A 72,089-nucleotide genomic window follows, 5' to 3' on the forward strand; every position below is an offset into this window, starting at 1 on the left:
CTGTTTTGTTCACTTCTGTGCGGCACTCACAGTTTTGCGAAACGAAGCTTCTTGGAAGCATTTCATCAAACAACTTGTAGGCATAGATGATAGCTTGCTTCCCAAGACATCTTACTAGCTCTATATTCTGCCTCTCAAGCTCACAAACCATACTGATACAAACTACAATCCTTCAAGTACTAACCACATTCAGCTAAAACAGTTTTTTTTAATCTATCAGGGTCATACTTTCTTCACAGAGACATTTTGTCAAACAGTTTGTATGCATGACTTTCTTCACGTCCAAGTTAACATGTTTTCTTCATAATGCATCCATAGACAATACTTCTCATGACTCTATTAATTAAGAAATACCAGCACCACAATCTAATATAAATTCGTTCTAATCAAACCATACAAACCAGAATTCTCAATCAAAAGATGCAAAATAACACACTAACAATCTATCCTATAAGTGCAATTCTAATTAAACTTTGCTAGGTGATACTTAAACCTCAATAGATAACTAGTTTTTGATTGATTTGAGACGACTTCAGGACTTGTTGCACTTGATTTTCACGTTAGAAAAGTGATTCCAAGAGGGCTGGCATTTTGTCGAACAGCTGCTGGGCATGAACGAATCTTGAGCTTTAAGTCACCTTTAGCAACTAGCTGACTTCCTCTCATTCTCTATTTTGTAGCTCAAGCATCCACAAGATGATTTACCATTTCACATTGAGAACTTAACAAATGACCAAAAAGGCTTAAAAGTGAAATAAAGTCCCTAATGAAATCGAGCTTTCTGGTTTTAATAAAACTTGAGATAGTGTGATGTATGGCGTGATTGGAGTTTGACAAGGGTGGTAAGATAATACTCTAGCTAAGATTATTAGAAAATACACTACACTAATTTATTCAAGACATGAAATAAAAAGCACAAAAAGCTTTAGAAATCTACATTTTGCAAGACTAAAGGCTTCAAATTTTTTTATGGTAATCGGGTTACAGGTTTTGCAATGGTAATCGGGTTAAACAATTAGAGTTGTTTAACTACCAAACCATTGGTGTTTATTTCAAAACCACATTCAGCTAAAACCTGTAACCCGATTACCAACAGGCTTTTTTATAGCCAAAACAAGAACACTACACACACTCTCTCTTTAGGACCAATCACATATTTTACTTGCAATTTCCAAATTAAAAATTGAGAAAGTAAAACTTGGGCACCACTCCTTTGATCTCCACCGTTCACCAGATTTTGTACACCCAGCTTTTCTGCAGATTGTCACCCAGGTCCCTGACGAATTTGTTTTCTACAAAAGAGTCCTCAAAATTTTCTGGTTTAGCAAAAATGTCTTCCTTTCAGATTTTTATGAATCATGGAATTAATCTTTCAACAGCTCCTCCTTAATTTCATGATTCATAAACCATTGTAGTCCAGAAAACTTTTGTACCTTCAAGTCCCTGAAAAAATTCAGGTTTGCAATTTGGTCCTCATATTTTTCTTTCCAAAAACAGAGCTTTAACCATTGTCGCTTCATTCTTTAATCGCAAAACTATCCAAACCAACAGCTTGTTCTCTATGATCACATAATCATTCCTTAGCATCAAAAATCTCGAGCAGACAGGTAACTCTCAGCATTAAAACAAGAATCGGGATTGGTCTTCTGTGCTTCTCCTTGGCTATGGCCGCAGCAGCAATCGTTAAAAGCATCCGAAGAAAAGCTGCAACTCAGGAAGGCTTTGCTGAGAAACCTCTTGCAGTGGTCAACATTTCTGTTTTCTGGCTTCTGCCAAAGCTCATAATTTCTAGCGTAGCCAATGCATTCACTATGACCGGACTGATTGAATTCTTCGTCAAAGAGTTACCCAAAAGCATGTCTACTATTGCATCCGTGCTCCCTGCAATAGGAATGGGAGTGGGGCCTTTGTTATTGACCTTCATATTTAGCACGGTGGACGACATCACCAGAAAAGGAGGGAGGATAGCTGGGTGTCAACAAACATCAACAAGGCTCATTTTGATTACTTCTTTTGGCTTTTAAGCCTTTTATGTTTAATCAATTTTGTGTATTTTTTTTTTTTTTGTTAAGGCTTATGGTCCTTGTGTTGGTGAAGACGTAAAAGCTAAGGATGAGGAGCAAGCCATAAAACACTGATCAAGTTTGTGCGTATGCTCTGTCATGTTAATGAAATAAACACCAATGGTTTGGTAGTTAAACAATTAGAGTTGTGCATCCTACAATAATATATCAGAGCTTTTTTGGCCGAATATCTCAAATTGATTATAATTCCAATAAGGTCATACAAAATATAGTTATTAGTATCCATTTGATTCTGCTAGATTAGATTGTATACATTTTCGTAGGCTGTTCAGATTGGGTTGTTATCTGAGCCTAGACTTGAAGATTCCTTAATCCGATACATAGTATTTTTTTTTTATATACGCCATATCAATAGCTTCAGAGTAGCTAGAGCTATATATAATGAAGTTAGGTGTCGATTACAGTCTCCACAAACCAAGTAATTATGCTGAAAGAAAAGCTTTTGTCGACCCAAAATCAAAAGGGTGGTTTTAGAACCTTACCATTCATCATGGGTAGGTAAATACTATCTACGCAATTTTTTTTATCATAAATATATTTCAATTCAAATCTGGTTTGAATTACAGTTTAATTGTAATGGAAGACACAAAAAGGTTCGATCTTTGGCCATTTATTTAAATGTGATGAAAGTTTTAACTTTGAGTTTTTTTCGGGGTTTGATTTTGACAGCAAATGGGGCATTTGAGAGCTTGACATACTATGGGATTACGCCAGATATGGTTTTGTATTTGACTAGAGATTACGGACTGCCATTGTCAATGGCAACCAAGATTGTCTACTTATGGTCAACTGCAACCTATATCATGCCATTTTTGGGGGCTATAATGTCAGATTGTTTCTTTGGCCTGTTTCGGATGATTGGCTTTGGATCCATCTCATGCCTTTTGGTATGTCTCATCTTTATCAATGGTTTACAGTTCATTTTCAGATACTTTTCCTCAATTTATTTATACTCTCTTTTGCAGGGTATGGTTTTGCTCTGGTTAACAACCATGATTCCGGAATTAAGGCCGCCGCTTTGCGATGTTCCCGGCGAAACCTGCAAATCTGTTACATTCTACCAACTAGTTGTCGTATGCGCTACATTTTTCTTGATGTCAGTGTAGGCATCGAAATTATGACAATCAACAAAATAATGACACGCCATTCTAGGTTGAAAATTAGCCCTAGGACAAGGCATGAAAATGGTAGCCCTAATTCTTAGGGTTCCGACGTCGCAAGAATCAAGTCAATCGATGGTCTGAAACTCAAGATATAATCGTTATACGAAAATGATGCAATATGAAAGCAATGACTTAAATGCACGAAATTTATGAAGAGAAGGACTGAAGCATGATAAAATCGAACATTGAGGACAAAACCGCACTAAGTGCTAAACTTTATAAAACTTACGTCCAAAGTAAATCAATGCATGACAAGCTTATAAGTTTTTTTAGAAGATTGCATCAAATATCTTAATATTCTCCAATTTAATAGGAGATTTCAAGTCAATTGGTGGAAAAGAGAAAATAATTAAAGCAAATATATATGTTCAAGAATATTGTCACATTGAAATGAAAGATAATATTTCATAATTTAAATACACGTTGAAAAAATAGGAAATAATATAATTACGTGTGAAGCAGAAGTGTTACTACCTCTGGAGTTAGGAAGAAGCTGCGGAATCATAAAAACTTGCCAAATAGAGAGGAAATGTCAACATTATGTGAACATTGTGTGATCATCACGCATAAAAGAAAAAGGAAAGTGTATTCAGGTCCAAACCTCCTCAACACTATAAATAGGGGTCTCCTCCCCATAATTCAATGGATAGAAAAATATGGAGAAGGTTTGAGCAAGGAGCCAAAGCAAGAAGACGCCGTCTCGCTGTCGGGATTCCGCCGCCTCGCATAAAGCACAAAGGCACAAGCGAAAAATCGCAGACGAAGAAGAAGACGAAGTTAGCTAACGAAGATTAAAGGAATAAATTAAATTAATTTATTGAAATTACTAATAAAAATTGCTATTTCAATTATTTGTATTCCAGATATTGCGTTCGCATTTTTTTCGTGTCTACAGTCAGTTAGGAGTGGTGGCATGAAATCATCATCCTTAGCCTTTGGTGCTGACCAACTATATAATAGTACTGAACGAGAATCATTTTCCTTAGATGAGTACATTAGCTGGTATTACCAGCTGACTCTTGTTCGATCTTTGTCGCATTCAGTGGCCTCGTATATGTTCAGGAATATTTTGGATGGAAACTGGGTTTTGGAATTCCTGTTGTTCTTGTGTTCTTATCGACATTCATGTTTTTCATGGCCTCTCCACATTACGTCAAGCCAAAAGCATGAGTAATTATAACTTCTTTCAAAAACAGGGATATTTCATATGACATGGCTGGATGGTACAATTCAGAAGATGGATCACATCTCACAATTCCAAGCAATGAACTAAGGTATCAATTTAAAAATGTCAAATCTAAGTTGAAATTCTTTTTTCTATCAAATAGTCTTGATTTTTATTTTATAACGGCATGAATTGTTTTTCTGGTTCGATTGGTTCGGTTCGATTCACCAATATCAGTTTGGTTCGACATGGTTATATTGAAGAAAATCACGCCATATTGTGTTGGCATCTTTGACATATAGCTGATTTTCCTTTTAGTGGATGCTCCACTTCTCAAACAGGAAACAAAGATATTCCTAATATCTTTGTCTTTAAGGTGATTTGATTGAGAATCAAGAAAAGAAACCCTACTTCTCCAAGTATAATAGAAATTGGCAGCCCTCTTTTATGCTTGTTCTTTTCACCGTTTTGATACAAGGAGGTAGAATACAATGTTACGTTGAAGACTTTCACGAGGTACATCCAGTCTTCTTGTTAGGGTTATATGCACTGATTAGTTTCACTAATCTGTTCAACAAGGAACATTGTAATAGTGAGTTGTTTGAGAAAAGAATCCTATAGTTATATGCTATAGAAGTACTCTATTCAGTTGAGGAGTTATGGTGAGGTCTAGATGATTGTTAGCCTAGGAAAATTCCATATACTTGTCGGTGTAAGTAGTAGAGTAGTTTCACTTAGGAATTAAGGAAAGAGTCTTTGGTGAGGTCTAACTGATTGTTAGCCTAGAAAAATTTCAGTTGTACTAGCAATTTTTATTATAGTGAAACAGTTATGGACGAGGTCCCATAGACGTAGATTCCGTATCGGTTTCGAACCACGTAAAAAATATGATGTGTACTTTTCTTTCTGTACTTACTATATTGTTAGCATGAAAATTATACCGTATGTCTTAGTTCGCGCATCTGTAGCATCTAGCATATAACTTGAGTAATTTTGTATAATTAGGCGGCTTATGTCCTTTTAAGTGGTATCAAAGCAAGGTATCAGTTCTACTGATCGATCTACTCAAGTTTGTGATCATGTCTACATCCGTGGATTTGGAAGAGAGGAATACCAATCATCCTCTGATGCTGATTGGTTCTAATTACACTACATGGAAGACTAGAATGAGGAGTTTCATCATGAAATTTGGTTATGCTGCTTGGGAAAGCTATACTATCCCGAATGGACTATCCCGAAGACTAAAGGAGAAAATCCAGTTAATAAGCCTACCATTTCCTGGACCCCTGCCGAACATCTGCTATCTCAGGCAAACTGTCAGGCACTTAATGCTATATTCAATGCATGTGATGATCATCATTCGAAGATCATACAAACCTGTAGTACAACATACAGAGCTTGGATGACTCTTCATGAAGTGTGTGAAGGGAATACGTCATTGAATAACTACAAGCTATAGTTGTTGGATACGAAGTTTGAGAACTTGCGTATGGAAGATTCTGAGACTATCAAGGACTACACTTCCAAGTTGTTAGACTTGAGGAACGAAGCCTTCAATTTGAACTCACCTTTTCTATGGTAAAAAAGGCTTTAAGAACTCTTCCTGCCAGTTTCAATGGTGTCGTAGATGCCATAACTGTGGCAAAGAATCTTGACACCACACCATTCCAGAGTATGATGACAGAGTTGGAGATATATGAGACTACGATATCGTTTAAACAAGCTGCTGAAAAGAAAGCCAAAGCCGTGGCGTTCAAATATGATATTGATGCTGGGAGTTTGTCTGATGATGATCTTCCATTGGAATAGCAGCTGTCTAATCTCAAGGTGATTTTTAGGAAATTCAGAAATGATAGTCGGTTCAATAACTTGAAGCGTGCTGCTCCTAATATTGGGTCATCAGAGAGGAGTTCAGAAGCCTGTCGACAACAAAAATACAAATGGGGCTAAGTGCTTGGGATGTTAATGGAATTGGTCACGTTGCCTCATAATGTCCAAGTAAAACAAAACTGACTTGTTATGAGTGTGGTGGAGAAGGACATGTTAAGACTGACTGCCCGGACCTTCTGAAGAAAAAGAGACAAGTTAGTAAGCATGTTTTTGGTCCCACATATAGTGATGATGAAGGGTCTGTTGAGTATCGAAGTGAGACTGAGTGTGATGTTCAGAATAACTATGTGGCATTGGCTGCCATAATTGATCCAAGTCTTAAAACTGATCATATTGTCTCAGATCCGCATGTTGTACTTACTGAGTTTGTGGCATTGATTTTTACATTGGATGGTGAAATTAGCACAGAAGAAGCACCAGTGTCTGGTCAGATTGGTAAAACTGAAGATATTGTAGAATTGGAAGTCGGAGAACAGGATGTTCTCCTTACTAAAGAAGAAATGTTGGATGACTAGAAGAAGATGTATTCTCCTAATGATGCGTTGCTGAAACGTGTGAAGATTGTAGAAAATGAGAACAAATGGTTGAATCACTCTGTTATCAATCTCAGAACTATTGTCCGAGGGTATGAATTGAAGCTGAAAGAGAAAGATGCTCAACTGCTAGAGTTTGAAGAGAAGCTTCGTGATACTGAACAGAAACTTAAGCTAGCCCTGGAACAGAAAAATGAAGCTGTTATAACTTTTCAGAGATATAATTCTGGAACTAAGAGCCTTGACAAACTTCTGACTACGTCTCAGACTACAGGAAATTGACAAGGGTGGGATACAAAGCTCAGCCAAAGAAAGATAGAAGGGTTCATCAGAAGAAGCATGCGCCTCAGGTAGTTGAACTGCGGCAGAAAACAAGAATCAGTCATCAGTAACATATGATGCCACAGAGAGACAATCAGAGGCGTAAGCTTATTTGTCATCATTGTGGCTATCCTAATCACATCAGATCTTACTGCTCGAATCGAATCTATGTAGTCTATCCGATTCAAAAGAGAACACCAAAGAAGAAGGTGGATCTATTTGGATTCCAGCAGAAGAAGATATGAAAGAAGAAACATCCCAAACTTCAGGCTATGATGGCAAAAATCAACAATGTTGATAGTGATGAAGAATCTGAAGTTGATCCCTAGATTTTTGACAGTGGTGCTTCACGTCATATGACTGGGAATAAGAATGTGTTGCAAGAGATCAAACCATTAGACTTTTGCTGCAGTTACGATTGGTAATGGTCACCAGTGCAAGGTTAAAGGTGAAGGATCTCTTCTTGTCAATTCTTCCAAAGTTGAAAATGTTTTGTTTGTTGATGGGCTAACTAACAATCTCATAAGTATTGGTCAGCTGTGTGATAAGTTTGAGCAAGTTCAGTTCACAAGAAGAGGATGCAAAGTTTTTGATACATCTGGGAAGGTCGTCATGATTAGGATTCACTTGATCAACAATTGTTACAGAATGGTGAAAGATGATGTCTATTTCAGAGTGTCGTCACAGATGTTCACACTATGGCATCAGAAGATGGTTACATGAACTATCGTGTTATTCAAGACTTATGTAGATGTGATACAGTGAGAGGTCTACCGGAACTCAAAGGATCTGAGTTCTCTACACGTGTGGAGAGTGTGTTATGGGCAAACAAACACCAAATACTCATAAGAAGATTCAGGCCATAATGACTTCTCGACCACTTGAACTTTTGCATATGGATCTTATCAGTTCAAACTGAAAGTCTTTCTGGCAAGAGGTATATCTATGTGTGTGTTAATGATTTCTCAAGGTATACCTGGGTGGATTTTATAAGACATAAAACTGATGTGTTTGAAGTATTTAGAAGACTCAGTAATAAGATCATGACAGATAAAGGTATGACTATCTAGAGGGTTAGAAGTGATCATGACAAGGAATTTTAAAACTCCATGTTTGGAGATTTCTATGATGAAAAGGGGATTGCTCATGAGTTTTTAGCTCCTATTACTCTGCAGCAGAATGGCATTTTGGAGCGAAAGAATAGAACTCTTACTGAAATGGCTAGGGTGATGATCTTAGCTCTGAGTGTCTCTCACCGTCTATGAGCTGAAGCGATTTCCACTGCCTGCCACATCATCAATCGTGTCTATCTCCGACCTCGCACGAAAATGACGCCCTATGAGATTTGGACAGGTACATAACCTGATATTTCTTACTTTCAAGTATTTGGTTCCAAATGTTTTGTTTTGAAGAGACAGGGAGCAGCGAGGCAAATTTGATCCTAGAGGAGATGAAGCTATTTTTCTTGCTTATGCTAAGAATAGTAGAGCTTACCGTGTTACAGCAAGCGCACTTGCACTATGATGGAATCTGACAATGTGATTTTTGAGAAGAATGCTGATTCCACTAATGATATATTCCATGCCTTAGTTCCTGATCCTGTGGCATCCGTTGATCAGACCAGTGACACCAGTACTAAAAATTCCCATAATTCACCAGAACCTGTTGAAGATGTTGAACCTGATATTCAATATGTTCATACAAAAGGTCCCTCTGCCCAACTACGAAAAGATCATTCTGATGCTGATATTGTTGGCGACATAAATATCAGAACTATTGGTGGAGCGCCTCGTCCAAATTATCGCTTGATGAACGGTAATGTATGTCACATTTCCAAGCTTGAACCTAAGAAGATTGATGAAGCTTTGCTCGATGAGTACTGGATTCAGGCATGTCATGAAGAACTTGAACAATTTGTGAGAAACAAAGTTTGGACATTGGTACCCAAGCCATCATATGACAATGTGATTGGCACTAAATGGATCTTTAAGAACAAGTGCAATGAAGATGGTGAAGTTTTCGGTAATAAGGCAAGACTTGTTGCTCTGGGATATTCACAGCTAGAAGGTGTTGATTTTGAGGAGACTTTTGCACCAGTTGCCCGACTTGAGTCAATTCGTCTTCTTATATCTGTTGCTGCCTATTTGAAGATTATGCTTTATCAGATGGATGTGAAGTCAGCATTTTTGAATGATTTTCTGAAGGAGGAAGTCTATGTTGCTCAGCCACCAAGTTTTATTGATCAGTATCAACCTCACCATGTTTTCAAATTTTCTAAAGCTTTGTACGGAATGAAATAAGCTCCTCGTGCTTGGTATGAAAAACTCTCGACCTTTCTTGTCCACTCCGGCTAGTGTCGAGGGGGAGTCAATCGAACTTGATTCATTCGAAAGAGAAGATCTGTTATTACCATTGTTCATATCTATGTAGATGACATAGTTTTCGGATCTACAGTAGATGAAGTGGCCAGATTTGAGAAATTGATGCAAGAGAACTTCGAGATGAGTATGATGGGAGAATTAAGTTCTTCCTTGGTCTCCAAGTCAAACAAAAGACTGAAGGTATTTTTGTATCTCAGGAGAAGTATGCCAAAGATATTCTGACTAAATTCAGCATGACTGAGTCGAAAATAGCTAGAACTCTTATTGAAGAGAATGAGAAAGTTGGAAAAGATGCAGTAGGAGTTGATATTGATCCCCAGTTGTATAGGAGCATGATTGGCAGTCTTATTTACTTAACTACTATCAGACCTGACCTTAGTTATAGTGTGGGTATTTGTGCTAGATTTCAGTCCGCACCTAAGGAGTCTCACGTGAAGGTTTTGAAAAGAATTCTGAAGTATGTGAAGGGCACTGTAAGCTTAGGTATTTGGTATTCAAAGGACACAAATCTTATTCTCTCAAGTTTCTGTGATGCTGATATGGCTGGGAGTGTTGTGGATAGGAGGAGTACATCAGGTGGTTGTTCCTTTGTAGGCACTAATCTTGTGTCTTGGTATAGTATAAAGCAGAATTATGTGTCATTATCGACTGTCGAGGCTGAATATATCTCTGCTGGATCTTGTTGTGCTCAGTTAATGTGGATGAAGCAAATGTTGCAGGATTATGACTTAGTACAGGGATCTATGACATTGTACTGTGATAATCAAAGTGCTATTCAGATTCCACACAATCCTGTGCAACATTCAAAGACGAAGCATATCGATGTTCGCCGTCACTACATCAGAGAATTGGTCGAAGAAAAGAAGATTGACTTGAAGTATGTTGGTATAGAGAAGAATCTTGCCGACATATTCACCAAAGGACTAGGGTCGGCTCGTTTTAAAGCTCTCAGAAACTCTCTGGGAGTATGTTTTGTCTAGAAGAAGTATCCTTTCCATTTTTGTTGTACAATATTTATTATTAAAAAAAACGAGAAAAAAAATGAAAAGAAAAAATTAGTATAGGTTAGTATAGTTTGGATTGGATTACTTCTATTTGTTATTCTCTATTTTGGATCAAGTCTATCAGGAAGGAGTATTTTGGCTTAAGGGGGAGCTTTGGGCTTGGTTGATCAAATTGGATTGAAGCTTATCTTTGTTAATGGGCTTGATTAAAGGAGTTGTGCTTTAGGCCATAAAGGAGTGACACATAAGAGGTAAAACCTATTCTTCTTCACTTTACCTTTGCTGTCAAAATTGCTCTTTCTCTATTACAAACCGACCGTTCCAATTCTCTCTCTCTCTCCTTTGAATTTTTCGAATCATGGTGAAATCAAACAAACGTCGGCGCAAAGCTCGCGCGCACAGAGATCCTGAGACTCTAGTTTACTCATCTGAAGCAAGTGCATTTTTATCTGACGAGTCTCAATCAAGTTTTCCTCCATCGACATCATCTCCAGGGTCTTCTCAACTTCCAGAACAAGAGATTTACAAGATGCTGTATATTCAGTTGATGTTGCTGCATCTTTTGTTGAGGATATGATGAAAGAGAAGATGAAGCAAGTAAATGATGGAACTATTGATCCTGATTTTAGGGTGATTCCACCTAGTGTCCCTGTTGATGAGTGTTTGAATGAAGATGATGTTCTTTTGAGCGATCTTTTTCAAAAGAAGAGAAAGAGAGCTGGCTCATCAAAAGCAAGATCAAAGAATGTACCTAAAGTGATTCTGAAAACTGTTGAAGAGAAAGAGGTTCAAGAAGAAGATATGCAGAATGTTGAAGAACAAATCGCTGCAAAGTCTGATGCTGCACATGTTATGACAGACTCTGTTGAAGAACAAGTTGATGCCATACATGCTACACCTATGGCAGATCCTATGTTATCTAAAGATGAGTCATTCCGTGTTGATTTTATTCCTGGTGCTGCATCTGATTGAGATGATGAATCTGTAGCGTCTGATGCTATGGTTTTAGATGGGGGAGATGAATTTAGAGATTTTCCTGATGTTGCTTCTATTGAATTCCTTGAGAAAATTGCTGAAAAGAATATCCTCAACCAGCAGAATGTTGTGGAGTGTGACTTGAGGATGTTTACTTGGTGGCCAGTATTGGATGAGATCAACCTTCTAGGAACTGTTACTACTATAGATCAGTATGTGGAGTCTGTTGTGCGAAAGGTGTATGCTAACATGCATGGATCTATCTCTGATGAAAATGATGTAGCGAACTTCCACAAAGTGTATTTTTGAGGAAAGTGGTATGATTTTGGCCCTGAACAGTTTGCTGATGCTATTGAGTGTCCACTTTTTGAAGAAGAAGAAGAAGAAGAAGAAGATGCCATAGATCTTGACATTGTGGCACAACTTATTACAGAGGGAACATAACAAGTTTGGCCAAGAAAAGGTGTTTTAAAAAATGGCCCTTTGACTGTAAGGTTTGCTTTTCTTCACAGGATATGTGTATCGAACTGGCTCCCAAACTCGAATCATTCTGTCGTTTTTGTTTACGCTTCAAGATGGATGTATAATGTGGCAAATCGGATGCTTATTTTTCTGGGAACTCACATGTTCAACCGTGTAGCATCATTTGCAAAAAAATCGAAGAAGGGAAATTTGGTGTTTCCTTCGATTGTGTATAAGATTCTGGTTGATCAGGATTTTGAGAAGCTGGTTACTGAAGATTTTGAAGATCAGGCAAGTTTCTTGGTACTGGAAGCTCGGTTCTTTGATCATCATTCGACTTTGAAGATCCAGATTTTGTCCAAGACAATGATGTCAAGAAAACCAGAGATTTAGAGGCTATAGATGCTCGGTTGGATGAAGTCATTGCTATTCAGAGGCATGTGGAGCGAAGAAGGGTCTTGCTTGAAAGGGCGCGTAATGATGTTGCTAATGGAAATTAGGAAGAGCTCTGTGTAAGGGGGAGTGTGTTTTGCATTTGTCAGACTTATTTTGTGCACCATTTGAGGGGAAGCTTGTATTAAGGTTAACTTTGTTTATCTTAATTTGGTGTGCTTTAGTTGTCTTATCTATGACAAACTTTCGTATCATCTTGTCTATGGTTAATGGATGCCTTTGTCCTTTTTGTCAAAAAGGGGGAGATACAGTTATTTGGGGATCTCATTGATTGATGAAATCCGTTTGTGCTTTTTGTGGTTTTGTCAAAAATGCCAAAGGGGGAGTTTGTAACTGCATGATTTGTTTTTCCAGTTTGGTTGGTTCGGTTCGATTGACCAATATCAATTTGGTTCGACATGGTTATATTGAAGAAAATCACGACATATTGTGTTGGCATCTTTGACATATTAACTGATTTCCCTTTGAGTGGATGCTCCATTTCCCAAACAAGAAACAAAGATACTCCTAATATCTTTGTCTTTAAGGTGATTTGATTGAGGATCAAGAAAAGAAACCCTACTTCTCCAAGTATAAAAGAAATCGGCAGCCCTCTTTTATGCTTGTTCTTTTCATCGTTTTGATACATCCAGCCTTCTTGTTAGGGTTTATGCACTTATTAGTTTCACTAATCCGTTCAACGAGGAATATTGTAATAGTGAGTTGTTTGAGAAAAGAATCCTATAATTATACACTATAGAAGTACTCTATTCAGTCGAGGGATTATGGTGAGGTCTAGCTGATTGTTAGCCTAGGAAAATTCCATATACTTGCCGTATAAGTAGTAGAGTAGTTTCACTTAATAATTATGGAAAGAGTCTTTGGTGAGGTCTAGCTGATTATTAGCCTTGGGAAAATTTCAGTTGTACTTGTAATTCTTATTATAGTGAAACAGTTCTGGACGAACTCCCGTGAACGTAAATTTCATATCGGTTTTCAAACCACGTAAAAAATATTGTGTGTACTTTTCTTTTTGCACTTACTATTCTGTCTTGCTTGAAAATTACACCGTATGTCTTAGTTCGCGCATCTGTAGCATCCAGCATATAACTTGAGTCGTATGTCTTAGTTCGCACATTTATAGCGTCCAGGATATAACTTAAATAATTTTGTATAATCAGGCGGCCTGTGTTCTTTCAGATTTAACCTATGTCTCTAGATTTCTGAACAAGGCTTGTATTGTTACAAACCGCCAGCAACAAGACTTATACTTTATATAAGAATAAATGGTTTGCACAGTAGATCAAGTAGAGGAACTAAAAGCATTAATAAGAGTTGCTCTAATTCTGTCTACATCTTTCATGCTTAACGTGGCACTTTCTCAGGCATCGATTCAAGTTGTACTGGTGAGCCTCATACCTTGAACTTAGTGGGCATGTATTTTAAGACGGAGAAAGCAAGTTTCTGGATATGGTTTTGTCATCATGTAGGTAAAGACCATGGCCAAACACATTACTCCCAACTTCGAAGTTCCAGCCGGATCTTTTAGCTTGTTCACGGTTTTCTTCTGCATAAGTTTCTTGCTCTCTACAATAATCTAATCCTTCCCATAGCATCCAAAATAGCCGACAGGCCGGTAAGTCTCAGCGTAAAAACGAGAATGGGAATTGGTCTTCTGTATTCTTCCATGGCTATGGCTTCGGCAGCAATCCTTGAGGGAGTTCGAAGAAAAACTGCTACTCATTCAGGTTTGCTGATGATCCTCTAGCTGTCGTCGACATATCCGTTTGGTGGATTCTACCGAATCTGTTTCTATGCGGCATAGCCAATGCATTCACTATAGTCGGATAGACTGAATTCTTTTTCAAAGAGTTTCCGAATAGCATGTCTAGTATTGCATTGGTTCTCACCTTAGTAGGTGTAGGAATTGGATACTCGTTATCGAGTTTTATATTTAGCATGGTCAATTACTTCACTGGAAAAGGAGGGAAAGAGAGTTGGGTCTCGAGCAATATCAACAAGGCTCATTTTGATTACTACTTTTGGCTTATAAGCATTTTGAGTTTATTCAATTTTGTTTATTACTTGTTTGTTGTAAGGCTTATGGTCCTTGTGTTGGTGAAGATGTTCAAGTTCAAGTCAGGGATGAAAAGGAAGCCATAAATAAACACTAGAATATAAGTATGCAGATTTGTGGTCAAGAACATTTTCATTTTCAGACAATCAATGTAAGAACCAAATAAAAATCACCTCCGTCCGAAATTAAGGCAAGTATTTTCAGACGGAAGGATTCATTAGAAATGTTGATGTCAAGCACATGTTCATTTCCAGACAATGAATGTGAAAAATAAAATGAGTTCCAACTAACTTGCAACTAACCTTATCCATAGTATAATATTCCTACAGATTCACCAAACTTGAAGTAATTATCTGACAAGCTTCAGGTAGAAAATATTGACAATTTGACCCAAATATTTTATATAATTTCTATAAAATCAAAAAGGGACCCACACAAATTAATTTATGTCTAATTATACCCAATTCCTTTCCAATTCTCCATTTCCAAATAAAACCCAAACAAAAGTAGACAACCCTAAAAATTAAAATTCTGTCAGTGTCCTGTCTGAAGAATTTTCAGCTGAAAAAGTCAAACTTCAAATCATGGAGAGGATCATTGGAGATAAGTACAAGTTAGGTCGCAAAATTGGGAGTGGATCATTCGGTGAAATCTTCCTGGGTTCGTGAATTCACAGTTTCTTTCCATTTTTCTTAGCTTCTTCTCTTGATTCTAGAGCTGTTTTTGTTAACAAGTTGTGATTTATGTTTTGTTTCAGCTACTCATATCGATACCTTGGAAATCGTCGCCGTGAAGATTGTGAGTCTTATCGATTATTTAGTTGTTCTCAATTTTGATTTTACAGAGTAACTGTGTGGATGGAGTTGAGCTCCAATTTAACTGGATTTCGTTTTTCCTAAGAGCTGTTTGTTCATTCAGCTACGAAATTTTGTAACTTTATTTACTTGTCGTATTGTAGGAAAACAAGCACACGAAACATCCCCAATTACTGTACGAAGCTAAGCTCTACAATATTCTTCAAGGATCGAGTAAGTTGGATTTCTATGTTGTGTTGAATTGATTGAATCGAGCAGGTTGCGTGCGTGTAAAAGCTGTTAAGTTAAAAAAAACTTGTAAAAGGTTTGATTTTTCATTTTTGTACTGTTTCAGGTGGAATAGCAAGTATTAGGTGGTGTGGAGTAGATGGAGACGATAATGCGCTTGTCATTGATCTATTGGGACCTAGTCTTGAAGACCTGTTTGTGTATTGTGGGCGGAAGTTTTCCCTCAAACAGTCTTGATATTGGCTGACCAGATGGTAATTTGATTACAGGTTTCCATGGTCTATGCTTTTGCTTAACTTGTGTTAATATTTTATCTGTTCCTTAATTCCAGATTTCAAGAATCGAGTATATTCATTCTAAAGGATTTATGCATAGAGACGTCAAGCCAGATAATTTCCTCATGGGTCTTGGCAGAAAAGCTAATCAGGTATATGAATGTTATTGTGGTTTTTTTTTTCCAATCTGTTTTCAGTGTCCTTAAAGCTTTTTCTGTATCCTTCAGGTCTACGTAATTGATTTTGGCCTTGCAAAAAGATACAGGGATTCAACAACTCATCGCCACATTCCTTACAGGTAATTTTCTTTGGTTCTTGATTCCACTTGTTGCTGTAGTGACCTGAGTAGTTTAATCCTCGCGGACTCATACAGGGAGAACAAAAACTTAACTGGGACTGCACGCTACGCTAGTTGTAATACACATCTGGGAATTGGTCAGTCAATATACTTTTGTTCTCCTTAGTATTCTCGATATATATTGCTTTTCTTCTTATAATTATTTTGGCCTAAATATTTCAGAGCAAAGCCGACGTGATGATTTGGAGTCTCTGGGCTATGTTCTTTTGTACTTTTTGAGAGGAAGGTATGTCATCCGCGTAAACATTTATCAGTTAGGATTTTACTTTTAAATCTGACACTATTATATGGATCAATGAGGCTGAGTAGTTTCTATCATGTCTTTAGCCTGCCTTGGCAGGGTCAAAAGGGTGCCACCAAGAAGCAAAAATACGATAAAATATGTGAGAAGAAGGTATCCACCCCTATTGAGGTATGCTCAGAGAGAAACAAGATTGCCATCTGCTTTCCTTGTTTTTTTTTTTTTTTCTTTTCTATGTCGTTTTACATTACATTACTTTTCTTGCAGGTTTTATGTAAGTCGCATCCGGTGCAATTTGCGTCATACTTGCACTATTGCCATTCACTAACATTTGATCAGCGGCCAGATTATGGATATCTGAAGCGATTGTTTCGTGACTTGTTTACTCGGGAAGGTAGGTCACCACTTTAATTTTATCATCAATAATATCTGCTCCCCCTTTGACGACAACAAAAGCCAAACAAGCCTTGTCTCTTGACTCTTATCATCTGCAGAACCTAAAGAAAAGAAGAAAACTTTTGTCTTATTAACAGGATGACTGTGGAGGGCGTTGTCCCATGTCATCAGAACGTTTTAAATGGTATCCTTTGCAGTCATCATCAGCTACAGTTGTTGCTGCCCCCAATTCTGAATTCTGCTTGTAATATTTGGTTTTCATTTTGATCACCATCTTTCAGGATACGAGTTTGATTACATATTTGACTGGACCATCCTAAAGTACCACCAAGCGCAAAGGGCAAAGACTCAGGGTCAATCATTGGTTTGTGTTTTCTAATTGAATAAAATTATTTGGTGCCTTTGTTTCTTCTGTTCAATCTTTCTGACTATTCTCTTCTCGTTTTGTGTCTCAGGATGTATCTAGAGTGACGAGCAGTAGACCGATGCTTGCAGATGTAAACAAGTATAAAGGTTAGTTCAAAGTTTGACCAGGTTGTTTGTCACTTGATCAATGTTTTGAATCTATATTATCAGGACTGATAATGCTCGACTTTCAGGAGTCAATGATTTGCCAGCAGAGCACAGAGCGTCGAAGAATATCCCTCGCCCTGACGTCCACAAGCAGTTGAGGCCATCAGGAGTTCAAAATTGGAGCAATGATATTCCTACAGGAAAACATGTAAGTTTGTTCTGTTTTTTTGGAAGTCCATAGTTAAGCTCTCTTAGGAAATTCAGTATGAATGATTGACAGCCCTGTGAATGAATTTGTGATTATTTCAGGCTATTAGTAATGCACCACCAGATTTACCCTCATCTGCTCTGCCTAGTACCTCGAAAAGAAATTTGACAAAACAAGTAGAAGCAACTGATTCTGAAAATCCTAACAAAAATGGTGCTTCAAGCAGTTGGGTGCCGTCAGTACTCCGAATTTCTTCTACCAAATAGCAACTGGTATGGACCTGTCTGTCATTAACTTTGGCGGAGCATGATCTCACAGCTTTGTAAAATTAATGTTTGTAATGTTATTACTACATTATTTTTGATACGTCAATTTATCAGCTATTGCCTATTGGTACTTGTGATTATGATTTTGTGAATGAATAGCTGTCCGACTAAGTTACATTTATCTCAGAATTAAGTTGTTCTGTATTGTTAATTTAATGCTTACTAGTCAGTGTGCGTGTCCGTTGGACGGAAATGTCGTATTTTTGAAAATTAATAATTTAAATATATCATATAATAATTATATAATAATTATATGTATTAAATATTATTAAATATATATCAAATATTATATTACAAGAAAATTATTTTAATTTTATATTAATTATAATTATTTTGATTTTATTTTAAAATCTACGATCTTATTAGAATCAAAATTTTATTTTTTTAAAAAATATATAAACATAGCAAAAACTAAAAATTACATATCAAGATTTAATTTGATAATAAAATTTATAATTGTATCTAATCAATTCAGTTTTGCGTATTGTTTGAAATATAAGATATGTTCATTTTAATTAAGATTGGAAAAAAATATATAGCGAATTTTTATTAGGAATAATGGTTTAATAAAAAAGTTAGAAAGAAAATAATGTATATTATACTTTGATTAGAAATAATTTTTTTTATAATATGTCCGTTTAAATATGAAAAAAAAGATATGTTCGTTTTAATTATGAATAGAAAAAAAGAATATAATAAATTTTAATTAGGAAAAATGATTAATTGTTTGAAAATAAGATATGCCCGTTATAATTAGAATAGAAAAAAAATATAGTCGATTTTATTAAGAATAATAGTTTAATAAAAAAATTAAAAAAATAATATATATTGTAATTTGATTAGGAATAATTTTGTTAATGAGATGCCCATTTGAATAATATATATTGTAATTTGATTAGGAATATTTTTTTTAATAATATGCTCGTTTGAATAGGGAAAAAGAATACATGTCCGTTTTAATTAGGAATAGAAAAAAATATAATGAATTTTAATTAGTAAAAATTATTTAATAAGAAAATTAAAATATATATAATGTATTATAATTTTATTAGGAATATTTTTTTAAATAATAGATAGGAAATTGATTAGGAATAAAATTATTATATTAGAAAAAAATAATTGGTAGAAATTTTCTTAGGAATCATTATGTTTTTATTGTGTTTTGATTTGCTAATTAAAATAGGAAAAAAAATATTATTGACTTAAAATTGTAAGTTAAAACCTAATTAAACTTAAATTCTAAAAATACATGAATCAAATTACTATTCATCAATAAAACGCCATGTGTCGAATTTTGATTTGACAATAAAATTTGTAATTGAATTTATAATTGGAACAATTAAAAACAAATTTAAAAAAATGAAAAAGTCTTACTATTGTCTATAAGAATTTGGCGCCAACCTATAATAAAACAATCTATAATCAAAAGTTCGAAAAGATAATTATTTCAATATAATTTCGTTGATTACACAATAATAGAATGCTATTATGGTGGGAAAAAATTGATAATCAAAGTTTCTCCTAATTAAAAAAAAAAACCATCGATCACAATAAAAACAAAACAAAACTTCTATTAATTAATTAAATAATTAATAGTTGTATTGATGATGAAAAAAAAATCCTACCGAAGCTTCTTTTTTAAAAAAACAAAGCTAACTTAGCAAAAGAAAATCGTACGGGAAACTTTTGTTCTTACGGGTGTGAATTTAATATGGTGCATATGGCTATATATATATTCGTAAAGTAAAGATAAAAGAAAATAGAAATCTCATATGATTAGGAATAAGTATTGGTAGAATTTTATTATGAATCATTATTTTATTGTATTTTGATTTCTTAATTAGAATAAGAAAATAAAATATTGACTTAAAATTATAACTTGATTCCTAATTAAATTCAAAAACTTGATTTTTAAGTAAAACGTCATATCTTAGATGTTGATTTGACAATAAAATTTACAAATAAATTATAATTTGAACAAAACAAATTGAAAAAATTCTCTCCTATATATAAGATTTCAACATTACTTGAATAATTAATTATTTTTCACTATAATATTTCATATCACCAAACACGAATATATATGTTATTCAAAACTCAGAACTAGTCATCATCATTTTTTTGAATTAATCAAGTCATCATCATTGATTAGTAAATTTATTCAGCTCCAAATTCTTATACGAATAAAACACACGGCCAAACTAATTTTTTAAGACGACGGTGGATTTTACTTGAAACTTTTTAAAAATTACTAGTTTCCCCCAGCTCGTCTCGAAATTGTAGTGAAACTTCATGGCACCAGCTTTACGCGTACTCTCTTCTGAAATGTCTACTTCTTCTTGCTATATATATTTTATCTTCTGTTATGCTAATTCAAATATCCCATTAATTTAGGAACATGGAGCGGCGACTTTTCGAAACCATTGTGAATGGAGATTTCAAAACTTTCCACCAAATGTTTCAAGAGAACGAGCACAGCATCCAACTAGCTCTTAGAGGGAACACTGTCCTACACTTGGCATCACGGTACGGCCACACCCATTTCGTGGAGGAAGTCATCAGGTTGTGGCCGGAGATGGTGGTGGCGGTGAACGACAAGTGGGAGACGCCGTTGCATGAGGCGTGCAGAGAAGGGATGATGGAAATCGCGAAGCTTTTGTTGGAGGTTGACTCGTCGATTCTGTATAAAGTTAATGACGAGTACCAGACTTGTCTCTTCGTTGCGGCGGAGAGAGGGTGGCTTAGGGTGGTGAAGGAGCTTTTGGATGGCCATCCACGGTTGTTGACGCTCGAGGTTTATGGAGCCTCTTCTTCTCTTCATGTTGCTGCTTCAGCTGGACATACAGGTCAATATATGGCTAAATTATTTCCTTTTCAGATTTTTATTTATTTATATATTTATTTTATTCCTCATACAATTAAACCCATCAATATCTATATCCTATCCAGTCTTATTGTCTAAGAACTTTTGTTTACTTGATATTTGAATTCTGGATGATATTTTCTACAATTACTATAGTTTTTATTTTTTTCGGACCTTAATTTAGAGGTCTAGATTTTCATCCGAAAATTGTCGGTAATAGACACAATTTCACTAGACCACCTTAATTAATTAATAAAATCAGTATCCTCCGTTAAAAGAAAAATTCCTATCCAGTATTCCTCATTCTTGATCATTTTAGTTACGCCACTTGGACAAGATATAAAATAACATAAATATTCAAAATTAGTTACGCCACTTGGACAACACAGGTTGCCCTACCAATTAGTGTTGTTAGCAATAAGTATTGTCTCCAATGATCGATCTCGGGTTAAATAACGTAGTTAAATAAACTTTTAAGTTCCAATTTTCTTAAAATTTGAAGTATATATAAACCTGAAATCCTCCCTTAAAACTGATTTTTATCCAGATTAGAGAAGTTAAATGGACATGTAACATTATAAAACATTAAAAAAATAAAATTATCTTGTACAGATGTCGTAAAAGAATTGATAAAAGCTCGCCCTGATTTTCCATCGAAGAGGGACATAAACTGGTGCACACCAATGCATTTGTCATGCAGCAAAGGCCATCTAGAGGTCACAAGGGAGCTGCTAAGGTTCGACAGTGACCTCTCGTGTCTACAAGACAGTGATGGTTGGACTCCACTCCACTGGGCCGCTTGTAAAGGACGAGTGAACATCATCGACGAGATCCTATCTGTAAACCTCCAGCCTAGAGACATGGTGAGCAAGAATGGGGAGTCGGCTTTCGACGTTGCAAACAGGTACAGGCAACATGAAGCGGCGATGTACTTGTCGACAGACAAACTCAATGTTAAATCACCGTTACATGATCTTGATGCAACCATTTCAGGAGATATTGTTGAAGGTCCAGCAAATGCTATCCAACAGTACTCAGCAACAGCTTATCCCGCCCAACCGAGCGGAAGCCGGCGTAGGAGTCGCAGGGCAAAGGAGGTTGAGCTCCAGAATAAAGGGCTGGACAATGCACGCAACACCATAATCCTCGTCGCAGTTCTAATAGCCACAGTAACATTCTCCGCAGGCATAAACCCTCCAGGTGGGGTCAACCAAATAACCGGAATAAGTATAATGGGTCAGCAAAAATCGTTCAAAGTGTTTATGGTTTGCAATATTGTTGCCCTGTTTCTCTCCCTGGGGATAGTCATTTTTCTCCTCAGCATTGTCCCTTTCCGTCGAAAAGCCTTGATGAAACTATTAGTCATCACACATAAAGTTATGTGGGTATCGGTCTCGTTTATGGTTGCTGCTTATATTGCTGCGATTTGGACGATTATGCCACACGCGAAGGGAGTCGTGTGGGTGTTGGTAGTTCTGGTCGCTGTAGGCGGTGGGTGCACGTTGGCGACTTTTGTGGCATTGGGAATTTTGTTAGCGAAGCATTGGCTTAGGAAATGGGAATGGAAGCAGAAGAAGAAGAAGAATCATACCCATAAGAAGAAGAAAAGTACCTCTAGTATTGGGGGACATTCGCATGAACATAGTTCCAATTCTGATTATTATAGCTCCGAATTACTTAGCGGTTACCACACGTTTTAGATGCAAAAAATTCTTTAATCGGAATGTTGTCCTATAATCAATTGTTGTATAATTTTAGTTATCTGCATTCAGTCGAATTTTGAAGGTGCGAAATTGTGTGAAGTTGTTAAGAATTCACTCTCTGGAGTGTCTCGAGCTCGTGTTTTCTATTCATCAAATTTAATTGCACGAATTCGCTTATGTTGTCCTTGATCCTCTCTAATCTCAAATTTGTTCTCTTTCATTTTTTTTTTTTATATACAAAGAACAAACCGAAATACAAAAGAGTCAATCCATGACTCTAAAGTGAAAGAAACCGTAGAAAGCAACAAGGGAAAAATTAAACCACTTCAAACATCTTGAAGAAAAATTTTAGTTTTGTCAATTGCTTCAGAGTAAGTTGCGTCCTTCAAAATTAAATCATTCTTGAGATTAAAATCAATTATAACTTTTACTTCTTCTTCAATGCTTGAAGCCAGAGAGGGATGAGCAGTGCAACTTAACTATTTATTACGTCTTTTCATATCCGACTCTAAAATCACAGGAAACAAATTCGAATATCCGACTCTGAAATCACGGGAGACAAATTTACGTCGGGTTCAAATTTATTCCCTTTCATACTTTCTCCATGTTATTGATTTTTACTGTCAAAATCCTTTCTCCATGTTAAATTATGTTTAAGTTACCATTTTTGTGATTTTAGCTATTCAATTTTTAGTTCATTGATCGTTCAAATTGCATATGCTTTAGCGCTATTGTATATACAAGTCGGAACCCCTCAATTAGACGAGAATTCCATATCTTTTAAGAACAAATAAAATATATTTTTTAAAATCAGAATAAATCAATTACGACTTTCTTCTCTAAGAAAAAATCAATTGTGATGGAGCTGTCTTCTCTAAGAAAAAAAAAGATTGGACTCGGTGCGGTTTTAACATGCGATTCAATCATCAAACATGATCATATAAGCAGCGGAATTATATATTAATCGCATAAAATAAATCCAAGAGCAATAAGATTCGACATAGTCACGATATTGGGAAAAGAAGCATACATACCTCGTAGCTTTTCTTACTAAGATTATCTCTTCTTTATTGCATGATGTATAGACTCTGCTCGACTCTCAAACTTCGCCTCTCCATTGACTCACACACACGATTGCACGAAAGAGAAGTAGATTGCTAGCTCTGCGTAACTAGATTTTTAGGTGGCTGTCTTACCTTAGAAGCCTTACGTCTAACACGTCTAAAACCCTAATTTCGGCTAACACTAATATATATAGTGTTTCTACCGAAAATTAGGTCAGCCAAATTAATCCTAGCCCGTTCGTGACAATCTATTGTGCGATCCAATAGACTACTGTTTATTTAGTCGCAGACCCAATATGTTATGGGCTTTAGAGCATAAATTCTAACACAGTTATTAGGGACACTTACGGCAATGTTTTGCGCAGCCAAGCCTCCTTTTTGGTAGGCTCATCCGATATTCTCCTTACGGAAGCAATGACGCTATCCATGGGCGTGAAACTAGCTATAGCAAGTGGAATCCGACAAGCCATCTTTGAAGTCGATGCTTACTCTCTTTTTGAACTTCTTCTAGGCCAGGATTCTAGTTTTTTGTCTTGCCATGCTTGGCTTGCTATCATTAAGGATGATATCAAATTTTTTGATTGCTGTAATTTTAGTTTCATTAAGAGAGGAGGCAATTGCATCGTTCATTTCGTTAGCGAATCTTAAACGTAATGAGAAAGACAATTTACCCTCATCTCTTTTTCCTGTAACTTTGAAAGATTTGGAATGAAATCATTTAAATTCAAAAATCAGAATAAAATATTTAATAGATTGTATATATAATTATCTTATACTAATAAATGTATTAATTTAACTTTATATAAAATGTAGGACCAAAATAAACTTAACAAATCAATGAGGAGCAACTGATATATCCTAGTAAAAATGATGCTTCAAGCAGTTGGGTGCCGTCATTACTCCAATCTTCGACCAAATAGCAACTGGTAGATCAATTTATCAGCTGTAGATATTTACTCATGAGTCATGATTATGTTTTTGTGAATGAGAACTGTAAAGTTATTTCAAATGTTGATTTAATGACTACTTAACATTCCTTGAATAACTAATTGGGCCATGTACAATACTAGTAAAATTTATTTCGAGGATAACTTATTTTAAATTTTACTCTTAATCTACATGCCGTGTCGTCACACATGACGTGATTGTGAATGTACAAAAACAAAACAGATGCCATGAAAGTCAACAATTTCTGTTTGACTTTCTTTCCCGAGTCATGTAATACTCCAATCAGTTTTTTTCCTAAAAAAACAAAAAAAAAATTACTCCGTACAATTATATTTCGTAAAGAAAAAAAAGGTACAATTAGTCAATTACATCTATTGGTTCAGTGTTATGGCCTATTAGATGAAATATTTTGGGGCTGAAGTTGGAAATTTAGAGGGAAACTAAAAATATCTTAAAAAAATCATTTTATTAATAAAATAAATAAGTATCATTCTGGTCAAAATAATCATAAACTATAATATGTAAAAAATATATATAAAAAAATTAACATATATTTATATATTTTAAGATAAAAAAAGTAATTCTAATTTTATAATAATATTTCACACGGCCAAAGTCAATATATACTACAACTTAAACTTTATACTCTTTCCATCTAGAAAAACATGTTTGATGTATATATATTTTGAGATTGAAATAGTATTTGTTATTCGAAACTTAAATAATACTTCATTAGTAGTAATAAATTTTTTTCAGAAATCATTGATATTTTACTTCAATTAGTTTCCTCAACCGTAGTCCTTTTATTTCTACAAATTTCCCTAGCTCGCCTCGAAATTGTACCGAAACTTCATGGCGGCTATATGTACATGCTCCTTCAATTATTATTTATTTAATTTTTATATATAAAAAATAAAATACGCGTACTTTCTTCTTAAATTTCTACTTCTTTTTTTGGCTCGCTACTCATCTTCTCTTTTGCTGATTATCTCATTTCAGTTCGAAGAGAGAAGCATGGAGCGACGGCTTCTAGAAACCATCGCCAAAGGAGACTCACAGACTTTCCACAAAATGGTTCAAGAGAACGAGCAAATCATCTACCAAAGAGCTCTTGGAGGAAACACTGTCCTACACTTAGCCTCACGGTACGGCCACACCCAGTTTGCGGCGGAGATCATCATGTTTTGGCCACAGATGGTGGCGGCGGAGAACCAGAAGTTGGAGACGCCTTTGCATGAAGCATGCAAAGAAGGGATGATTGAAATTGTGAAGCTGTTGACTGAGATTGACCCGTGGATTGTCTATAAAGTTAATGATGAGAATCAGAGTTGTCTCTTCGTTGCGGCCAAGAGAGGGTGGTTGTCGGTCGTGAAGGAGCTTTTGGATAGCCGTCCACGGTTGTTGATGTTGGAGGTTGATGGTGGCTCTACTTCCCTTCATGCTGCTGCTTCAGCTGGACACACAGGTCAACGGCTAAACTAAACTACATTATTGTTTTAGACTGCATGTCTATACACAAGTAAATTCCATTTCTTTTAATCAATTTAGAGTCTAGACTACACGAAGGAGGGACGGTCCTCCCCATTGACTCATATATAATTCTTTTACGGAGAGTCTCGACTTCTCGTATAAAAAGTCCATCTAAATAATCATTGGACCAAATTATATTGGTTAACTAAATTCTATTTTAGTTATAGCCAGTTTACTTTCAATTTTACACATACATATATATATATATATTTTCTCCGTTAAGTGTCATATTTTTTAATTTTGATGAAATTAAAAAATGTAATGATTAGTACAAAAAAGGCTTAATACACCCCTCCACTAATAATTTAAAATATTATTATAATAATTAAATGGAAGGTCATTAACAGAAAATATTGTATAAAAATATGAAATCTTAATTATGGACAAATAAAAATAAAAAGTATTACATTTAATCCCAAATAAAAAGAGCAGTAAATTTATGATTTCGGTAAAATATATAGTATGGTACTGTTAAATAAACTTTGGTAAAAGCTTTAGTGAAAGTAGGAGTCTACCAAAAAATTATATGGGTCGATCGAGTCATCTCGAGAGTTTCCGTTTATTACGATTAAAGGTGTGATCTTAACAAAAGGTTTTGTAGCACATTTAACCATGTTATGTCAATTCAAGAAATCTAGCAATAGCTTTGAGTCAAAACTCGAGGTAAATATTGTTACTACAACTTTAAATACATAATGTTTTGTATTTTTACGTTCATTCATATCAATATAATACAAAAATTAATATCTATTTTGAGATAGAAAGAGTATATTTTATTTATCGTCGAAAGCGAATGGAATCCACTTGAATCAACGGTGGATATTCAACCAGCACGACGATCAGCTTTCATATTCATTCATAATATAAATACAAAAATGAACCATAAAAATTCCACAAACGAAATGAAATCAATAAGAAAAGTCTTTAAAAAGGTCCCTACGCACCATTGACTTATTGTTTCTTGGTCGGTCTCCAAAACTATATTGTCGGCTTCGCACTCGATCTATACACCTCAAAACGACATGTATATTAATTGTGATAATAAATCAAATTGCATTTCCGCTCTATATAAAATTTTACAATTGAGCTAATGAATCATGTTTGATCAATGTGGAAGTTGGAGCAGACTCTCGTTTGCCATGAGCAGTCATTATGCTTACAAAATTGACTTTAATTAAATTTTAATTTAGAAGATGAATGAGTTACTAATCATTTTACTCGCATAGCCTAGTTGATTTCATAATTGTTGAAATGACTACTTATGAAGTTCTAGAAGATAGAAAATAAAAAGAATGAGGACTCGTTACCAAAAATGCTTTGACATATTTATGCAGAAATTGCGAAAGAATTGATAAAATCCCGCCCGGATTTCGCATCTAAGAGGGACATAAACGGAATTACACCACTGCATTTGTCATGCAGCAAAGGCCACCTAGAGGTTACAAGGGAGCTGCTAAGGCTTGACTCTGACCTCTCATGTGTACAAGACAATGATGGTCGGACTCCGCTCCACTGGGCAGCAAGTAAAGGACGAGTGAACATTATCGACGAGATCCTGTCTGTTGGCCTTGAGCCAGGAGAGATGGTAAGTGAATTTGGGGAGTCAGTTTTGCATGTGGCGGTAAAGAACAACCAATATGAAGCGGTGAGGTACATGACGGAGAAAATCAATGTTACTAAGCTCCTTAATTTGCAAGACAAGGATGGTAACACTATATTGCATCTTGCTACTGCTTTTAAGCTCACCACTGTAAGATTATCATCTCTCTTTTTTTAAGTTTGACTATATTCAAGAATTAGGAATCACTTTAAAAGCTACTCCCTATGCCTCCGTCTCAAAATACTTGTCACTTTTTATATGTATTTTGCATAAAAAACATGATATATAATTTAGGACGGAGGTACGTAGTATATTAAAGTTCATACTGACTAAATTGAGAATGAGGTTTAGTATGACATTTCACTTGAAACTTTTGATTTGGTTTGTGTATTTTTTATTGGGAACAGATGGTTAAATACTTGATCAGCCTAGGAGTGGATGTAAATGCAATAAACCGAAAAGGTTATACAGCTCTAGATGTTGTTGAGTCAGATTCAAGCAACTCAGGAGGCCTAGCCATTATCCCTGAGTTACATAATGCAGGAGCTAAGAGATCTGACCAAATCTCTCCAACAATTGTTCATGAGATTGATCAACAGACAATTCCCCAACAAGTCTCTGATTTTCCACATTGTTGGCCAAAAAAGCCGTCACAACATTCTCAACGTAGCAGTGCTACTCGACATAGGAGACGCAGGGCGAAGCAAATCGAGCTACAAAATGAAGGCCTCAGAAATGCGCGCAAGACGATAATTCTTGTCGCAGTTCTAATAGCCACCGTTACATTTTCCGCGGGCATAAATCCTCCAGGTGGGGTCAACCAAATATCTGGAATAAGTCTAATGGGTCGCCAGAAATCATTTAAAGTATTCATAGTGTGCAACATTGTTGCCCTCTTTCTATCTCTTGGTATAGTCATTTTTCTCCTAAGCATTGTCCCATTTCGTCGAAAATCGTTGATGAAACTATTAGTCATCACGCATAAGGTTATGTGGGCATCGGTCTCGTTTATGGTTGCAGCTTACATTGCCGCGATTTGGACGATCATGCCACATGTTAGGGGCGTCGTGTGGGTGTTGGTGGTTTTGGTGGCTGTAGGGGGTGGCTGCATGCTAACGACTTTTGTGGCATTGGGGATTTTGTTAGCCAAGCATTGGCTTAGGAAATGGGAATGGAGGCAGAATATGATCAGAAAGAAAGGTAGCCATTCTTCCGGTAGTTTCAATAGTCATGTAGCCGAGATGATGAGGCACGGGAAGAGCGAGCCTAGTAGTAATTCTGACGTTGACAGCTCCGATCAAGGCGGTTATCACTTGTACTAAAATAGTAATTAATAATCGATCTTAGAATGGAAGGTTTAAATTATCCTAGTAATAGAATTCAGCATCATTGTTACTGTATATATATGTAATCAATAAATCCGTCTATGAAATCTTATAAGCATGATATTATCAATGATTTCCCTTTTCTCATTAAGTTTCTGTTACGAATTACGTATAATTCCTTTGTTAGTTGAAGTCGAGACCTTGACGAAGGGATTTGTAGGAATTTTGTTATGAGTTTTGCCGAACGTTATTGTTGAAATTTGGATTTGGCGGACACAAAATTGAGAGAAAACTAAGTTTGTTATTGATTTCAACTAAATGTTACATTTCTATTGTTGTTATATTTATACTACAATTTTGTGATGAAAAACTATTAAAGAAAGAAATTAAGTATTATGAGTCTAATCTAATCCATGTTTATGTTTGTCATTACAATCAAAGCCATGCTAAGGATGGTAAGACCATGCTTAGAATGATTAGGAATGGTTGATTTGTCATAAGCATGGTGATGATTGCAAGTGGGTGATTGTTGCTTGCAGAAGAAGCAATCTGGTGAAGAAGAAGGTTGTTGCTTGCAGGAGAAGCAACTGAAGCTGATGAGATTGAATGGGCTGACTTGGGCCGAGCGGAAGAGATGAACGAACTGGGCCGAGGAGAGCGCGAGACCCATCACCAACACGCAGCTGAGACGGAGAAAAGAGTGGGCCGAACAGAGCAGCTCCAGCGAGTGAGGAAGCAGTGTTGTTTGTTGAAAACGACGTCATCTCCTTCCTTCTTCTCTTCCCCGATTTGCAATGGCTATTCCCTTTTTTGAAAACCTAATCCCTAATTCCTTCTTCTCCCTTCCACACTCCGATCGATTTCTCTGTGCAAAACCCAGAATTTCAACAATTATTATCTTTTATGTTATGTTGTTTACCATTTGGAGCAATAAAATTATTGATTACCAAAAAAAAAAAATCCAGGCGCAAAATTGATTCTGAGTAACGATCCATAGAAAATCTAAACAATTACTTACAGAATAAAGGATGACAATAGCCGATGACAGAGCCAAGAAGGGTGGTCTTGTTGAAGAGGAAGAGAAATAGAGACGATGTGGTTTTAGAGATGAAGAGATTGAAGTTGTGTTTTTTTTTTTCCTTTCTTATATCACAAGTTTAATGTTGTTAATATTCTGATGTTGGACGGTAAATTTGGACTACAATTTTTTAAAACGATGCTAGTTTCCTCCATACACGTTAATTTTTAGTCATTGAATCGCGTCCTTTGAACGTTTTTGGTCATCATTCTCTCATGTGCAGCTGTTCCAGTTTCTTTCAATTCGAATAGTAAAAGTCTTGTCTCTAATTCACCATTGTTTCTTGAGAATGGTAAGAAAACCATTTACTACTCCCAAACAGTACTCCACCATTTTAACTACAACCCTCACAGCTACACGACATTCAAATAGGCCCGACTATTGCCTTAGCCTAGATAGACTATTGCCTAGGCCTAGAGAAATAATGTTATATAGTATTCTGTAAAAGGCCTAAAAAAAAATTGTATAAAGGAAAAGGCTACAAAACATACTTAATAATACTTGAAAAACAAAAGTCTTATAAAAATTTTATTCATGAATAAATGCCCCACATTTCACTTTTTCCTTGCATATCACGGTATCTCGAGACGGGCCTGCATTTAAACAAAGATATGTCGTGGATTCTACGCATGGAGGTCGCGCCAATGCTCCTTCGCCTATCTTTGTCTACTTCGGAGCTGAAGGTTCTCTGACTTATGATTTAATCGGGTGGTTTCCTTCGGGAGAATATTACTGCCGATTTCAGAGCTCTCCTACTGTATATTGAGGTAATTAAGATGATTTTTTTTTATTATAGCTATTAATCTTGTTGATTTATAGCTATTAATAGCATCGATTCTATGGTATATCGAAGCCATGTGGAACTATGGAGGAATCCCTCAAAATCTGAATTGTCGAGGATACTTTAATTCAGCTAAGGCACTCACAGACTATGCGGAGATTATCCGACACGTCAAGCAGGATTATGATGGTTCTGTTTGAAGTATCCTCACTTGGCATTGGGTGCTCTGGCTTCCTCTGTGCCGATCCTATATTTTGATAATATCACTTTTCAAAAGGGTTTTTACTCCGTTATAACTAAGGATTTCAAGGCAAATGCCTATATTTTAATTTTTAAATATTGTATTAAGAGTATACAATAAAACCTTAAATAATATAATTATTACTACTTTGTGCTTTACACAAATGCGAGTGAGACGTGCTCCAAAACAATTAAGAATTCATAGATTGAGATTGACAATATTACCGCCTAGCCAGATGGCCTAGCAATGCCGGCTATATTATTATGTGGCCTTAGGTAAAATAAAAGAATGGGATCCTTTATTATATATATGCTTTTTATATTTTTTTTATATTTTTAATATACATTTTATATCTAAACTATGAATAAATTTATTATGTATAAATTTTATATGTATAAAATATTTACAGGTTTGCATTGCCCTAAAAAAACGATAGCAGCCTTATAATAAAAATTATGTTGTATAAAATATTTATACCTTTTATTATCCTAAAAATAGTAATTATATGATTTTTGTTTAATTTATTGGATGGTATAATAATTTTTTTTTCACATTACGTTATATATAACTTTTATTTTTTGGGCAAAGGGTGAAGCCGGACTTGTGCCCTAGCCACTCTCAGCAAGCAATCAACACTCGCCGGTAATTATATAGCAATAGCCTATATATATTAATTATATATTTGTAATCTTATCTTATATATATACAATAGAGAGAATGTTTTCAATTTATTTCAATTATAATTTAATTGTAAATTTTATTGTCAAATCAACATCCGATATATGGCGTTTTAATTAGGAATCAAGTTGTTGAGTTTAATTAAGAATCAAGTTATAATTTTAAGTCAATAATATTTCCTATTCTAATTAATTAAGAGATCAAAACACAATAAAATAATGATTCCTAATAAAATTCTACCAAATATATATTTCTAATAATATACCAATTATTTATTCCTAATCAGATTTCTATTCTCTTTTATCTTTGCTTTACGAATATATATATATATAACTATATGCACCATACTAAATTCACACCCGTAAGAACAACAATTTCCCGTACGATTTTTTTTTGCTAAGCTAGCTTTGTTTTTTTCAAAAAGAAGCTTCGATAGGATTTTTTTTCCCTCATCAATACAACTACTAATTATTTAATTAATTAATAGAAGCTTTGTTTTGTTTTTATTGTGATCGATGGTTTTTTTTTAATTAGGAGAAGCTTTATTGAGACGCCCGCATTTCGACCCCTCCTGTAGGCCTAGTGCGGGGCCCGTTGGTACCTTCTATCGCCTGCTTCTATTGTTTTGCGGAAATCGGGCCCTAGCCATGCCTCGTAACCTGATCCTGCTTAACCTGAAGAGAAAGAAAATAACATTTCGAAAAAACGTAAGCTATATTGCTTAGTGAGGTTTTTCTTTGAAAAGTTTTTCTTTGAAAATATCATTTAGTAAAACTTGAGTTTCATAAACATCATAAATCACTTGTAATTATAATTCTTCGAAAACATTATAGAACTTATATATATTCCTCGAAATAACAGTAATAATAACTCCTCGGAACCATCTGTGAAACTAATATTATACCTCGAAAAATTCATAGAAAAATATTTTTCCTCGAAAACATTTATCGAACCCTTTTAGTGAAAAACATTAGGAATTACAGCAGGGCGACCTGTTATAATTTTCTAATAACCTCGACTTCCGTAAACATGGAAGTAATAATAAATTCCATTAGATAAACTAATGAAACCGTACCCTCTGATCAGACCGTAAACATGGGGCCGCGTAAGGACCAAGTACTATTTTGAACTGGTCGCCACAAAGTCGACCAAATCCCCCTCGACCTCGAATAAAAAGTTTTGGGTTCGCGTATATTTATATATATATATATAAAGCATCAACTTGCTTTAAACCTCGTCGTTATTAAAACGTCTAAACATTACTTGGGGTCTTTAAAAATAATTCTCTTCAGTTCTAAAAAATATATCATATAGCTATGCCGCATCCTTTAATTAATCATAAACATCGATACGTGAATAACTTACGGCATAGTAATATATTTATATATATATTTCGTAAAATACGAATATATTCTACATAATTAAATAGAAAGTACACTCACTGTTTCTGTACGTCTCGAATCGTTCCTCCTCGCGTAACCTTGACGTCGCAATTTAATGACCTATCGAAATATCATTAATTAACCCCGTAAATACTAACGCTTAACAGAAAAATTACTTGAGTTAATCCTACTCGTCACTTCGTCATAAGCATTCTTATCCTTTAGTTCGATTATTCTTCCATTATTTTTATTTCCTTAGTTGTCTTCAAAGTTATTTCTTTAGTAAATTCTTATTATATGTTACTTAAAATAGAATAAATATCATAAAATATTCCTACTGGTTGGAAGTGATATCCTAATATTATAGAATACTTTTCTAAGTTAAAATATGACTCAAAATATTTCTAGAGACACTTAGTTATTTTTAAATCATTTTTGACAACTGAAATAACTCAGAAATTAATATAAATCAAATCTGACTTGGGAAAATCCCAAACTTTTGATATTTTGTAGAAAATAATATTTTTGGCCTACTGTAAAAATTTCATAATTTTTGGACAAGTAGAAATTATTTAATTTGCTTCGGAAAATAAAAACAGGTTCGATTTTAGTAAAATTACTAAAATAATCATTCTTTTAAAACTGACAGTTGGTATTTTTGTAAATACTTTAAAAATAGAAGGTTAAAATTGCCTTTAAACGTAGGTGCGGACGACTTAATATCAAACCGTTTCCAATCAGCTTGAATCAAAACGAATTGAACCGAAATAAACCGAAAGAACCGATTTTATTCCGTAAAATGACCATAAAACCATTGACTTTCTATTTGACCGGAAGATTTACGTTGGTATTCTAGTGAATTCGTTAAACTTTTAGGGACAGTATCGTATTTTACTTATAAAATCGATTGTAACTGATTTCGTATATAAAGACTTGGACCGTTCGGTCCAAATCATTTCTTCTTCCTCTCCTTCACGTGCGACGCGATATCGCATCCGTCACCGATCTCACTGTCGCTAGTCGGCCTCGCCCTTCCCGGCGATTTCAGCGTCCGATTCATATATCAAAATGCTCCCATCAACATCATGAACCTATTTCTACCAACAGTTTCATTCAATTCCGCTCGTGTAAGTTTTAATTTCGATTATTGTAATTTAGGGTTCTTCGTCGTTTTGGTGTTTTCGTCAAATTCTCATATATGTTACTCTACTCCTTCTTCTAATCATTCCTATACAAGTATCGATATAAATATCGGACTAATTTGCCGTGAATTGAAAATTGAAGTTCTAGGGTTCTTACTGCTACGGCTAAAATTGTTCTCTCCTGATGTGGTTTGGCTTTGATGTAGGTTGAGGACACCGGAACTCGACCAGACTTGGCTGGAATCGGTGACTCGGTTCGTGGCTCGGTGCTGACTCGCCTCTGACTCAGTGACCTCCTGTCAGCTGCCGGCCCAGCGTCGTCCGTTTTGGTGATCAGTGAGGGATGAAGATCACGACTGAGGTAAGGTTTTAGGTTTCTGGAAAAATTGATTTTTGGTTGCCCTGCTTGTTCCTGTGTTGGTGATCCTGATGAAACTTCCTGTTTGGGTTGCAATTACAGTTTAGAAAGGTTTCTTGTATGTTGAGTTGACTGAAAATATTGCATGCATTGCCTGTCTACATATTCAGGAATTGACTGATTTATATCTTGAAAATCAGCTGTCGGCTAAGTTTGTTTAGACTAACTTAGTTGTATTGAATGTGTGTGATACAGAGATTTAAACTCTATTGTAATGGCTGCCTTGCTGTGAATTTTGAGAGAGTTTTACTTAGATTAGAATTGTGGAAGTACTATAATCTGGGCAGCCCTTTCCTGTATGAGAAATTGCATGTATGCCTGGTTTGCTGGCCTGCTTGAGTCTGCACACATGTCTAGCTTGTTTATAGCTGTTTTGAGTCATGCAGTGATGCATTTTATCTATCCCACAGGTGTCTTTGACGGTGCTTGCTGTGTTATTGTGCTATGTGCAGGAAATGGTCAAGAAATATTGCATTTTCCTAGGTCTTGGAGCTGAGTTTGGCAGGCTTAGGGGCTGCCCTAGGCTGATCATTAAGGCTGGCTGGATTGATGTAATAGTGTAGGCTTGTTCATTTTTTATTTTTTTTTGTATTTAAGACATGAAATATTTGGCTAATATATGAATTATTTATTTTGTTATACAACTTTAGGAAATGTACATAGAATTCAATATGTATCTAGTAAGAATTTCTTGTACAACTTGTATCTTTAATGTAACGTAAGGTTTGATTTTATAATTGTATCATTACTTCTTGTACCATTTCCTATCATATAGAAATACTTATACTAATGCATATCGGTTAATTGTTATCGCGCTAATCAATCGAATCTAATCGTCAAAACGAAAATTCTTATTCGTAAAATAAACACGTGCATCTAATCATTATTTTATTAAAACTATCGCCACGTCGACAAAATTGACACGCAAATCTAAGCTCGATTTAACGAGTCGTTACATTTATTTTCTTTTTATTGTGATCGATTTGTTTCCCACCATAATAACATTCTATTGTTGTGTAATCAACAAAATTATATTGAAATAATTATCTTTTCGATCTTGTTTTATTATAGGATGGCGTCAAAATCTTATAGACAATAGCGAAACATTTTCAATTTTAAATTTGTTCCAATTGTAAATTCAATTGCAAATTTTATCGTCAAATCAAAATTTGACACATGACGATTTATTGATGAATAATAATTTGACACATGTATTTTAGAATTTGAGTTTAATTAGGTTTTAAGTTACAATTTTAAGTCAATGATATTATTTTTTTTCCTATTTTAATTAGAAAATCAAAATAATAAAAATAATGATTCCTAATAAAATTTCTATCAACTATTTTTTTTTAATATAATAATTTTATTCCTAGTCAATTTCCTATCTATTATATAAAAAATTATTTCTAATAAAATTATAATATAATATATATTAATTTTCTTATGAACCAATGTTTGCTAATTAAAATTCATTATATTCTTTTTTTCTATTCCTAATTAGGGTATGTATTCTTTTTTCCTATTCAAACGGGCATATTATTAAAAAATTATTTCTAATCAAATTATAATATAAATTATTTTTCTAAATTTTTTATTAAGCTATTATTCCTAATAAAATCGACTATATGTTTTTTCTATTCTTAATTAAAATGAACATATCTTATTTTTTAAACAATTAATAAACTTTTTTAATTAAAATTCATTATATTATTTTTCCTATTCATAATTAAAACGGACATATCTTTTTTTTCCTATTCAAACTGACATATTATTAAAAAAATATTTCTAATCAAAATATAATATATATTATTTTCTTTTTAATTTTTTATGAAACTATTATTCCTAATAAAAATTCGCTATATTTTTTTCCTATTCTTAATTAAAATAAGCATATCTTATATTTCAAACAGTAAGAAAAATTGAATTGATTAGATCCAATTATAAATTTTATTATCAAATCAAATCTTGATGTGTAATTTTTTTTTTTGCTATGTTTATTATTTTTGAAATAAAATAAAATTTTGATTCTAATAGGATCGTAAATTTTGAAATAAAATCAAAATAATTATAATTGATATAAAGTTAAAATAATTTCTTTTTGATATAATATTTGACATATATTTAATAATTATTATTACAAATAATTATTATATAATTATTATATGATATATTTAAATTATTAATTTTCAAAGGTACGGTCTTTCCGTCCAACGGACGGAGCCACTAACTAGTAATTATACAGTTGTTAAATATATTCGTTGCTAGAAAATAGAATGGACCTAAATAAGAGAAAATAGAATAATTGTTATTAGTTGCAATATTCTTAACTACATTAATATTTCCTGCTATGATACGATGGCGATGCCGTAGGTCGAGGCAGCGACGATACGATGTTTCCTGCTATGCCCTTTGATCTCAAAAGATTCATCCAAAAGTGCAAGGAGTCCTATGGCGTACTTCCTCGCTCTCACTGGATCGCCAGTTATTTTGGAGGCCACGTAAGTACATACAATTTATTAAGCTTATTTAGGAGTATAATTAACTAATATAAGTTGATGATCATTGACCGGAATGTACGTGGATTCAGTCCAGGATATACAATTTTATTTTATTTTGCATAAAGGAGGAAACAATTTTATTAACTTAAAATGGTCGAGTAAAGTCACATCAATTTATCGATAATCTTCGGATGAAACTCACGGAGCCCTTCAAATTAGGACAAAACCGTTGATATTATCGATAAATATCATTCGCAACTCAACTATAGGGCCGAATTACAAAAGTCAATTACAAAGTGATGATCGATTACAAATACCCTAGATCGATGATATAAAGAATTCCTAAACATAGACAAACAACAAGTACAACAAGCAAATAAAAAAACCAGCAGTTGAAGCGAATAAATTCTGAGATCGTATAAGTGGAGTTTTGAAGGCCACTATGTACCAATTTATGCCCCGATGCATGATATTAAAGAATATGTCATCCCATCTAGGATAGACGTTCTCGAAAAACAAGTTGTGGTCATGCCTTAAAGTCCACAGAAACCCTTGATGATCTTTGTGCATCAACTTGGCTAACCGACCAAAACATCACTGCTTCAGCATTTTAGAGATAGAATTATCAATTGTTTGCGATGCGTCCTCTATTTCAACTGCAAAATCCATACCTAATAACAAACCAGTCGACGCTACAACATCTTGAACAGGGGGTAGCTTATTAGTCTTGCAATTCTCCACAGTAAGACCGCCAAGGCTGCTCCCTGGCTTAGATTTATAGACATTCTTCACAACTCACTTAGATTGATGTGGAGTTTTGGAAGTTGTAGCAGATTTTAATTTTACTAGGTGACTGAGGAAATTGCTTAGTTCGTTCATTAGCCATACATAAAATTTAATGAGCAAGACAAATTACTACACTCTCTTAACTATGTAGCTTCAATAGATTTTGAATGAAATGAGTGGTTAGAACTTAAAAAAAATAAAATATCATCGAGACCTTATGAAAACAATTCAAAACAAAGGGGACTTAAGCAGCAAAATGAATAACTTAAAGACAAAAAGTCAACAACAAAGAAAGAATGGACCAACTTGTGGCCCATTAAGACTTGACAAAGAGATCATTGTGCACGTTTTTTTTTTTTTTTTTTTTTTTATGCACATCATTGTGCACGTTAGACAAAGAAGTTACACGAAGTGAGCAAACAAACTAATTTAAATTACTCTGTTCTGTCGATTACAAATTCGGTTAAAGAGTAGATTTTGTCATCATTTTCTCTTCCCTTTCTCAGAAAAAAAAAACCGACTACAACGAAGCTAATGCTAAACCAAATATCTAATTCTAACTGTAATATATTTTAATCTTCCAACTTAAAATTATAATTCAATTACAAAATCATTCTTTCGGCCTATAAATCTCATCCTTTTATCGATTGTAATAATTTGCCGGATTGGTATATCTTCTCGCGAGAGCTATTTAGTATTTTTTTTCTCTTAAAAGCTATATGCATGCGATCAGTTTCTGTATGAAAGTCAAATTCATATGGCTAATTAATGAGCTCATCCAACTTATATATCATGAATTCCATGAAAATATCTACCTGTTTTGGCATTTAATAGTTTCGGCTGCAACTTATCAAGACAGAAAAATAATTTGGTTCCTCTTCAAAGTCAATACTCTATTATTTGATGTAGGTCTGTATGATAATAAATGTTGTTGACTACTGTGAATATGATCAAGTTTAAATGGTGAAGGCATTTTCTCAGAGTGAGTATATGGATTCGATTTTTACAGGGTTAGACTTTCAAGGCGTATTATAAATTAGGTATATCAAAAAAGGTTTAGCTAAAACTAAAATAAAATTCGACACGATCACAGTATGGTCGAATTAAATATTTCTTCTACCCGTTATTCGCTTATCTCCATCGACCTCCAAGTATATATATATCCCTAATAACTCGAGTCCCCATGAAACAGTTTTGACTTCTCTTGCCATTAAATGTGGGCTGAAAACTCATCGCAAGCAACCCAATTGGTAAATGCAAACGAACAACTGTACATTTCCTATCGCTCTCTATAAAATAATGTAAAACTTGTACTCAATAATTCACGATTTGTATTATAAGTAATGATACTGATATTTCAATGTTATCTTATTATTATTATTTTGAAGTAATATAAGTGCACCTTGATTTGTAGTATATATATCCTTGCATGTGTATGCATATTTTAAACAAAAAGGGAAAAAAAAAACAACAACAACAACAATGGCAGCCTCTAAGATGATGTTTCAAGTGAATTGCAGTGTGCAAAGGCCTTCAGTGTCATTAGACTTTGATCTCTTCAAAACCACTCTGTCCTCCGTTTTCAAGGTACAATGTAATATAGTTATAAACATATCCAGTCTAGGGTTCAATTTAAATTCCCGAGTCCAGTTTCAAAATTTGGAACTGATTATCAAACAATCACAAATCGGATCCAATTCAAAATCGAGCGAGCTTAGTTTCGGATCATTTTGTTTCAGTTTTCCCTTTTCGTGGGTTAAATCAATGGATATGCATCGAAGTACTGAAACTACTACTCATCCAACCATTGATTGGCACAGTCAATCTGAATGTGAAATTCACATTCACGGCCCCTCCTCCTATACAAAATTTATTGCTAAAAAAAAAAAAAAAGTGTCTCCAGCTATATATGCATACAAGGAAATTTCCCTTTACAAATCATTTTTTCATTGCTACAACACTCATGGAAAATAATTTCTTGTTATTTTGTGTTCGAATGGGCAGCCATTAACGAAACAATTTGATCAGCTGCCATTGCAAATCAATATCCAGGACTTTGTTAAGAATAGTTCTGTCAAACTCTTGAACGCCTTTGTAGATTCTGTCTTTGACTTTGTTGACCAGCCATTGCTCCCATCACAGGTATATAAAATAACATAGTAACTTCGATCAGTAGAATTTCGTTTGCAATTTCAATTTCGAACCCTGTTTAAATAAAAATAAATAAATAAATGAACTTGCAGAGTAATTTTGCTCCAATTAATGAGCTGACAGAAGCCATTGTGATTACCAACATTGAGGGGGAAATTCCAAACGATTTTCCAGAGGGGGTTTACATAAGAAACGGTATGTGCTTAATTTAAAGAGGAAAATCCTAAAAGAGTATAACCCCGTAGACTCGCTCTAGGATTATTTCCTAGCAGTTAGGATTTTTCCGGTGGATCCTTAACGTATTAGAAACATGATTTCAGGATCAAATCCTCTATATGGAGGACTAAAATCCACAAAATCTATGTTGGGGAAAACAGCTTCGATATGGTAGAAGGAGAAGGAATGCTTCATGCAATGTATTTTAATCGAGAAAGTGACGGGAGCTGGAATGTCGTCTACGATAATAGACATGTTGAAACTGATACATTCTTATGGGAAAAACAGAGAAACAGACCGGGTATTTTTCCGGTGGCACAAGGGGATTCTCTGGCCATATTTACCGGTGCCGTGCTTAATTTGGTAATCTGATAACAACCTACATCGACCATATACTATTTTACCTGATAATAATTGATATTTTATCAACAAAAAATTATTTCCTGATAACATTTGCATAATACATATCCATGATTTTCGACTCTATTTGTGAAATCCTCAAACTTTTTGGGATTCCTGATGTTTTTCCAGTTGAGGTGTGGCCAACCATACAAGAACACAAGCAACACTAGTGTTTTCGAACATGGAGGAAAAATCTACACTGTTGCAGAAAGTCACCAACCTCAAGAGATTGATGTCTCTACTCTCCAAACTAAAAGCGTTTGGGGCGTCAGCGAAGCTTGGAATCGATCTTGCACAAGTCATCCTAAGGTGAATTCCAAAATTCGTAGGTCCTCTTTGTTTTTAAGAGAATTCTTAGTTTCCTAGCTTGAAGACTTTGCAAGAAAAATATATCTTTTATAAAATTGGATCGAACCAAGGTAAACCAGACTAGTTCAAAATTTCTTAAATTTGTAAGAAAATTTCTAAAGCTTTTTTTTTTTGTCACAGAAAGTTCCAAGTACTGGAGAACTGGTAATCACTGGTAGGGAGGCTACGAAACCTTATTTTGAAATGGGTGTAATTTCTGGTAATTGATAACTCTTCCTTAATCTATAATTAATTAATTAATAAACAATTGATTCGAATCTGAAAGCTGCTTTATATTTGTTCCCAGCTGATGGTAAAGAATTACTTCACAGAATGGATCTTAAACTTGACAGATGCCCATTTACTCATGATTTAGGGGTCACTGAGAGGTAATTAAAAACTTGATCAAAACCGGTTGCTCCGTGATTCTAGGAATATTTATACCAAAACTAATTGGTTTAAGTTTTTCCCTAAAAATCATCGACCCATTCAATTTTTTTGATAATGAAACGTTTACAAAGATTACAAGTATGGATGAAAAACTTAAAACCAACCGAACGTGTATGCTTCAAGTTCAACTAGATCCTGGTTAATCTCGATTGGTCCAATTTTTGTCCATGTCCTATCAACAAGAGCTCATAAAAACAATATTATATGTCGTCTTCATTGGTTTCCTAACCCTTTCTTTTATTGGCAGGTATGTTGTATTCATGGATTTTCCGTTGACCATAGACCTCAATAGAGTCATCAAAGGAGGCCAGTGAGTATTCATATATGTTCTTATATTCAATTACAATAATATATTCTAATTTGTTATAACATTTCTTATTTCTTAACATTAATTTGTCAAATTCCTGACTTTGTACAGGTTCATAGATTACAACAAAGAAGAATATGCTAAAATTGGCATAATTCCTCTTTATGGAAATGCAGATTCAATCAGATGGTTTAATGTCGAATCAAACTGCACATTTCATCTTTTCAATTGTTTTGAAGATGGTGATGATGAGGTATTCCTAAAGCTATAAAAACCTTGCATTTTTTACTAACCTAAATACAAATATGATCACATGCATCCATGTATATTGAGGGAATTATGCATATACATACAGGTTGTTGTATGGGGATGTCGAGCATCTGGATCAGTTCTTAAAGCACCTCTAAACAACTTCGAGAGGTTGGCAAAAAAACTAGCTACCATAGAATCATCAAACAATGACGAAGAAAGTTTCAGAGAAATCATGGAAGATGAGGAATTATTTACTCGTTGTTACGAATGGAGGTTAAATATGAAAACGGGAAAGGTTAATGAAAGATACATCTCCGGATACAAAAATTGTATGGATTTTCCCGTCATCAATGAAAAATTTACGGGTATTAGGAATAAGTATGGGTATGCGCAAATTGTGGACTTAAGCGAAGAGTCAGAATTGCCGAAATTCGGAGGAGTAGCCAAGCTATGCTTCGATGAGTGGGACGATGAGAAAAAACTGATTAAGGTAGAATGTCACAAGTTTGAGCATAAGACTTACGTATCAGGAATTATTTTTGTCCCTAGAGAACAAGGTGATGATGAGGATGATGGTTGGATTGTCACTTTTGTCCATAAAGAAGATACTAACATATCTCAAGTACGTTGATAAATATTAACTAAATTAAGATTAATACACAATATATTTGTTAATTTTAAATTTGTGTCTTCCTTTCAGATTCACGTAATTGATGCCAAGAAATTTTGTGAAGGGCCAGTTGCAGTAATCACACTGCCTTGTAGAGTACCATACGGTTTTCACGCAGCTTTCATTCATTCCAATCGATCCCTACTCAAAATTAGTTAGCTCGCAAAATTAATGGACGACTTTAAGTTTAATTTTAAAATATAGTCCTGGTAATATTGTGATGGATTTTGTTGTTTGTACGTACATACTCCCCCTATCACTAAAAGTGACAAATAATTAGGGACATAGGTACGTAGTATGAAATATTACAAAAAGGTTGAATGGACAATCAAGCAATCTGTTTTATCTTTGGCAAATATATGTTTTTGCTAGTGGTCATACGATTTTGGGATGTAAACTAGCTCTGATATGAGCTGTTTTTGTATGAACGTTTTTCTTGGCAAGACAAAATTATATTGGATTGACCAAAAAAAAATGTATAAACAAACATGCTATTAATCACTATGCCATCTCCAGTCTCCAAAAAATAAGCCTTCTGGCTTTAATCTTTGATTAGGTTTTCTATATCATGGTCAATCCAATATGATTAAGTAGCCGGCTTCTGGTTTTGGATGATTCCACTATTTTGTATGGAAGAATATATATAAGCAGCAGCTAGTGTGAAAAACTTCATTTTCGGCTCTTTTGCTTTTTCCGGTTTTCGATTTGTGAGTTGGTTAATTATGACCAAGATCGTCGCATATTAGGTTTTCAATTTGAGCTCATATATAGACTCTTGTTTTGCCTCTTTTATCGAGAGAATGATCAGTTGAATGAAAAAAAAAAAAAGGATTCCAGCTTATTTTCTAGTCGATCTTTACCGTTTACTAAAAGGCCATGTTTCTATTTTTTATTGAACCAAGTAATATACACAACATAAAATTAAAGCAATAGGTGCAACAAGATGCACCCTTACATCAATTTCAGTATCTCAACATGTCCCTATATGTGATCTTTTTTATGTGACAATCAAAAAAATTATGTCATGCTTCACATTTTCCATCAACCTTGCAACGTTTAAAACTTCTCCTCTAAACACAATTATATTTCTGACTTGCCATATTTAATATAAAAAAATATAAAAGAAGGGAAAAAATGGCCTAAATAGATTCATCCCACTATTCCTCCCCTGTTCATTGATATAAGCCATTGGATTCTCAAAAATTCAAATCCAACCTTTCATTTCGTGATCAAAAACAATACAAAATATATTAAACTACTTTTTTACCCTCACAGTTACATGATTCAAGGAATAAGAATGGGAACAAAAACGTCATTTCGCATCCATTTTGGCACATATGACGCGTCAGCCCTTTCATCAAAGAACGAATGGCGTGCTGCCACGTGTCTCATTGATCATCTCTTTCCCAAAAATAATTCGAAACTTCAAACCTATGTAGCTACAAATGGAAGCCGATTCGTGATATTGATATTAGACACAAAAATATAGATTTCTATTTTTACAATGGAATGAGAGTCGTTGCATAGTTTTCCGACTTCATATGAATATTTTAAGAGTTTTTTAAAAAACTGAACAAATTTTTAGTTAAAATCAGTTTTTACCAAAACTTTCTCCTAAAGTGTTAACAGTCCTCAAAGTTTATATCCGAGATCATACCTTTAAGCTTAGATCTACGCCAAATGGTTCAAAATTTGAAAAATCCGACACCATAAAGATGTTCATCTCGTCGAAACGAATCCGGACATATAAAAATTCCCGGAATCCGGCTACCATTGACGGCGCTGCCATTTGTCGGTTTTTCCCACAACTTTCACCTAAACGGTCCTCAAAGTTTTTTTTTATGAGGCCACACCATTAAGCTTAGATCTACGCCAAACGGTTCGAAATTTGAAAAATCCGACATCGACACGATGTTTATCTAGTCAAAATGAGTCTGACCATGAAAAAATTCCCGAAATCCATGTAAATATTCTATTCTTTTTTTAATAAAATTGTGTACATATATATTTTTATTCATAATTTCTCAAGCACCTATCCTTTTTTTATTCGTAAAACCATAATAATAATCAACAATTTGAATCGCAACATATTACATCTTTGTCGCGAGCCTTCGCCTAGTAATATATATATACACAAAATAGCAACGCCCAATGTCTTACCTTTGACAAAACAGTTTTGCCTATCGCCTTCTTTGCAAACCTGCAAACCTCTCGTCTCCATTCATATGGAAGCCTATGAATACCACATCTTGACATAATAGCAGTCCAAACCATCCAGGATACCACACACTCAAAAAAGAAGTGAGCTACTTATTCAGTTCCATAATTACACAGAGGACAAATATCAGAGTTGCAAATCTCCCATCTGAATAATCTCTCCCTCACAGCTAGCCTTTTCTTAATTGCTAACCACAATATAAAATCGGTTTTTAGGACAATTTGCAATACCCCAAACCAACTTATACCAAGGAACTACATGCATTTTCCTACGAATCCCATTAAAACCGGCAGAGATAGTATACTTACCCGTTTTATCAGCATCCCAAACAATCTTGTAAGAATCATTTGTGTCTCCTTTTATTCCTCTCACTCTCTTCCATGTTTCAGTAATATATATCAACAGTAATGGGAACATGCAATCACCATCTACCAGCCCTCCATACACGTGCTACTGTCTTTGATCGCCCTATATCTGCATCAACAAAAGAGATGTCTAGAAACATATCTCTTAAGGCATTGCCATGGACCTACGGATCAACCAGAAGATTAAAGATTTTTCCCTTCCCAGCTCATACCGATAATGCCTCTTAAACATAGCTCACAGTTTTAACACCACACTCCACGCGTAGCTGCAGTCAGAGGGTTTTCACACTCCCCAAAACGATAACCTATTTAGTTTCGTGCTATTCACCCAGGTGGCCCATAGAGTTTCTTTAGCAGTAAGAATATGCCAAATCTGTTTAGCTACCACAGCCTGATTCCACTTTTCTATATCTTTAATACTCAAATCCCCTCCTTCTTTGGCAAGCATACATCCTTACAAGCCACAGTTACTAAACCTCTTTTATCATTACCTGACCATAAGTAATTCCTACACTTCACATCTATAATTTTGATTATGGCCTTGGGCAGAATGAAAATTGAGCACTAAAATATGTGCAAACTATGTAAAATCGATTGTATCAGTATTAATCTCCCTGCATGTGACAAAAATTTTACCAACCATCCTAAAACTCGTTTTGTGATTTTTCCTACCAATTCACTACAATATTATTTCCTCAACTTACTAGTAATCAATGAGATTCCGAGATATCGTACCGACATTACTTCCTCCTGAAAACCATTGACACTAATCAACTCACTTCTCTTCTCTACATCTCCATCACTTATAAACACACTACTCTTTGTCTCATTAACTTGTAAACCATAAACATAATAAAAGTGAGCCAGCTTCCCTTTTAATCATAGAATTGGCTCGACATCCCCACCACAAAATAGAAATAAATCATCTATAAAACATAAGTGTGTGAGTTTCAAAGATTCTCATCCCTGATGGAACCTGAACCAAGATGGAGGATTTGCAACACTCCTCATCAAATACTCCATAACCAGAACAAAGAGCAATTGGGATAAAGGATCTCCCTAGCGTAATCCCTTCCTGCCTTGAAAATACCCTCGTAAACTGCCATTTATCATAAGTGAGTACGATGATGTCCTCACACATTCCATGACCCATGTAATAAACAGATTAGGAAAGCATAAACTCCTCATCATCTCCTCCAAGAAACCCCACTCCATAGAGTCATAAGCTTTTCGAATGTCGATCTTGCAAGCACAATTCATATCTACTTCTTCATCTTGATAACCTCTAACAAGCTCGTGGGCCACCAATATTTTATCAAAGACATTCCTATCTTTAACAAAAGCGGATTACAATGGCGATATTAATTAATTTTCACAGAACTCTACTCAATCTAGCAGTTAGCACCTTAGTAACGATCTTGTACACCATTGAACAGCAGGCAATTGGCCTGTAATCAGTTAGACCAGCCGGGTTGTCTGTTTTGGAAATTATTATGAGTGCAGTTGAGCTAAATTGCTTAGCAAGCCTAACCTTCCGAAAGAAAAACAACACTGCTTGTGTCACATCAGGTCCTTCTATCCCCAGTTCCTCTTGAAAAATAAACTATTATAGCCATCTAGTCATCTATGCTAGGGGCCTTGTCATTTCCAATATCCTTCAGGGCAGCCACAGTTTCCTCCTCAGATACTTCTTGAATCATACTATTTCCATCTACTTAAAAAAAAAGGCCCTGTTTTTATTTCGTGATGGAAACCAAAAAAAAAAAATTCTTAATCAAAATTAGTTCTTAGGATTGGAAACACTAAAACACATTAGAATGGAATACAATAGCATTCAAAATCATGGAAGAGACTATCATTGCTTAGGTTACAAGCATTTAGGTTCATAGTTCTTTATTTTTCTTCTATTTTTTTTTGCTTTCTCTTCGCATTGAACTGTTGCTTCACCTGCATTGGGAGTTTCCATTTATCTATCAATCACTCTAGACTCTGATGTGGTTCTCTCCGATCTCAAATTTGTGGCAGATCAGATGGGCTACTTTCTCCATGTTTTTATGTTTATGTAACATTTTAATTAGTTATTTTGTTATTCAAATTTTATTGGCCAGATATAGTGTAATTTCCCCATATAACTGTGCTTGGGGATTACTATTCGCACTCATGCTGGAATACTAACTCAGACCGCATCCAAAAGCTTGGATAAGAAGATGCTTGCATGAATGGAAGCAGCTAAAGGCCCACTTATACTATCCATCATATATATATATATATTATAAAAGGACAAACCGACGAAGCAAGAGCAATCATCTTCCAATTCTATTTAACTAAATTTATGAAATTCGGTACTCTATTATTAATGAGGTTTTTCTATAAAGTGCAACACTGCACTCTTTTAGCCTTTAATATCCTCCCACTATTATGGAAAAACTACAAAATTTATCCACTATGGAAGAATATATACAAGCAGCTCGAAACAGGACAAAATGGTACAATCTTGTATTCTGCTTGCCTTGTGGAGTTTTATTCTCTTTTCTAGCTAATAGTAATACACACAAATAACAAAATAGACATCAATACTCAATACTCCAATAATAGTAGTATAAGGCATGATCAACTTACTTCAAGAGGGAGCTTATATATTGATACAAGTACATATATTCAATAATTCATTTCCAAAACTAAAAAATTTATAAACCGTCCATAATTATCAAAGTCAATCAATTTTGACTACGGTGTTGGTACGAAAGCACCATGAAAACCGTATGGTACTCTACATGGCAGAGTGATTTTGGCAACTGGCCCTTCACGAAATTTCTTCGCATCAATTATGGTAACCTGCAAACAAGACACAAATTCTTTTAAATTTATTAAGTAATACTCCTTTCGTATATAAATGGATGACGTTTTTGGAGATATTTTTTGTCTTTTAATAAATGATGTTTTTAGGATATCAATATATTTTTTACCTTTTTATCCCTTCATTCATTCTCTTTACATACAATTAATAATTTAAGAGGGAAAGAAAAAGATAAAATTATAAAGTAAAGATTATTTATGTATTAAAATTGATGATATTGGTATGCGAGAAAAATTTCAAAGTGTCATTTATTCAAATATAGAGATAGTATTAATCAGTTTGTCATAAAATTAATTAATTTTGATAAAATGTATATTGACTAGGACTTTCATCCGAGATAATCCCTAACCAGCACCATCAATCTCGGCCACTAAAAATAATCAATAATAATTCCTTTCCTCCTTTATAAAAAAAAAAATGGAGTAATTAATGATTTAATTAGTTAACTTACTTGAGATTTATTAGTAACTTCATTATGGACAAAAGTGAGAATCCAACCATCATCCTCGTCAACGCCTTCTTCTCTAGGAACAAAAGTTATTCCTGTCCCAAAAGTCATTTCCTCAAACTTGTGATAGTCTACCTTGATTAGGTTTTTCTCATGATCCGACTCATCGAAATGTAACTTGGCTATTCCTCCATATTTTGGCAACCCTGAAGCTGAGCCGGCAACTATATCGATAACTTGTGCATAACCGTAATTATTCTTAACGCCGGTAAATTTTTCATTTATGGTCGGAGAATCCATACAATGTTTATATCCGGTTATATATCTTTCGTTAACCTTTCCTGTTTTCATGTTCAATCTCCATTCATAGCAACGAGTAAACACTTCCACATCTTCCATGATTTTTTCAAATCTTTCTTGTTTGTCGCCATTTGATGATTCTATTGAAGCTAGTTTTGGGATAATTTTTTGAATTTATTCAAAGCTCCAACAACAGAGCCCTGAGCTCTACATCCCCATACTACGACCTGTAAAATACAATTTCGTGAGATGAATATTATTATCATTAAAATTTATATACGAAACATATTGATGTAGGTTTTGTATCCTTAGGAATTAGTACCTCGTCACCATCTTCAAAACAATTGAAAAGATGAAATGTGCAATTTGGTTCGACATTAAACCACCGGATTAAATCGGCATCTCCATACCGAGGAATTACACCCATTCTTGCATACTCTTGTTTGTTATAGTCTAAGAGCCTGCACAAAGTATAGCAAGCTAACAAATAAATGTGAGAAATGTCAAATTCTTGGACTTAAGTCTTTTCATGAGTTACTATAAGAGTCTAGTGACGTCGAAAATCAACGGAAATGAATACTTACGGGCCTCCTTTAAAGAGTCTATCAATGTCGAAAGTCAACGGGAAATCAATGAATACAGCATACCTGCCAATAAAAAATATTTCAAATTCAACGTTTGATGAGTTTAAGACTAGAGTATTAGTAAAATTATTATGACACAATTTCACTCTGAAAATTTTAATTAATTATCTAATAAGATAAATTCCTCTTCAATAAAAAAAGAAAGCACATGTTTAAAATTCTAGTTGACTTTTGACACGTCCATTTCAAAATAGAATCGAAATGTAAAAACCAGCAATAGTTTAAAAGATCAAAGTTTTGATCGAGTTACCTCTCAGTTGTTTGAAAAATTTGTACAATAAATCCAAAATTAATTCAATAAGAGACAAATAAATACTGAATAATACGCTGAATATTATTAATCATGTGAGAATAAACACATAGTCATATGATTCGAAATATAAATAGCAACAACACATATATAAACGATTAAAACAAACAAACAACAAAGGTTTAATGGAAAGAGATTGCAAACAGTGGAGGCACGATCGGATCGCTTTCCTTAAAGCGTAATACGCCACGTACTGTACTTCGATTACAATGGCGTAGAGCTTCCCAGGATGCAACCACAATGAGCGCGATAATAAGTACAATATTTAATCGAGTTCTGGTGAGACTTACACTAGCTAAACTCTCCGACGACACGAGAAAGAAGAGATAGAAAGACGGTGGGTTGTAAGCCGACCTATTTGCTAGAAGGACTTTTCTGAGTGTTTTTCGGTGTCAATAAACCCACAGACTAGCAAGGTATTTATAGACTTTAGGGGTCGGTTGGAGTGGAAGAAATCGACTTGGGGTGTACGTCAAGACTCCTAAAATTAAAACACTCCTTAATGACGGACACTCTAGTCAGAAACGAATCTGATCGTGATCCTCTTCCAAATCTTGCGCATTTAAAATTCCAATTCAAATGGGAGATAAAATCCGTTTCTAATTAGGAGATAATATCCCATTAATTTCGAAAGTAAAAAACGCGTAGACAATAGTGGACGAATCCCACTATTCACATAACAATTAATTAGGAGATAAAATCTCACTAATTAAACAGACAAAAATCGAACCGGCTTCATTCCAAAAATAAGCGAACCGAAATTATGACAAACCAAACCGGTCCGGTCAGGTCGTGCGTGCGTGCGTGGTGGCGCACGTGTGGAACCTTGTAGACTTCCTCTACAACACACTTTAAACCACAACCCTCTCAAACCACTATATATGTGACTTAAGGTTGTAGTATATTTTCAATGTGGGACTTTATACACTCATGCACAAATAACCAACATTTGCACTACCATTTCTCATTCATCCTTGACACAAAATGTCAAATAAATGATTCAATCGTTAAGTATGTAATATAGATAAACTACAAGAACTAGTTTCGATTTAATCGAACGCACGGATTCGCCTACACACTTGGTCAAACTACCATTGACCATGCAATTTGTCATTTTGTCTAACAATCCCCCACATGAATGAAATTGTATGCGACTTTCGGTAGACACAAAAATATGGAGAGTTTAATCGAACGGATATAACATTGGCGCTCTATGGCTGTTTACTTTGAATCGGTCCTAGCAAAATACACATCGAATATACTCGCGGGTCAGTGAACGTGATGTATTGAACTATCCCGCTTTTTATGTATACCAAGACAATGGTACCTATATGATATCCACTCTACTAGTGTTCTAGTCTCTGTTGCTGTTTTTTAGGCCCTGAACAACCTAACACCTTCAAGAAGACTATTGGAACAATACTGCTTGTGTATTTTCCTCAAAGCGGCCACACTTACTCTTCGTATAGGTGATGTCTCTTACTTTAAGCTAAACTTAAATTGTACCCTGCTGTACTTCAACTCTCCACTTGCAAGAATCATTGAGAAATTCTGAAACTTCATCCTCATTATGCAGGAAGCACTTTCGTTCAACTACAGAATGAGCAAAGGTCGGGGACCCCCACAGTGCTCGGGTAGAATCCTGCTCAACTTCAGTTTTCTCATCGAACCATATTTTAGGGATCTCCTTTCAGCATTGGTTGAGTTTACTATTGAGTGATTCTAGGATAAAGGCCCCAAACCCATTTCTTCCGTCAAACTCTTCACAATCTCTCTACTTAAAGGCTTTGTAAGCGGATCCACAACGTTATTAATAGACTTAACATAGTCTAACGTAATAACTCTAGTAGAGAGCATGTGTTTAATGGCGTCATGTCTATGACGAAGAAGTCGAGACTTACCATTATAGATTGGGCTTTGCGCCCTTCCTATAGTCGACTTACTATCACACAAGATGCTGATAGGTGGTACCGGTTTCAGCCATGTAGGAATATCTTCAAAGAAGTTCCGGAGCCATTCAGCCTCCTCTGTCGCAGCATCAAGAGCTATGAATTCAGCTTCCATAGTCGATCTAGAAATGCACATTTGCTTCTTTGATTTCCAAGAAATGGCAGCTCCTGCCAGGGGAAAAATATAGCCACTAGTGGCTCGTGTATCTCCACCACCGGATATCCAATTTGCGTCATAACTGCCTTCTACAGCTGGAAGATCTCCAGTGTAAAGGAGTCCGTAATTATAACTATGTCTAAGATACCTTAAAATCCGAACTACACCCTTCCAATGTTCTTCGCTTGGCTTGCTCGTATACTTGCATAACTTATGCACAACACATGCAATATCGGGTCGCGTGCAAGATGTCAGATACATCAAGCTATCGATAACTATGAAATATTCAAGTTCATGTATTATATGTCATGTATTAACTTTAAATACTGTATTGTCATCCATAGGATTCTTTGCAATGAGTTTGTCATTTTTACTAAATCTGTCTAGAATTTTCTGGACAAAGTGAGATTGACTGAAGGCCAAACCATTGGAAGTTTTAACGATTTTAATCCCTAAAATCACATCTGCAATTCCCAAGTCTTTCATATCGAAAGTCTTACACAGCATTGATTTTGTCGCCTTGATGATGTTGCTGTCACTTCCTATGATCAACATGTCATCAACATACAAGCAAACAATGACATAGGATTTGTCGTCCCTTTTTATGTAAACACATTTGTCACATTCATTTATACGAAATTCTTTTGATAGCATGGCTTGATCAAACTTCAGATGCCATTGTTTCGGAGCTTGTTTAAGTCCATAGAGGGACTTGACCAGCTTACAGACTTTCTGTTCGGTCCCTGGAGTTATAAAACTCTCGGACTGTTCCATATAGATCTCTTCATCTAATTTACCATTCAAGAAAGTTGTCTTTACATCAGATATTTCGAGTATATTAATATTCGGATAGACGTAATCCTGATCACCGACGAGTAGGTGTCGAGATAATCAATGCCTTCTTATTATTTGTATCCTTTGATCACAAGTCTAGCCTTATATTTATCGATAGTGAATTAATAAAATATCATAATGTATAATACTCATTGAATAACACTTATATAATGAAATGTTATTGTGAATTATATAATGAAATGTTATTGTGAATTATTGAGTTCATATTTTATTAATTGTATTACATTATGATATACATGCATAATTGCCAAATAGTCGCTTGGGACATTAAGTAACTGTGGGGTTGGATTATCTGCAAGAAGACTGCAACATTTTGAGACTTTTTTTTTTAAGATAACATTTTGAGACTTGGGTATTTGCGAAAGAGGCTAAAACCTTTGTGAATTAAAAAATTAGTCATGCAACAAAAATATCTACTCAAGTCTCGAGCTTCTTTCGCAAATATATTTAACCTGAACTGTATAATATATCCCACGTGCATCTAAGGAGCATTATGCATGCATGCAAATCTTGCTCATTTACAAACTACAAATGTAACCTTTATTTTCACATAAAAAAAAATGTAACCTTGATTTTGTTTAATGAATCACAATCTAAATAGAACGACTTTTTTATTAGCCAAAAGAAAAATCGCTTGTTATAAACAGAGGCTCTATAACCAACTGTGAGTAAAATTAAAATATGTGGTAATTTTTTAATATTTTTAATTTTTATGGCTAAAGGTGTTTTGGCTTGGATTATCTGCAAGAAGACTGCAGCAGTTTTGAGTAGACATTTTTCGTTACATGACTAGCTAATTTTTTTAATTCACAAACGTTTTAGCTTTTTTGGTAAATTTATTCAAACTGAACAATTATATATATCCCACATCTAGGGAACACCATGCTTGCATGTTAATCTTGCTCATTTACAAACTACAATGTAACCTTTATTTTGTTCAATAAATCATGCAGATATATAATGTCATGTAACATTTCTTGATTTAAAGATTAAAATGATGTCAAGAGGCAAGATTATAATTGCTGGCAAGGATTATCTATTCTAATCTGATTACATTGGGTATGCATACAAATATGGAAATTTAAATTAAAAATAATAAAACTTCAAAAACAAAACATTAATAATAATAATAAGATATATAGATCTGACTTTGGGCAACATTATTGTGACAGATACTATACTCTATAAGATAAAATAAGCCGTCGGAATTGAAAATTTTCCTGCAAGTCATGTCATGGGTAGAGATAGGAAATGTGTATAAGCCATGAGCATCTAGAATTGACAACGGAGCGGATCGGATCGAATATTCTCTTAATTTCTTCAATCCGATTCGATCCGAAAAAATTCGGATGCTATCATCCGATCCGCGGATATTCACAACTAGTATCCGAATTCGATCCGCAAAAAAAAAAATCCGATTCGATCCGAATTTAAAAAAATTTAAATTTAATCATTATAAATGTCAAATATTCACAAATATTTTTATTTTTAAGATTTTTTAATTATTTTTACTTTATTTTTTAATTAAATTCACTAAAATATAGACGTTATTCAATGAATTATATGTATTGTGTTTAGTATTTATTATTAATATAATAATATTATATTTATTATATTTATATTAATATAAAAATATATGGGATCGAATTTTTCAGATAATAATTTTCTATATCCGTATTCGATCCATGAACTTTCCAAACGAATCGTATATCCACAAATCGGATCTAAATTATCAATTCTATGACCACCATAGCCAGAAAAGATGTTCAGATGATGACAAAATATATCAATTATTGAGAAGCAACTTATGTTTCACTGTTTTAGTGCAGAATTTAGTATTCTCCGTTTTATTTTTTATTTTATCTCAAAATATATAATTTTTATGTCTAATTTAGATCAAAATATATTAAAAAAAAAAAATTCACCTTATTTTTTATGGCAATAATTTAAAAACATGTATTGACTTGGACGGTGCAAGGTTTACATTTTTAGTACGTAGACGGTAGACTTGCTAATAATGGAAGAAAGCAACTTCTAGCCTATATATTTTGACCAAACAGAAAGAAAAAAGACGAGTCATGGTGTGAATGGATTTCATCCGATCCTAAAATTAAAATCCAACAGACGGATTAAATTTATTTGAGCTATGGTCAAACATATATAATGGGAGTGTTTACAACAAATACTTTTCAACCAGCAGACTTCAAAATAAAAGATCAATAAAGTTGTTACTCACTAGCTAGTATAAAACATTGATAATGGATCGAATTTTTGGATAAAAAATTATAAGGATAAGCTTGATTTTTTACTTTTGGAACAAAAATAGGAATGATTTAAAACACGTCCTTATTTTTCCGAACCAAATGAGATTGGAACGAGTTTTGGAACGAAAAAAATTGCATCTACTTTCATGCCAAAAAAATGCACTTAAAAGCAACTGTTCCAACTTAGAACAGTTTAGAAACCGTACCTATTTTACACGGTTTCATCTGTTCCAACACAAATTTCTCTTTCCAAATTAATTACCTATTTTACACGGTTTCATCTGTTCCAACACAAATTTCTCTTTCCAAATTAATTAATAAGCTCAGTATTGTTTGTGTACGTTCACGGATAATGCTAATCCCACGAAAACTTTTGTCAAATCTACGAAAATAAACAGTTATGATAAAAAATTTCATCACTAAATGTTTATTATTGACGAATTTTACGTCACAAACTATTTATTTTCGTGTATTTGGCAAAAAATTTCGTGGAGTAGCAATTCCCTAATTTCACACGCAATACATCATCATCTTTTGCAGCTCCTCAAACAAATACACACCTTTCACATTCCCACAAAATTCACGTATATCATCAATATTTTGGGGTGCGCTACTTTTGTGAATAGTAGGACGAAAAGGTGAACATGAAGTAGTCGGACCGGATTTCGGGTTGCCGGTCTCACTTATCACCGTAATTAGCAAGCAAAACCGGCATTGGGGCTGCCGGTTTGAAGCAAGACCGACATTAAGGCTGCCAGTTTGAAGTGTCCGGTTCAATAAGCCTACAACTCAGAATGCGTTCAACAAGCCTGCAACTTGGAATCCTACAACTTGGAACAGCTCAGAATATAGGTTCAATAAGACTACAACTCGGATTTTTTTTTATTTTCAACCATGACCGGCAATCCAATTGCCGGTCCGGTTCAATAAGCCTACAACTCGGAATGCATTCAACAAGCCTGCAACTTGGAATCCTACAACTTGGAACAGCTCAGAATATGGGTTCAATAAGACTACAACTCGGATTTTTATTTTTTTTTCAACCATGACCGGCAATCCAATTGCCGGTCCAAAGTTTTTTTTTTTTTTCACGCATGACCGGCAATAAGGATGCCGGTTTTGTGTGCTTCAACCGGCAACAAGCATGCCGGTTTTGATTAGTGCTTAATTACAAAATTAACAAGTCCGACCGGCAACCTGAAATTCGGTCGGACTACATTTGTTCACAACGCAATTTCCGTTTCAATATGTTCACCTCTATTTTATATAATATATATTTATAATTTCCTACAATATTTTGGAACGAATTTATAAGTACTTAATGTGTTCCAAATTTTATTTTTCTTTTATAGAATGCATTATAATTTTATTTAAAATATACAAAAATCAATATTTATAAATCTTTTTAAAATTTTCATTTATCCATATAAATTTTATTACTAATTCATAATTATATTCTAAGATAGAGGTATTAAAATGTTAATATTATAAATAAAATTATTATAGTTTTTGTCAGATAATCTTCTTATAAAAATAAAATAGAAAATGATTAAAATAAAATTATCATTAACTAATTCGTCAATTAAAAAAATTAATACAAAAAGTTAAACAACGTTTAAAGTCTTTTTTTGCTAACTAGCTACAAGATTGGCAGAAAATGTTAGAATTAAGCATCAATTTAATTAGTAGAATATTTTATAAAAATTAATAGGATCTACAGCATGATAATTAGAACATCGAATAAACACTAGAATTAGGAATATTTATTTTTGTAGATGGTCATAACTTCGATCTTCTGTAATCCACGATAATTATCATAATCGCTCCATTAAGAGTTCCTAAAATCCTTCTCCTCATTTGTCACTAGCAGCATAGATGGACATCGACGACTATCTTAACCTAAAGTCAGATCGTATACATAGTGATGTGGGGAGGGGAGCTAGTTGTAACTACAAACGCTAATCATGTCTTATCCATTACGGGCCAGACCAAATAAAAGCCTACACTTAACTTGTTGCAACCCACCACTATCAATTGTTTAGGTATACACGACTCACCAATTCAGGATTCCTACATAGGCCCGTGTTACACTATTGGATCCCATCCAGCCGTTTTGCAAACACAAAAGCCCACATTTGATTGTAGCCCACAATAAATTCCAACATTCTCCCGCTTGGACAAAATCAAATGTGTCATGAGTTTTATAAAATATTTACTTTAAAACTTTATAAAACGACTCTCGGGCTGATGACAAATTTTAGAATATGCCGGCATTTTAAAAAACATGATCCAATAGGCAAACCCCTCAAGCAAATCAGTCTAATGAAACAATGAATATCGAAAAATAGCAATCATTAAACCATTATGCAGTTTAAGACCCACTATAATCACAAATACCATACAAGTTCCATTAATTATAGTGTGGAAGTGTAGTAATGAAAATAGTCATCCCGACGATCCACAACCGCAACTATCTTTCATTATCAGTCTTGTTTCTCTTATCTGGCTAAAGCAAGAGAAACCCATACTTACTGCATACTTTCCCTGTGGGGATCGATAATATAATAATATGCAAAACGAATACAAAATGACCATACATATTGTGTCACCTTCCCTGTGAGGATCGATGTTACAATAATAAGAAAAATCGGCCATCTCTTATCCGTCTAAAAGCAAGAGATGTCAACCATCTTAATTAAATTGTGCGTCTTATCCGATCTTCTCCAACACATTGCCTAAAGTAACAAGAGAAACCAAGACCACATAATTAAGATACTAACTCAATTACACATGTCCTTTCCGTTCTTCTCTATCCGACTCGGCAACCGTACACAAAACGCTACATGCCCTAAAGATCTCGTTGTGGTGATAACTTTTAGAGCTTCAACGTCAGTATCAATGCTACGTCGTTGGACTATAACACTGTGGTGCTCTTCAGAGAAAACAGACTTTGTAATCAGTTAAAGACCATCCCAAAATACCTTCAAGGTCAACTTTGGACGCACACATAACAATGACTCCCACCGAGTCCAGTTTCCAACAAACACATATGTACTTTAACAACAACATTCAGCAGAATATTCAGCATATATATACAACTACCAAGTATATATCAAGCTCAACTAAACAAGTGCATTTAGAAAACTCAATTCATCCAAATAAGAAAGTCATAATAGAACCATTCAACCACCAAATAAATATCTAGCTCCTGTTGATTCAACATATCATAAAATAATATCATCTAGCAAGATATTTATATCCACGTATTCAACTATTATGCCAACTTTCTACACAAAATCTGTGACAATTAACTTCAATTCCATATTCTCAAACATCTCAAACTCTTAATGTTCTTAAACAAGAATGCACAATAAGATTTCATTTGAGCAAACAACATCAACATATGAAAATTTCAACATATAACCATGTCACAAGATTTCTAACAACCTATAGCAATTCTAGCAGTATGAAAATATATATCCATTAAACAACTGCTCATGCTCATAAACAATCTCAAGTCATCATCAAGCAAACATATCATCAACATAAACGAGAAAGATGATTAACTCCCACTAACCTTGAAATATGCGTATCTTTTAAAACTTTCACAGTCAAACTGAAAATTTTTTGTGGCAATAATATTTCAAATAAACTATAAAGCTATTATCAAGAAAACAAACCTGGTCAACCTTCAAGTTCTGGAATCTGCTAACTTCAAGTTCTAGAAACTACTTTCCATTCACTAAGTGCTCACTCCCACTATCTCGAAAATCCATCAACTTTGACACAATTTTTTCTTCATCCATCTAACACTTGACATCCATTTAATCATATTTGATGAAAGCCCACACAAACTACATTTTCTCCCACTTAGGAAAACATCAAATATAGTAAACTTATCACCACGGAATCAAGATCTTCACAATGAAGTTCCTCTTGTTAGATGCCTCACACTCTTCTACAATTCTCTCCACCTTGTCAATACTCTCATCTGATCAATTCAACCAATTCAAACTTTTAAGAAGAACACTATAAAAAATACAATAGAATGCTAAAACAAGTTCATGGGGCAAGACAATCGGCATATATAAAGAAACTATGTCACACAACTATACGCTACCCTGTGGGTAAAGCTAATACAGCTAGCAAGTATAATCATTCCTATACATTCAACAATTTGTCCCTTATCCGTCCAATAATTCCTCAATCCGTTAGAGAAAACAATAACTTAATTATCGGCGTTCAAGTTCAATCTAACAACAAGAATTATTAACAAGGGAAAAATAATAAACAACTCCCAACATGAACACACCGCTCTTAGCAACAAAATTCAATTAATCCTGTCTTTGTACAGTTTCCATAATATCCAAGAGAGTATTAAACCAAAAATTAAATAACACTAGAGGGAGATAGAAAATTTATCAAGTGCCCAACAAGCCAATCCATATTTTTCTGTAAACTTTAATCAAGAATTTATCTTCAGAAAATACATTACCCGATCATCAAACGTATTAATCTCGAAATAAATTATCATCGTAGCGGAAATTTCTTACAAGTTACACATAAAAAATAGGAGACAGGAAAACAACTCTTACCATATAAGCAATCCATCAAAATCTCATAACTACAGAGCCGACACACACCTACTTAACACTTACATTCAACCTTACCAAAAAGAATCAAGAAATAGACAGCCTCCTTCTTTTTCTTTCGTAAGCACAAGTTTGAGAAGCCAAACTATTATCACAGCTACAAAGAGAGAGCTTAAATGACCAGAATATGAGACTATGGACCATCATGTCTAAGTCTTCAAAACTACAAAAAATAATTATGTTAATCCACTAAAAAATGGCAACATCAATCCATCAACAGTGAAGTAATACTATACAGGAACCAAACTGTTCACAAAACTAAAACTTCACACGTAAAGAATAATAAAAAATATTATCTTTATCCCTTCACCGTGGTCTTACCGAACCAATGTCCTACACATCCTACCTAGTTCACCCAACCTTAAGTCGAAAACTATCCATCGAATTCAAACAATTCCTCCTTCAAAATTTCGCCAATCAATTTAACTTTGAAAAATGGAGTAAGAATCCTAAATCTCTTGTCTCATCAAAACTCAAAACAATTGACCATTAGTAAACAACAAGTCATCATTATTCCATAATCAATAATGATAATTTCGTATTAAACATATGCAATGAAAATATCATGCACATTAATAATCACCATATATTATATCCAATAATTTTCACGTGCATTTTTCAAATCTTCCCATCATTCGACATTAATTTGCAATCTCAAAATTAACGTACAATCTCAACATTATTCAAAAGTTAAACGATTCAATTATTAATCAATAATCTCTATCATAAAACATTACCTCGACTAAATCAATCTAAATAATATTAATGCATCAATTTGTCTTCACAAATTATCATTAATATTATATAATTAATCAATATTAATTATTATTCCTTCTCGTCAATCGATTAATCAAAAATAAATTAACAATACCTTCTAATAGAAATTAAATTGATTATCATATAAGTTTAGGGACTAAACTGTCCAAGAACGGAAAACTGAAGCAAAAACCGTCACTGTAATGGCTGAATCAAGCATCACCGAAATATGGGGACCAAACTGTCACGCGAGCAAACCTATGGTACTCAAATGGAATCAGAGGACTTCAACAGCAAAAATAAAACATTGGGGCAAAACTGTAACACGCATCAAACTATCGGATCAGCACTATAAAAGATCCGATTTCGCAGGGACTAATATGCCATCTTCAACCTCAAACCGGGTTTTCCCGACCCGTTCTCATTCAAACCCGACCCAGCTCACTTCCCGTCCCAATTCCGGCGATCCCGACACTTATTTCGACGAAGAACAACATGGGTTTTGATTATTTTCAACCGATAATCACAATTATAATCTTTAATTCGAATTTACAACAACAAATATGAAATCCCCAATTCGAAAACATCAAGAACCCTAATTCGTTTTTATCAAGGAAACGATCTACAATTAAATAGCCATTAATCTTCTTATCTTTTAATCGAATCAAACGACTCATTACTAGACATCATCACGAATTTAATTCGGTTTTAAGCATGATAAACGAATCGATTTCTAATACAATTCGAATTTCACATCGCTACCGATGAACACCATCAATTAATCCCAAAAAACGATTTTAACGTCTTACCTATACAACCACTCGATGACGACACGATCCCGGAACAATATATACAAACCAATAATTTACACAGATGATAGCAAATCGATTCTGCTAAAGAATCGTCAAATCCTTTGTATTTCAACGAGCCCAATCGATCGAAACAAAACAAATTAAAAAACAAATTCCAGATATTCATGTGTTGTTAAATCACAGTTGAAAAACATGGGTAATTAATTAGCTCTTAATTAATCTGTAATTTAGTGTCTTAAAGAATAGGACAATATTCAATTCTAAAAACCAACGCTCGATCTCGATTACCAAGGCCTCTCATGGCCACATGGCCGAGGTAATAATTAGGTCTTAATTAATCTTACAATTTATTAACAATAAAACTAATATCGCATATCAGGAAAAAGAAAATATTAATGGCAACATTTAAGACCGCATCATCGACACCGCAATTCAATATCAGTTGGATTTTAAAATCATACTAACCTGACTCTAATATTATATGTAAGAATTAATAGGATGTATAGCATGATAATTAGAACATCGAATAAATATTAGAATTAAGAATATTTATCTTTGTAGGTGGTCATAACTCCGATCTAATCACCATAATCGCTCTGTTAGAAACTATTAGAATCATTCTCCCCACTTGTCACTAGCAGCATAGATAGACATCAACGACTATCCTGACCTAAAGTCAGATCGTATACATAGTGATATGGGGAGGGGTCCTAGCTGTACCTGCAAACCCTAATCATATCCCATCCATCATGGGTCAGACCAGATAAAAACATACGCTTAACTTGCTGCAACCCACCACTATCAATTGCTTAGGTATACACGGCTCATCAATTAAGGATCCCTGCATAGGCCCGTGTTATACTATTGGATCGCATCCTATCCGTTTTGCAAACACAAAAGCCCATATTTAATTGTAGCCTACATTTAATTGTAGCCTACATTTAATTGTAGTCCACAATAAGTTCCAACACATTTTAGATATTGCTAGAGGTAAAATAGTTAGCTAAAATTCTAGACAATGCTAGAACTTAAAAAGATAAGGATATATGTAACGACCCGGCTCCACCCGGTGTGGTGGTCATTCTTAGAGGGTATGACCACCGGTGGCATGGAGTCGCCACAGAATCGACAAGACTGTCTCCCCTCGGTGCGTTGGTCATTCTTACCGGACACGAGCATTAGTGGCACGGCGTCGCCACATAATCGACAAGACTGTCTCCACAAACCAACACACGCCTTTTCAGCATGTTTTGTCCTCACTCGCACGTTTCCTGAAAAAATTACCCAGGGGGACACCCATCTTTACAGCTTTCTATCGATGGGCTACCGAAAAGAAGTTGCAATTTATTGGTATGGATAGTACAAATCAATTACTATAGCACATCGACTTCCACGTAGCTTTACAATGCAGGATGTCACAATCACCTCCCTTAGGATCTCAACGTCCTAGCTGAGGGGGGCCCTACATTGTCCGAAAGCGTATGTGGTCGGCTCCAATACCAAATTGTAACGACCCTGCTCCCCCGGTGCGGTGGCCATTCTTACCGGGCACGAGCACCGGTGGCACGGCGTCGCCACAAAATCTAAAAGACTGTCTCCACGGACCAACACTCGTCTTTCCAGCATGCTTTGTCCTCACTTGCACGCTTCCTGAGAAAACTTTTCAGGAGGTCACCCATCTTTACGACTACTCCAAGTTGAGCACGATAACAAGAAATTGAATCTGAAATTCTGAGATTTTCTCTATGTATTCATCTCAATATATACAACTAAATATGCAGATTTTATGCCTAATTATATTCCTAATCCATCTATATAATGTATATACATAAAATAGATATTTACAAATTGATTGCTATCTATATATGGTAACATCCTTCCTCAAATTGATGTTGGTCTGTTGAAAAGCATCAATTTGCTCACAAGAAACAGGTGTCGTTGACGAGTGAGAGACTTCGTGAATATATCGGCAACTTGTAATGTGGTTGAAACATGGGAAAGAGTAATGACACGAGTATCCATTGCTTCATGAATATAATGGCAACCACTTCAATGTGTTTGGTCCGTTCATGACAAACTGTATTAATAGCAATTTGGATTGTACTTGTGTTATCTATATGAAGAGAAGTTAGACCAATTTGAGGAAAACCAAGCTCTGCCAATAACCTTCGTAACCAAGTAACTTCAGAACATGCAGCAGACATAGCTCGATATTCTGACTCTGTAGAAGATTTGGAGACACGCTCATGTTTCTTACTTTTCCATGAAATCAATGAATTTTCAAGAAACATACATCACCCCGTGATAGATCGTCGAGTATTTGGACAACCCGCCCAATCATCATCACTATAAGAATTAAGTTGCATACTAGAACCAGCAGCAAAGAATAGACCACGAGAATCGGTACCTTTAAGATATCGAATAATTTGTTTCACAGTAGCCAAGTGGAGATGCCGGGGAGAATGCATAAATTTACTAACTTGTTGGACAAGAAAGTAGATATTTGGCCTTGTAATAGTCAAATATTTAAGACTACCGACCAATTGCCAATACAATAATGGATCATAAAGGAGTTCTCCTTCGTTATTGTGATATTTAACATTCACCTCAATAGGAGTATCCACAGAAGGAAAATCTTGAAAGTCGGCCAACTTGATCAAATCGTGTATATATTTATGTTGATTTAAGAAAATGTCAACAGAGTCCGTGTGAACTTCTAATCCCAGGAAATACGTGAGACTGCCCAAATCCGTCATGTGAAAAGAATCACGAAGATGCTACTGAAGCTCACTAATCAACAAAGCGTCAGTCCCGGTAATAACAATGTCATCAACATAAACCAAAAGGAGAACAATTCCATTAGAAGTTCTACGAAGAAATAATGAAGAGTCATATTGACTTTGCACAAATTTAAATTCAAGCAAAGTTATACGAAACTTCTCGAACCAGGCTCGTGGTGCCTATTTCAATCCATACAAAGAGCGATTCAGCTTGCAAACTTCAGACATGGATGATGCAAACATACCAGGAGGAGGGGTCATATAAATTTCCTCCTTGAGATCACCATGAAGGAAAGCATTTTTAACATCAAATTGCTGAAGCGGCCAGCCTTGAGAAGCAACGATAGCCATAATTGTTCTAATTGTTGTCATTTTGGCAACCGAAGCAAAGGTCTCCTCATAATCGATTCCATACTCTTTCCTATTACCCAAAACAACCAATTGAACCTTATAGCGATCCAATGACCCATCTAATCGAAGCTTTACGGTGTAAACCCACTTACACCCAATCGGTTTGACATGAGAAGGACACTAGACAATGTTTCAAGTTTGATTTTCTTGAAGAGCCTGAAGCTCTTCTTGCATTACTTTCTACCAACACACATCCTTTGTAGCTTGGGAATAAGATGATGGAACAGATATAGATGACAAATCAGCACTAAATGATGTATAATAAGGATTGTACCTCTGTGGAGGACGAGAAACCAGAGTGGATCGTCTAAGGATAGGAGCACTTGTCGAAGCTAGATCAGGAGGGGGCTCAGTTGTAGGACGTCGTTGATATACACATTCAGGCCTAAATCGTTGAAACTTAACAGTTGTATCATCAAAATTAGGAAGACGTACCGTTTCATTTGTCGAACTAGGGCTAACATATGTTGGGAAGAAAGGTGTATTTTCGAAGAAAATGACATTACGAGAAATACGAATTATTTTTAAACCAAGATCATAGCAAGCCCATCCTTTGTGATTTGTACAATAACCTAGAAAAGCATATTTAACAGATTGTGCAGAAAGTTTGTGACATTCAAGAGGAGGCAAATGAACAAAACAAACACAACCAAAGGTATGCATACTTGTATAACTGGGATGCTAATTGTGCAAACGAAAATAAGGAGACTCGAGATTTAAGGTTTGAGAGGGCAATCAATTTATGAGATAAAACGCTGTGGATAAAGCCTTAACCCAATATTTTGGAGGAACTAAAGATTCAAGCAATAGTGTGTGAGTCATATCTAGGAGGTGGCCATTTTTCCGCTCGGCTAAACCATTATGTTGAGATGTTTGTGGACAAGACCGTTGTGAAAGAATACCTTTTTGATTCAAGAAATTAAGAAATTCATTAGACATGTATTCTCCACCATTATCAGACCTAAACACTTTAATACCAATAGAAAATTGATTCTCAACATAAGTTAGGAAAGTCTTAAAAACTGGAAAGACCTCAAATTAAGAATGGAAAAAATAAATCCAAGTGAAACGATTATAATCATCGATGAATGTCACAAAATATTTATAATGAGCATGAGTTATAACAGGTGAAATTCCCCAAACATCACTATGAATTATTTCGAAACATTTTGTAGCACGACTACCTGTACCAGGAAAAGGAAGAGTTTTGCTTTTTGCTAATTTGCAAGTAGAACAATCAAAAGTAGAATGATAAGAAGAACCATGTTCTGACTTGCCAAGTAAACCTGATTTGAATAAATGAGAAAAATAACAGAATTTGGATGTCCTAACGTTTGTGCCATAGCACACTTTTATTAACAACAATAGAAGAGCTCAAAGCAAAACAACTGGGTTTGGAAATGAAAAGAGAAAACAAACATTCCACTTTTGGCCCCTTCGCGATCACTGTCCCCGATGCATGATCCTGCACAAAACAACCATTACCAGAAAAATGTACATCAAAGTTATTGTCCAACTGAAAGGAGATTAGTTGAGAGGCTAGGTGAAACAAGTGCATCTTTTAAAATTGGAGTAATATCACCAACAGCCGAAATCAGTAATGTATTGCCATTAGCAACATGAATATGTTTCGAGCCAATATATGAACGAACATTATTCAACAATTCAATTGAGTTTGTCATGTGATTTGACGCTCCATAATCAACAAGCCATGCCCCAGAGGAAGATTTAGCAGTATTACCTTCAATTCCTAAAGCTGAGAAAGCGGAGAAGATCATTTGTTATACCATTTCAATAGTAAGAGCAGGTGCCACATTTTGATTATTTTGCAAGGTAGGTGTAGCTGCACTTGCAATCTGACCAGCAGGGATATCACTAACAGCAGTTTGAAATGCAACATTCTGACGATTCTGAGGCCGAATTGGGCAACCTTTGATTATATGTCCCGGCTTCTTACAATAGTTACAAAATTTCTTGTTACAATTTGCCATAATGTGTCCATAACCCTTACAACTAAAGCATTGCACCTTACTCATGTCTCTGCCTTTCCCTTTTTCCTGTACTGTAAAAGCCATGGACGCTGCAAATTTTTCTTGATCAAGTGCAATCTGAGTGAGAAGACATTGTTTATCATGCAACAATTCTCCAAATCAGTCATCCAGAGTGGGAGATGGATTTTAAGCCATGAGATTTGAATGGGCTATCTCAAATTCAGGACGCAATTTCATCAAAAACTGATCACGTTTGCTAACTTCGTGAATAGCCAATACACTAGCAAGAGCTTCTTACGGAACCGTAGTACAAACAATCTCAAAATATTCGACCCATAAGGTTTGAAAACCAGAGAAAAATTATGAAGTTTTCTCTATGTATGCATCTCAATATATACAAGTAAATATGCAGATTTTATGCCTAATTGTATTCCTAATCCATCTATATTATGTATATACATAAAATAGATATTTACAAATTGATTGCTATCTATATATGGTAACACACGGCCTTGTCGATTATGTGGCGACGTCGTGCCATCGGTGCTTGTGCCCGGTAAGAATGGCCACCGCACCGGGGGAGCCGGGTCGTTACAATATGGGTAAGAGTAGTCTAGAAGTTTAAGGACTTGTATAGAAATAGAAAAAAGTCTAGAATGGTGGAGAATGTGTCTCCACCGACATATACATAGTATAAATAGGTTATAGATAGTCAAATATATGTATCCACAATTACAAAGAGAGAAACAAATGTGAGTTCTAAATAAAGATATAGAATTAAGAGTGTGTAGCACTTGTGAGTTGTGAGTGGCGTGAGATGAGTGATCAATTAGTGAGTGTACATATAGATTGAGTAATTAATTAAGAATGGTGTCTTGAGTGTATATTAACAATAATATTAGAAGTATACTTTGCTAGTATACTTGAGTCGTCGCGATCTCAACAAAAGATGGAAAAAGTATTTGAGAGCTAGCCTCCTTCAATTTCTACAAATCTTTGTTGAATGATCATCTGCTACTTTGCTAACATGTACAACATTAAATTTTAGGAAGATATGATGAATAATTAAATTAAGCATTTAAATTTTCACATGACAAAACATGATCGGTTATCGTAATTGCATATATAGAACACACAGATTAAGATTCAACTTCAACATCTTTATATCACACAGGAATTATCCAGTCATCGATAATAGCGATCACTAGAGCTATCTGAAGGCTTTGAAGTAAATTAAACTTACAATCGGCTCGAAAAAATATCCTATGTGTCGGCTCTGGATGTGGTACACATAGGCATCAAATTTCAGCATAATCGAGTGTATCGTTATTTCCATGATTTTGTGACGAATTACTTTCATGTCCATCATCTTCGTCTTCATCAGTGTTACATGGCTCTTCATCTTCAGAGAACGTAGGACGACTCGGATTGTTCGAGGACATGGAAGAAGTAGAACGTCACCCTCCCGATAGCTCACCAGCATTGGGTGCAATGTAATTTGATGGCACACACGAAGTAGACAATCGACCCATAAAGGAAGGGGCTTGTTGCATTTGTGGCAGTTGGCTTGTATTTATAGAAGGCATATATTCTTTAGCTCGAACCTGGCGGTCTATGATTGAGGAAGGGCGTAAATTATTTATGCGGAATAAGTTTCCAGCATTCCTCGATCCAGGTACCCATCGACTTTTTGTTTTTGCTTGATCCCCTGGTTAGACATCTGACATATCACTAAATAAACAAAATAAGATATTGACAAAAGTGTGCGACTATAAACAAAAAATGAAATTAAAATTAAATTAAAAATAACAATATTCATAATACATAATAAATTTCGTTTTAGCATTTTGTGGGATTGGAATATAAGATTCATTTAGTGAATAGAATAATATTTTTATTAAAAATATATATATATATATATATACTAACAAACATCCACGCAGTACACAAATTTTATTCGAGAGTTGAATGGTCTATTCATCATCTTCTAAATCTTGTTATCTCTTCCCATCTTATTTCGACTCCTTTCTCATCATCATCGTCCTCATCCTCCTCCTCCACGTCTTCCTCATCTTATCTCCCCCCAGCTCTTGTATAATTGTTGACTTCATGTGGCAAAACTTAACTGTTTGATCCTTCTCCTCCTCCTCCTCTCCATCTTCTTCGTCTTCACCTTCATCTTCTTCTACTGTGACTATCATCAGGTCTTGATTAATGATTGTTGCTTCATGAGATGCTTATTCATTTTGATATATAGGCAGGCTTTATAGTGTATTTGTCATCAATTTGGTTCCTGTCTGGCATTTTGTGGACATCACACCAATTTTTTTTGCCCCTTACAGTTTTTGGACTAGGGACATAATATATTTGCGATGCTTTTTTTACGAGAATAATAGGATCATTATCGGTGCACCATCTTGTATGATTAATCTCAACAATTCAATAATTCTTATGGACTCTCATGCCTCGATATATACTCGGATCATACCAGCGACAATTGAACAACACAATCGATTTGTTACCACTATACTTCAATTTGACAACTTCCTCTAGCATGCCAAAGAACTATTTACCGCCCTCACAATGTAAATACACCCCATTGTTTGAACATGTCCTACCCTCTGCCCATTTTTCCGTGTGAAAGTTAACACCATTATGAAATATCAGGAATAAATCTGAACTTCTCCGCTTGGGCCATTAGCGAGAGCTCATAAATCTTTATTCTCAATACCATTTTTCGGGTTGAAAACCTTTTACATGATTAAAATATCAAAATTAGATGTTGAATGATTAAAAATATTATGCTTGAAATTCAAAGGCACTTACGATATATTAGAACCAATTCGCAAATTTTTTTCGAAATGATATATTTATTTGATGCTCTGTGAACCGACCGTCATTTCGCATCACTTCCTTGTAAGTGCTACACAAACAAAAGTAATGTTACGTGTCTAATTATAAAATATGTTCGATGAATATCAAAGATCGATTAATTGAATTGTCACTTGCTCAATATATGGCTTCACTTCTGAATATCATTTGGGCCGCTCTTAGGGCCTCTTGATTAATTGCAATTCATTGTGAAGACGAGCAGAGCCTTGGAGGCTCATCGTGTCTATCCTTAAGATATGATCAATGAATGCATGGATTAGAAGAAGCTGGTATAAATGGAAGCAGTTGCGCAAATATTTGGGTAATTCAAACCCCGATAACAAAGGCTCAACTCATTAAAGAATGAATCACGTGATCATCTCTCTCGGAAAAAAAACAGAGGAAAGGCAATTAGATTTGGAGAGAACAGAATGAATCTGTAATTAGTGAGTTCATCCACTTAGTATATCAATCAAAACCATGAAAATATCTACTACATGGTTAGTTTTTGACATTCACAAGTTGCGGCCACATGTGAAGACAGATGAATAATGTCAATAATTTTCATATTCTATGTTATAAATTCAATACTCTATTATGAATTTGAATATGGTTAAATTAAAATTCAATACTCTATTATTAATATGTACTATAATAAATATTCCCCCCATACAAATAGGTGACGCTTTTGGTGATTTTTTTGTATTTAAATAATTGACGTTTTGAGAATATCAATACATTTTTTCTATTTTTACCCCTCTACAAACTTTACACTCGCATATAATTAATAATTTAATTGAGAAATGATTGAATTGTAAAGTAAGGATAATTTATGTATTGAAATTAATGATATTGGTATGTAAAAAAAATTCAAGAGTGACAACTATTCAAATACAGAAGTAATATTGTTGAAACTCGCCTATAAGCTTGATTTTATGTGTCAGCACTTTGAAACAGTTTTCACTGTATAAATATCTTTCATGTGTATGTAAATTTTAAGCAATTTTTAGAAGGAAACAACAATGGCAGCCTCTAGTATGATGTTTCAAGTGAATTGTAATGGGCAAAGGCCTCCAGTCTCACCAGGCATTGATCACTTAGAAACCACTCTCTCCCCCGTTTTCAAGGTAATTGTAACACCCCAAATATTAATCCGTTAGACATAAATTTTTTAATTAATATCATGCATACATACATTCATCATATAATAAGACGTACGATTAGAATTAGACTATATCGTGACATTACGAGAATTGTTATAACGTTATATTAAAGATTAAATAGATATAAGGATTAAATTGAAATTTATCGAACTTGAGAGTAAAGCTGATTAAATAATTGAAGTATGGAGTTGTTTTTATATTTAGTAGAAACTATGGTTCTACACACTTCCACCAAGTGGGTGGACAATTTATATAAAAGATAAAAACTTAATTAATTAATTAGAAAAAAAAGAACAGGGAAGGAGAGAAAGAAAAGAGAAAGACAAAGAAAGTGAGATCGAGTGAGGAAGAAAATAATTAAAAGAAAAGGAGTGATTAATTAGTTAAAAAAAAATTGAAGATATATGAGACGGAGGAAGTTGATTAATTAGAGGAAGTAGTTGAATTTCAAGAGAAAAGAGTGAACAAAGGCAAGATCAGTACGTGGGAAGGAGGAGAAAAGATAATTAAGTTTATTTAGCTTAATTAAAATGAATTCTGGTAAGAGTTCTTTTTCAATTATCAGTATATATAGTTTTTGTAGAGATTAGCTTAACTATCATAAAATCATTAGAATTGATGAATATATATGAGATTTGAATATTTAATATATGTTATGAATGATAATAGATGATTAGATTTGACTAGTTGCATGTTTAAATTGGAATTGTATAGTTTGAAAAATATATTTTAGAAACGTCATAATGTAATAATGTATTATGGAAAAGGTTATATGATAAATTTTTCTTAATATATTGATTTGTGTGTATTGAAAACGACATTAGTATGCATTTCATGCATTCACGGCTTTTCATGTAGAATTATTGGTCGATATTAATTATCGGAATTTCTATTATAATATTAATGTTATAGGTGATGGAGATCGAGCGGGGGATCAGACTTGAGTGGTCTCGATTATAGTGAATTTTGGGGAGGTAAGTACCGTATATAAGATACTACGTAATATAACGGTTTTCTAATAAACCGTTGTCTTAAGTATTTTTTTTAATGGTAAATTACCATAGTATATGATTGGATTTGGGAAACTTGATTTTAATTGTATTTGAGGAAATGCGTTATTTCTCTATGTTATTATCGAAATATATATTTGGAAATCTGATTTGATTTTTCATGATTGGTGATATTCAATATGTATAATATCGAGATATGTTGGAAACTTGATTTGAATTCAAATTGATTTTGAACCGTGATTTGACTTAAAAATGGTTACTTTGAGAAATCCGATACTTGATTGGATTGGCATATGTGTAGGATACAGCCGTATACCGAGTATAGGACTATCTAGTTTTGGGTCATGTCACTTGCTATCATTGAGGATAGAGTGACCGATTCGTAACGATGACGGGCCCACGGTGAGGCCGAAGGTTGTGCACCTAAGCCAAAAGACGTGGTGGCGTGTCGTTACTCGTACCTAGACATGTTCTAGGGAGCACGTGCCATGAAGATTAACCCATGATAAGAGATTGTGATTTTATTGAGATTTGAAATCAAATTTATATTGTGATTTAATTAACTTATCATGGGATCGTATTTTGATGAACTACAC

At 34.6% G+C, this 72,089-nt stretch overlaps 1 protein-coding gene and 3 pseudogenes across 1 annotated transcript; 3 read left to right on the forward strand and 1 right to left on the reverse strand.

Moving 5' to 3' along the window:
• The first annotated feature begins 15,071 nt into the window (after nt 1-15,071).
• Nucleotides 15,072-17,946, forward strand: LOC139881331 (casein kinase 1-like protein 3; annotated as a pseudogene).
• A 2,299-nt stretch (nt 17,947-20,245) lies between these two features.
• Nucleotides 20,246-38,358, forward strand: LOC139881332 (uncharacterized). The gene is made up of 13 exons (XM_071865824.1): nt 20,246-20,693; nt 21,323-22,318; nt 23,809-24,000; nt 24,074-24,165; nt 25,425-25,890; nt 27,290-27,705; nt 27,963-28,870; nt 29,439-29,607; nt 30,778-30,933; nt 34,389-34,448; nt 34,796-34,912; nt 35,053-35,151; nt 38,278-38,358. The coding sequence occupies exons 1-13, from the start codon at nt 20,246-20,248 to the stop codon at nt 38,356-38,358; spliced, it is 4,200 nt and encodes a 1,399-aa protein (XP_071721925.1).
• Nucleotides 38,359-39,366: 1,008 nt separating this feature from the next.
• On the forward strand, nt 39,367-42,839 carry LOC139881333 (carotenoid 9,10(9',10')-cleavage dioxygenase-like; annotated as a pseudogene).
• A 5,151-nt stretch (nt 42,840-47,990) lies between these two features.
• LOC139881334 (carotenoid 9,10(9',10')-cleavage dioxygenase-like) lies at nt 47,991-51,391 on the reverse strand (annotated as a pseudogene).
• Nucleotides 51,392-72,089: the final 20,698 nt, after the last annotated feature.

Source organism: Rutidosis leptorrhynchoides, unplaced genomic scaffold, assembly GCF_046630445.1.
Source record: "Rutidosis leptorrhynchoides isolate AG116_Rl617_1_P2 unplaced genomic scaffold, CSIRO_AGI_Rlap_v1 contig142, whole genome shotgun sequence".
Taxonomy (NCBI): Eukaryota; Viridiplantae; Streptophyta; class Magnoliopsida; order Asterales; family Asteraceae; genus Rutidosis; species Rutidosis leptorrhynchoides.

What these genes read in the sequence shown, in the direction of transcription:
- LOC139881332 (XM_071865824.1), top strand. Translation starts at nt 20,246, where the DNA reads ATGGAGCGGCGACTTTTCGAAACCATTGTGAATGGAGATTTCAAAACT. An exon ending in GTGACTCGGTTCGTGGCTCG is followed by an intron (nt 34,449 to 34,795) that starts GTGCTGACTCGC and finishes TGTGTGATACAG; the next exon opens with AGATTTAAACTCTATTGTAA. An exon ending in TCCTGTATGAGAAATTGCAT is followed by an intron (nt 34,913 to 35,052) that starts GTATGCCTGGTT and finishes TGCTATGTGCAG; the next exon opens with GAAATGGTCAAGAAATATTG.